This window comes from Lissotriton helveticus, chromosome 4_1, assembly GCF_964261635.1.
Source record: "Lissotriton helveticus chromosome 4_1, aLisHel1.1, whole genome shotgun sequence".
Lineage (NCBI taxonomy): Eukaryota > Metazoa > Chordata > Amphibia > Caudata > Salamandridae > Lissotriton > Lissotriton helveticus.
Window position 1 is genome coordinate 65,719,118 of NC_136063.1, and position 71,083 is coordinate 65,790,200.

The 71,083-nt window shown below is 44.2% G+C and overlaps 1 protein-coding gene across 1 annotated transcript; it reads right to left on the reverse strand.

Moving 5' to 3' along the window:
- Positions 1-25,076: 25,076 nt before the first annotated feature.
- On the reverse strand, positions 25,077-51,032 carry LOC144828324 (uncharacterized). Its single transcript, XM_078686433.1, has 2 exons — positions 49,087-51,032; positions 25,077-25,849 (listed from the first exon to the last, which is right to left on the reverse strand). Exons 1-2 carry the CDS (start codon positions 50,290-50,292, stop codon positions 25,844-25,846), a joined length of 1,212 nt encoding a protein of 403 aa, XP_078542559.1. The 5' UTR covers positions 50,293-51,032; the 3' UTR covers positions 25,077-25,843.
- Positions 51,033-71,083: the final 20,051 nt, after the last annotated feature.

The following is a 71,083-nucleotide window of genomic DNA, read 5'->3' on the forward strand; positions in this document are numbered from 1 at the left end:
ACCCTGAAGAAACCTCATGGAAGACAGAAGGTTGGAGAGTCACCCCACCCGTGGATACTCCAGGAACCAAGATACCTACACCAGGGAAGCCAGGTGCATAGGCGCAAAGTGACATTGGACACCGCTGTAGACCACAATGGAGAACTTCAGGAAAGATGCCACTGGCGAAAAAGGTGAAAGAGCCGAGTGAAATCCAAGGATGGATTCTTGAAGAGAAGAACCTGCAAGAAGAGGGGACAGAGTCTATGCCACTCTAAGGTGACCAGGTGGCACGGAAGAACAATGATCACCGATGACAGAAGATGCAGGAGTGATGACAGTGACCTTGTCGCTGCAGCTGTGAGGACCAGGCGATGCTGTGGAAGACCAGGAGTTGTACACCAGTCGGACCATGTCGGGAGTAAAGAACCAAGGGGTGGTGTCCAGCAAGAGCACTTGCAAGCCTTGGCAGCAGCAACAGACGTGGTAAACAAAAAAGGTGCAACGCTGGGACCAGCAAGGTCCAAGGGACTCACCAATTGCAGTAGAATCAGGGCAGGCCTCAACCAAGAAGGGGAGCCCACTAAAGCCAAAAAAGATCCTCAAGAGGACCAACAGGCTGAAGGCACAGGAGTCTCAAGAGGACCTCGAGCAGCTCACCAATGATGCAGTCCCACAGTGCAGAGGATGTGGTGGAGACAGGAAATGCTGGAGGCTGGAGCTTCTTGTAGCCCGAAGATCTCTGGAGGCAGAGTCAACAAGTCTTGGCAACTGCAAGTTGACATGGTGCACAGGGGTTCTGTTCCAGCTGTTCCGATGGGGGATACTGACCTCAAACTAACTTGCTGAGAGGACAGGTCAGAACTAAAGGAAGTTGCAGAACCACCATCTGTGTTGCTGAGACTTTCGGAGTCTGTTGAATGTCAAGAGCAGCCACCCGGTCAGATTCGCTGCAGTGTCTGCAGATGAAGAGGAGTGACTCTTTCACTCCAAGGGAGATCCTTTGGGTGTCTTTGATGCCCACAGGCCTCGAGAGGAACCTGGATGAAGCATTAGCACAGAAGACGAAGGAGACTTGCAGAACAGCGAGATCAGGAGCAGCAGGAGTCTTCCTTGGTGCCGTCTTGGTTCCAGGCGAAGTCCAGGGTACCCAGATGGTTGAAGTTGGTCACTGTTGTTGAATTTGAATCTAGTCCCACGACGAATCTGAAGACCCACCCACAGATAAGCCCTTGAGTACCCCAGGACAGGGATGGGACGATTCAAGGATCCCTCCCAGAGGGAGGGATCACAACCTCAACATCATCTCTTACGCCGACGACACCCAGCTGATCCTCTCCCTCACCAGTGACCCCGACACCACCAGAACCTGCCTACACGAAGGGATGAAAGACGTCGCCGAGTGGATGAAGGACAGCCGCCTGAAACTGAACTCGGACAAGACGGAAGTCCTCATCCTGGGATCTTCGCCCTCCGCCTGGGACAACTCCTGGTGGCCCCCAGCCCTGGGCACCGCACCCAAGCCAACCGACCACGCATGTGTAGTGTAGTTCCTATCATCCCAATAGGCTCTGCGCATTGGAATAATATCTTCAATAGTATAGACGTAGGACAGAGGTTAACTAGGTCTTCTACTGACGATATTAGACTTAAAGTTTAATGTTTGTGCCAGCTAGCTCAGAGTTCACTAGAAACTTTCTCGAATAGACAAGGAGGAGTTTAACTTCCCTGGATAGACAAGAAGGGATTTAGTTTCTGACAACCATAGAACATGACAACTTTGCTCTCCCCTAATCAAGAGTGTATCTCAAGAGTCGTGTGAAAACAAAAGACAACTTATTTTACTCAGTCAGTTCAGTGCATTCTTAGTTTCACCAGATTGTAGAGAAAAGGAAGAGACGGGCGTGTTCAATAAAAAGATGTTATTTATTGATCAGTCTCTTTTCTCATACAAGAGAAATGAATCGCTATTATTGTAATACTTAGAGTTAAGTAAAGTGCATACAGTAATAACAGAATTATAAAATAATACTATAAAAGCATTGATATGGTTTCTTAGCCATATGATACTTAAAATGGATAAAATAGATACATACATATATACATTGACTAATCGTACTCAACTGGTGCTTCTAACTACGCCTACCCCAATGTACCTGACCTAAGCCTAATACGTGGCGGGAGTAGATAAGTAGCAGTTTAAGTTAAGTTTGCTTTGCCAAGGGTCTGCTTCAAGAATTCTCTACAAAGGATGATTCAGTTCAGTACCTGGGATTTAGAAGGCTGGAGGGCTGGTATCTCTATCTCAGGTCTTGATATTCCAGCTGCCTGCGAGGGCGGCTTGGAAGCGCCGGAGCTGGATTTCTTGGCAGGAGAAAAGGCAGCGTCTCTCTCTCAGCGCGTCAGAAAGGAGGGGCAGCGTCTGTGGGCTTCGCTGTCAGCTGGGCTCCTCGGCAAGTCTCGCTGCTCCAATCTTGTCACCACCTTGTGTGTTTGCTTAAGGCAATGTCGGTATTATTTATACCTGAAAGGTGCCGGGATTGACGTAAGGATGGACATAAATACGTCAATAAGGATGTCATACGAACTGATCGTTCGCACATTCTTTACTGAAGTTCTCGGCTAAATCAAAACAATGGCTGTGGGGATTTCCCAGGTCGTGGTAGGTTTGATTTGTTTTGAGAACACCTTATGCCTATTAGGGGGCTGGAGGAATAGTGCTTGCCTAATGAGATGGTATGCGCTATGACCTAATCAGATAACGGGCTTCTGTGCCGTTGTGTGGCTAATCAGATAACGGGTTTCTGTGCAGTTGAATGGCTGCTAGTTAATTATTAACCAGACAAGGGTCAGAAATAGGGGGATCGATACACTACCCATAGTAAATACACCACACCCACTCCACGTAATCTATGTCCATATTTACAAGTCTAGGCATAGTAAACATACTAGTAGTGCATGTGTATACCGAACCACCCCAAAATACAATCAAATGCATTTTGAAATTGAAAAATAGGAAATACATGAAAAGATGTGTATAGTCACTATATGCACTTCAAGCAGCATAATAAAGCTAAATCTAAACGCATATTTTGAAATCAGCATAAATGAAATGCGGAAATTACACATGAAATGGCTCTTAATACAGAATAAAAGGTCGAGACCATCTCATCACAAAAATCATAAATACTTGTGAACATGCTAGAGGGTAGCTAATGTCTCTAGAGTAGCTAAAAATAGAAATTGTGTTCTCTAGGAATAGTTTTACTTTAAGCAGAAGATAAGTGTCCCAAAAAATCGTAAATATTTTTGGAAATGGAAGGGGAAAAAATGTCTCGCTCTCCGTAAAAACTGGTGAGAAAATTTCTTATTGCTTTATTTTCAAAGTTGAAGGCCAAATTCAGGGTGTAGGGAACGCCGTGTGCTAGTTTGTTCAAAGTCATTCTTTCTGTTCTGGTGAAAACATCATATTGTTGAGACTTTCGAAAAAACTGTCTACTGCTTCCTGCGAGAGTTCCACTAACTCGGAAAAATTTTGTAACATGCATTCATGAGCATGATTGCCTTCATTGATGTTTCGATCAGCATAGCTGACAGAAGGTCGTACCTGATCGATGGTGCTTTCATCTTGTACTTCACAACTCTTCAATCGTAGTGGTGAAGTCTCCACGAATGCCGTCATCAGGATTGGTAGCCGCTGGGGACAGCACAATGCATGAGCCGTTACCGGACCCAACAGAGTCTCTGCGTCCAGTGGCACATCCGATTGTAGTGTCAGACAGGTGTCCAACACGCATTCTTCGCCGCATAGCAAGCACCTTAATACAGGCATAACACAACTTTGCCACATCGGTCTGAATGAAAGAAACCAAGTCATGTTCAAATCTCGTAGCCGTGCTAGTCCAAGGACTTTAGTTATGCGGTCCCGGTAGCCAATAGCTCGGATTGTTTCTTCCATTATCGCTGGTGTCTTGTCTGTGACGTGGTTTGCCATAGCGAAGTAACAGGATCAAAAATAGGATGCCTGCCACTAGTCCAAAAAGGAGAGGAAGTCCGCCAAAGATGGAATGGACAAAATCAGGAAAAATACCCAGGATGGCTTTGAATGGGGTTAAAGCTCCCGAAAACACTGTCTTAAATACACTCGCGATTCCGCTTGTATCAGAAATATGTAAGATTTCGCTCAGTATTTCTGCGAAATGTATGGGGGAATTGGTTGATAACAGTGAATGAATCTCAGCAGTTGTCCTTGCAACTTGGAGATCATACGTTTCTTTTGATGACGTTAACATGGTTGGCGTCTGTAGGAGCACTGTCTTCATTCTGCTTAAAGTATCAATTCGAATAGAAGAAATTTTCAAACTGGGCCACAACCTTGCCTCCCTGTCTCGGGCATCGTTCGGGTACAATACTCGTTCACAGCACATGACCTTCGTAGTCACGGTTATGAGATAAGGTTTTCCGGGCAGCAGACTGCAACATCTGCGATCTACATTTAGAATGTAACTCCCGTTCGAGAGTCTCTTAAAGAATGGTTCTATTTGTGTTGCAGGTGTGCCTAGCTGGTGACATGAAAGGTTATTTGAGTTCCCTTCACAAGCTCCATGCAAACTAATACCCTGACACAGAAGTGTACCGCTTAGTGATCTTTCACAATTATTGCCACTAAGGAACACACTTTGTCCTTTATTACTAACACATGCGTGTGTATAGGGCAAGTTCCATGTTGACTTAATGTATCCTTTACCCAACCTTTCATACTGGCCTGCCTGTATATATTTTTGGCAGTATTGAAACTGGAAAGTTGTTATCGGAATATTTATTATCCCGTGTATTATCCATTCAATGACAGGTCGTTCTGACATTGTCAATGGTAATCTCTCAAGTTTTTCAATGCTCAGAATTGTATAGTCAGCGCCCTTCTGTGCCAAACTGATTTGTTTATCAGTAAGGTTAAAGATATTAAATAGTGACGTTGTGTTGATTAAACGCCAAGGCACATAGCCTGAACGCAGATTTTGTAACGTCCAGCCAAGTTGTACAATAGAACGCAATTGGGACTGACCGTGTTGTAACATCAGTAAGTCTTGCGATATTATATCGATTGCTGAAGATACAATACTGTCCAGTGAATATATTCTGGAGGACAGAGTCAATAACCCATTGTCCACAACAGAAAGTGATTTTTCCAAATTAATACGGTCAATTTCCCGTATTTTTTCTGCTGTCTCAATTTGAGTTACTTTCCAAACTTCATTGTAAGCTGCATATATAGAGGCCGCTATGAAACGTTTTTGACGCTGTTTGCGCGGTCCCATAATGAAATCACGCAAGTCAGCACCTTCTTGAAGTAAAGTTAGGTGTTGCTTAATTTCTGCCAGTGTGGATGTTTGTAGCCATTGAAGGCAGAGCTTGCCCACACTGTAAGTAGTTACTATCCCTGGATGTTGCCTTTGGGAATATCTAGGGTCTGGCCTGGTCAATTTGAACCCCTGTATTTTGTTCAGGAATCTGTCTTGACAGTTATTTGTGTCTGAGGGCCAGATCAACCATTGTTTCCAATCAGGATGTGTTCTGTTTTGGTTTAAAATATGGTTTACGTCTATCTCAACCTCTATAGAGTTATTACTATTCGTTGTTGGCTTTGGAATAGACGGTTTGTTTAAGTCTTTGATTTTGGCTAAGCCAAGACAGGTAGTTTGTTGAATAGTGTCATTCAAAAATATAATTTGTTCTGGGATCATGCAGGCTCTGAACAATGATTCTATACCTTGTACTTGCCAATCTTTTGTACCCCAAACAGTTTTTGTTTCAATGTTACTGTTCCAGAAATCAAAACCAAATGTATTCATTTGCTCAAAAAATGAATCTGAATATATCAAGTTTGTGTTTGTAAGCATGGTCTTCATACCTGTCTTATTTGACAGTTTGAAATAAAATGTTTCTGCATTACTTGTATTAAACCCTGAAAAGTATGAATATTTATCAAAAAATGTTTTGGAACTACCCTTTGGTGGAGTAGCACAATGTTCCCATTGGTTATAATTTAAAACATTCCTAGGTTGTGCAGATTTATGGAGATAATGGTTACCATAGTGGTTATAGCAGAACATTTGATCATAATTAGACGAACCCTGCAAATAATCATGTTCTGTAAACTTAGCAGACATTACTAGGTCAGACATCATATCATTAATACTTTCAAAGTCCCAATCATCAGCAAATGTGCTTGATTTTACAAAGTCACTTAACGAGATCTTAAATTGGTGTGGATACTTCAGGATTTCAACCGGGCCATAGATTTCATAATCAGTATTGTCCCATGCTACACCACCTGATATAGGATTGGCTGTGAAGTTTACTGAAGAAAGTTCTCTTTTCTTGACATGTGAAGATGTGTGTGGTTTAAGGACCAAGTTGATTTTCTGGCTTGCTGTGTCCATTTTAGCATATTTTCCCTCAATGAAATGTCCCAAGCATAGTACCATGATGAGCCAAAGTATGAGGACAAATGCACCTAATGTCACCCAAATTTCAATCCATGGAGAAGTCAGATTGGTTCTCTTTAGTTGCTGAAAAAGTTCCTTTGCTTTGTCTTTAAAAGTTTTTGTTGATGGCTGTACTTCTGGTTCGCTTTGTTCTTCTGAAGAATCATCGAAGTTGATGAAGTAGCCTGATGCCGTTCTGTCAATTGTTCCAATTGCTTCTGGATTACTTCTTGTTTTTGGCTTTTGCTTTGTTTCATTAGAAGAATCTGTAGTTACATCATCGTAGGTTGTTGTTTCTTGGTGAAAAGCTTTGATTTGGGTTTTAAGAGGTTCAAGTTCCATTGCTTTGTTGCATAGTCCTTGTTGTTTCACTGTAGATTTTCCAAATGTGATCAGTCTTTCAGATTGAACCTCTGTGGATGTAGCAAACTTTGGTGTTCTGCTACTTCTTGGGAGTCCACTTGGCCTACTATTTGTTATCGGCCACATGATTGTGGTTTAACCAGGTCGATGGATATGACTCGGTTCTCCTTTTTACCAGCAAGGGGCGGTAGTACTACTGATCTTGTCCCGTTGATAGACAAGACAGGAACTGCTTTTCTGTAAGAAGGCCCAAATTCCTTCTTTACCGCGATCTTTTCTCTGACTAGATCCCCGACTTTTGGAATCCAGACAGGCCTTGCTGGGACAGGTGGTTTTTCTTCAGTGGTTGCTGGCTGCTGTTTCAACTTTATTTTGCTCAGGTCTTTTCTCGTTTCATTTAAGTCCTGTAAAATAGCCAAGCGATCTTTGATATCAAAGCATTTTTCTTTAACCACTGAAGTCTGACTATCTAAGTCCTGGATTAACATTCTAGTCCCAAACAATAGTTCGTACGGACTGAGTCCTTTCAGAGAATTTCTTGGCAGGTTATTTAGACTACGTTGGACACTTATTAAATGTTTGACCCACCCAACTCCTGAACCTAATATCTTTGCTGTTATAGATTGCTTTATGCCTTGGTTTTTTCTTTACACCATCCCGTTTCCCTCAGGAAGGAAGTGAGAAGAGTCCCGCAATGCAATGTTCATTCTGGCCAGTCACCCCCCATAAGCTGTTTTTAGAGCTAAAGGAAAGATTTTGGTCAGAACGTAACATGCTTCTAGCGTATATGCCATTCTAGACTCGCAAATCTTTGTATAACAGTTCCGACGTCAGCCGAAAGTTGGGGTCTACATTATAAGTGAAGATAGTCTCTACATGTTAATACGACGCATTATTCATACTGTGTATTTATTATTTTTTTGTTGATTTGATACATTCTGGAGTGAAACTCCAAGGTAGTAAACCGTTTCTCTCGCCACTGCGATCTCTGTTGCAGTCTGGGCAGTTTTTTACAAAAATGTGATGATGCAGGCTCATGCCTGGCCACCAGTACACTGATTGTAATTCTTCCAGAGAATCTTTTAGCTTAAGGTGTCTGAGACCCTCACCCATATGTGCGTCTGCTATTAACAAGCCTCTCCTGTCCGTGTTTGGAATTACTCTATCCCCCACTCCAGGGATTCGAGCAAAAGGGACTGAGTTTGCATCGATTATGTATGTATAATTGAGTGGGTAATTGATCGGTAGCGCTGAGCAGTCGCCTTTTGATGACGTTTTTACTGCCAGCACAGTTTCACCGTCAATGTATTTTACTGCACGCTTTTTTGTAGCTACGGAAGCCGATTTAGTTGCTACCACTGTGGCTGTCTCAGCCAATGAATTCCCTGCAACGTGAACGCCATCACGCTGATGACTCAGTGAATGTATCACGTGAGTTTTTGGTAGTTCTTTCTGTAAATGAACTACTTGTTCCCAAAGCACTTTTTGCTTTATTGTTGCACCTGTGTCATCTTTGTAACCGTTTTGAATCCATTTCTGTAAATCGTTATTGTATGATTTGACGCAGTAATACGAATCGCACACTATAAGTGTCGGGAATTCGCGATCGGCATTATCTAGCGCCATTTTTAACGCTATTATTTCAGTTTGTTCTAAATTATTTTCTACTGAGTGTGTTTTTGTAAGTAGAGGTCTTAATTTACCTCCGCGCCACACTTCTTTTACAATTTCGCATGTGGCATTGTAAGCCAGCTCTCCCCAAACTGAGGGTTGAGCATGTCCGTCTGTATATATAATACAGGCGTACTATCGTAAAGGCAGAATGTCGATTGGCAGAGGGTATTCTCTTTCATATTCTAGATATTTTAATTCTTTCATTTCCGGGTCAAAATAGTATTTTACTTTGTCTGTAGCAACAGAATTTACCCATTGTATCCATTCTGGATTCAGTGCCGTTGTCGGTAAATTACATGGTGTTGTTAATGCCTCAAAAGCTGATTCTGCTGTTCTGACTGTAACCTGTCTACCGTCGGCTTGGTATATTTCTTTTGCTACGGCTGTTTGAACCGCATGAACAATGTTTTCCTTAATGCTGAACCTTTTTTCAGCTTCTGTGTACAAATGTGATTTGTATGCAATTGGTACCTTCTCTCCCTCATTAGAGGTCAGGTATGTGAATCCGCATCTTCCTGGGATGACTCGAATCACAAGGTTGCGTGTGTTGTCACGTGTATGTAGTTTTGTTTTGACTAACATATCTGTTTGTAAAGATCTCAAAATTTCTGTGTGTTTTTGAGTCCAATTGATTCTTTTAAAATCTGGTTTTATAAGATCATAGAGAGGTTTAACTCTCTCTGCATAATTTATAATGTAAGTTCTTCCGAAATTTAGGAAGCCTAGAATTGATTGTAATTTTTTTAGTGTTCTAGGTGCTTGGATTACAGCACATTTCTCTAGGAAATTGTCAGCCAGGCTTTTGCCTTCACTTGATAGTTCATATCCTAAAAACAGGACAGTTAGATGGGCAATTCTTGACTTTTTAAAGTTGAATTTGTAACCCTCTGCTGCGAACCCAAGTATTATGGTGTTCACTCTCTTCAAGTGAGTATCCAAGTCATCATCTGTTAGATAGATGTCATCGACATAAGATAATGCCTCATCATCATATATTTGTAGTAACTCTGTTACTCTTGCTGAGAATAATCCTGGGCTGTTCTTGAACCCCTGGGGCAAACAACAGAATTTTTTTTGCGCGCCATTTATTGAGAACGCGGTCAAATATCTGCTTTCTGGTGCTATATTTTGACAGAAGAATCCATTAGAGATGTCTAATGTTGTTTTGTATTTTTTGCGCACTATGTTATTCATTAGTGCAGCACTATGCGAGTTTTGTACTGCAAAAGTTTTGCAACATGAGTTAAGGTGTCTGTAGTCCAAAACAAGACGATATGAATTGTCTGGTTTGGAGACAGGAAACAAAGGATTATTCATTTGTGAGGTGCAAGTTTCAATCACCCCCTGGTATTCAAGTTGATCTAGGATCTCTTTTACCCGTTTTTTAGCTTCTTGCTTAATTGGATACTGCCTCTGAGCAGTAGGTTGTGATTTTAACTGGATTTTGTGAGGAGGAGAGTCCTCATCCCATCTGGTTTTTATATAATGCAGGAGCTTGGGCTACTGCCCACTTTCTTGCAAGTGTATATTTTTTATGAATTGGAATATGATTTGAGAAGGCAGGCATAATTATTTCTTCGCCATGAGGGCACTCCCTGACAAACTCTGGTGGCCAGTCTCTTTCAGCTAGAAGGATATCATAGCCTTTGGAGAGATTATCCCAAAAGAGACCCCTTATTTTCCTAGTCTTATCACCCTCTATACGCAATGTTATTTCATATATTTTATGAGGTTTGCTAACTCTGGTATCTGCAGTTTCCACCTGAATGTATTCATTCGTGTCCACTGTCTCCAGATGATTCATAAGGATCTTGCGAGCTATGCTCACTTCTGCTGCGCTGTCTAGCATTGTCTGAGCCCATTCTCTGTTTTTCAGCTGTGTCCTCAGTATTCTCGGCATGGTTGATTACTTTAATACTGGCTACCTTCTTTTTTGGAAACTGTAATTTTTTATTTTGATGAGCAGGTTCCTTGTCTTTGGACTTGACGTGCTCTTCCCTGTGTTCTGACCGTCCTCTTCTTTCCGATTTCTGCGAGGAAGTCTGAAAAGATTGAGAGGGACGTGTATCAATATCTTGAAATCTATCAGGTTTCTTCAGATTATCCCTATTTCTAAGGTTGTATTTTTTCTCAGAGGGCTCCCTTTGGGGAGACTTGTGTCCTTGGTCCGGAGATCTTTCTCTCCGCCGAGGAGACCTTCCTCTGGACTGGAATCTTTTTTCTTTAGGAGTGGATTGTTTATTTCCATCCCAGCTCTTTTTTGAGTGTTTAGATTATTTTTAATAAATATTTTTTCAGGTTTTTCAATGAGTTGGGGTTTCACCGGTTTTCCACCCAAACTATCTCTTCCTAGTTCTTCATAGGATTTTTCTATGATTCTGGCAATTTCAAATGGTTGGTCTGCTATATCTGTCTCTTTTAACCTCTGGCGGATCGCCACATTTGCTGCTTCTCCCTTTATATTGGCTAGTAATATTGCCGAGACCTGCTTGAAGTCTTTTAGTAATTTCATACCAAGAGTTAAAGCAGGTTCTGGACCGTATTCATCTTGAATTTGTTTTAGCACATCTGGTATTACTGACATGGATGGAACACCATGTGTTTTTGTGTAAATGGAAGCAAAGACTGTACCCCAAGTGTCACAGTCCTCCACATGTGGTGCGATTCCCATTGGAAGACAGATAGTCAGAATCCTGTGTTTCTCAACCGGGGTGGTATCTGGAAATACCGCCTCTATTTGAGTGATTTTTTGTGCTAACCAGAATGGAATTTGTTCCCGTTTTCCGGGTACTTTACCTAGACAGGACTGTATGTTCTGTGGTGTAATTTTATTTGTGTTCCCCTGGTGAGGGATCAGCTGTGGAATTTTAATAGCTGGTAGGACTGTTGAAGTCCGCATTACATATTGGACTAATTGTCTGTGTATTTTAATTAGTTGTTTTAGCTGTGCTAAAAGATCTGGTGCAGACATTTCTTCAATGTCTGGATGTGGTGTGTATCCGGATAGGACCGGCCACGTTGCTCCTGGTCTACCTAGTGGACCGAGCCTGGTGATGTGATTATTATGTTTTAGGGCGCCATTAAACCAGAGCAGGTGCTCTTGGTATTTGAGTGGTATTTCCACCTCCTCGAAAGGAGTGTAGTCATTTGGAGGTTCCTCTATTTTGTAATAGTGGAAGTCCTTTGTTACAGCGTTTGCTGCTGGAAAGTTTATCCATGAATAGAATACCTCTGTCTGCCGATATTCGTGTGCCTCAATTACGAATATGACTGTACCACCTCTCGGTGTCAGCCCATTTTCTATACGTTTTGAAGTTATAGATTTCCTTATGTTGACCGGGATGAGTATTGCCTCCAGGTCTTGCTGTAGCAGAGTATTGTCAGCTGCTATGAGTACAGCTGCTATTCTAGCTGTCTCCCTTTCTTCTTCAGTTTCTGACATTCTAATGTCAAGAAAATTATTTTATTCATTTGCAGATCAGGTTTCTATGGAAACAAAGATTAGATGCACAATATTTTGGAACAGTGTATCCTTCAACGTTGAATAAACCAAGAACCATACATAGGAGTCTCCTCCTACTAAGTTTGGCGGATTTAACCTTTCACCCACTCCAGACGTCTTTGGAGTATTATGGGGAAAAGGGGTCTGTGTGAAAAAGCACGACTGAGTTACTCTAATGTCTTACGTTAGATTTATCGCCCATCCAAACACGTTGGGCGCCATGTAGTGTAGTTCCTATCATCCCAATAGGCTCTGCGCATTGGAATAATATTTTCAATAGTATAGACGTAGGACAGAGGTTAACTAGGTCTTCTACTGACGATATTAGACTTAAAGTTTAATGTTTGTGCCAGCTAGCTCAGAGTTCACTAGAAACTTTCTCGAATCGACAAGGAGGAGTTTAACTTCCCTGGATAGACAAGAAGGGATTTAGTTTCTGACAACCATAGAACATGACAACTTTGCTCTCCCCTAATCAAGAGTGTATCTCTAGAGTCGTGTGAAAACAAAAGACAACTTATTTTACTCAGTCAGTTCAGTGCATTCTTAGTTTCACCAGATTGTAGAGAAAAGGAAGAGACGGGCGTGTTCAATAAAAAGATGTTATTTATTGATCAGTCTCTTTTCTCATACAAGAGAAATGAATCGCTATTATTGTAATACTTAGAGTTAAGTAAAGTGCATACAGTAATAACAGAATTATAAAATAATACTGTAAAAGCATTGATATGGTTTCTTAGCCATATGATACTTAAAATGGATAAAATAGATACATACATATATACATTGACTAATCGTACTCAACTGGTGCTTCTAACTACGCCTACCCCAATGTACCTGACCTAAGCCTAATACGTGGCGGGAGTAGATAAGTAGCAGTTTAAGTTAAGTTTGCTTTGCCAAGGGTCTGCTTCAAGAATTCTCTACAAAGGATGATTCAGTTCAGTACCTGGGATTTAGAAGGCTGGAGGGCTGGTATCTCTATCTCAGGTCTTGATATTCCAGCTGCCTGCGAGGGCGGCTTGGAAGCGCCGGAGCTGGATTTCTCGGCAGGAGAAAAGGCAGCGTCTCTCTCTCAGCGCGTCAGAAAGGAGGGGCAGCGTCTGTGGGCTTCGCTGTCAGCTGGGCTCCTCAGCAAGTCTCGCTGCTCCAATCTTGTCACCACCTCGTGTGTTTGCTTAAGGCAATGTCGGTATTATTTATACCTGAAAGGTGCCGGGATTGACGTAAGGATGGACATAAATACGTCGCACATTCTTTACTGAAGTTCTCGGCTAAATCAAAACAATGGCTGTGGGGATTTCCCAGGTCGTGGTAGGTTTGATTTGTTTTGAGAACACCGTATGCCTATTAGGGGGCTGAAGGAATAGTGCTTGCCTAATGAGATGGTATGCGCTATGACCTAATCAGATAACGGGCTTCTGTGCCGTTGTGTGGCTAATCAGATAACGGGTTTCTGTGCAGTTGAATGGCTGCTAGTTAATTATTAACCAGACAAGGGTCAGAAATAGGGGGATCGATACAGTACCCATAGTAAATACACCACACACGCAACCTGGGCTTCATCCTGGACCCCTCCCTCTCGATGACCAGACAAGTCAACGCCGTCTCCTCATCGTGCTTCAACACCCTGCGTATGCTTCGCAAGATCTTCCGCTGGATCCCGACCGAGACCAGGAAGACTGTCACCCAGGCACTCGTCACCAGCCGACTGGACTACGGAAACGCCCTCTACGCCAGAACCACAGCCAAGCTACAGAAAAGACTCCAGCGCATCCAGAACGCCTCCGCCCGACTCATCCTGGATGTCCCCCGACGCAGCCACATCTCCAGCCACCTGAAGAACCTGCACTGGCTCCCCGTCGACAAGAGGATCACGTTCCGGCTCCTCACCCACGCACACAAGTCTCTCCACGACCTGGGCCCCAAGTACCTCAACGACCGCCTGACCTTCTACACGCCCACCCGCCAGCTACTGTCCACCAGCCTTGCCCTCGCAGCCGTACCACGCATCCGAAGAGCCACCGCCGGAGGAAGATCCTTCTCTTACCTGGCTGCCAAGACTTGGAACTCCCTCCCCATCCACCTTCGGCTGACCCACGACCATCTCGCCTTCAGGAAACAACTCAAGACCTGGCTGTTCGAGCAGTAGCATACCCCTCCCCCCAAGCGCCTTGAGACCCTCCCGGGTGAGTAGTGCGCTATACAAATGGCATGATTGATTGATTGAGAGGAGGGGCTAAACAAAAGAGAGGATACCAGGTCTTTTGTCCAGATTCCAACCAGAGTGAAAGCAAAGGATCACTAAACTGGCTCAAACTGGAGTATGCAAGGAGGGCACCAAATGTGCCCTTCTAAGCAGTCTGGTGGTGCTGGCAAACACCCCCACCCCAGCCCAATACACATAGTCCTACCTGGGAGTTGATCATAAGAAAACATATATCTGTTGTGGGAGTGCAAGCGCCCACTCCCACAGGTTGCAATGGCAGGCCTGTAGTCACAGTTTGAGTGATCTCTCAAGGGTGGCATAATACATGCTGCAGCCCATGGGAGACCCCTGAGACCATATACTAGGGACATACAAGGGTACGTCAGTAGCCAATTGTGGAGATACCAAAATACTTACCATTGTCAAATTTAGGGAGGGAGCACAGTGACTGGGATCCTGATTAGCAGGATCCCAGTCAGACTAGTCAGAAAACAGCATAACACCAGCAAAAAGTAGGGCTAACTATGAAAGCAGATCGTACTTCCTACAATTGCCCACTAAAGCATATGGAAAGTAGGTACCCCAAGCACATAAAAAGACACCCCAAGGCACACACATTTCACTGGCCTAAGGAGGGAACATTTGACAAAAACATAATTGAGCACACAAGAAAAAACAAATATGTAGATCAAAAGAGAGACAAGAGATAGGCATTACTAGAATTATGGGCCGTCTTTCAAGAGGCCCAGAGTGATACCCCAACCAGTCCGTTAGCAGCTAAACAGTCAGCACCTCCCTCACCATGTGCAGGTATGGACGTGCTCATGCTAGATCCCCCTACATTACTATAGTCGAACCCAGCAGTGATAGAGGCCAACAAGCCGCTCACCAATAGGTCAGTCAGATCTAAGGCTGAGAGAAGTATAACTAAGTGGGCCCAGACACTTCCAGCACAGTCCAAGTTCCTAGAGAGGGTCCCCAAAAATTCTACCCCCCATCTACCACACACAACACATGACACCTCAAGAGCAAGTAGGATATGCATTCCCACTGGGTCAGGCGAGCATAAGCATGTTTCAGGAAAGTTTGTGGAGGTTCTTGACAGAGATTTTGTGAGCTCAGGCGAGGTGGGGAGCTCTTTCCCCCGGGAACTGATGACAAGGGTGAAGTACAGGATTTTCCCACGTAGCTGAGGAGAGAACAGAGGGTGAAATTGAAAGCAAAGCCACGTCAGCAAAAACAGCACGTAGTTCAGAACACAAAAGACAGGCCAGACCACTTGAGGAAAAGAGATGTGAGATCCTGCTTAAGAGATAAAAGGCACTTAAACAGAAATTAGACCAAGAGCACAGGGGGTCGGGCTCCCTTTACTGAGATACATGGAAGGCTACTAGCAGGGCTCAGTTATCCCGTCCGCTCGTCAAAGAAGAGGGGCTGACTAAGAAATCAGGGATCAAGGAAATCTGGTGCTCACAGATCTGCGACGCAGGAGAATAAAGATGCAACCTTTACAGGCATGCAAGGAGATCAGCAACTAGGACACACACTGCTCCAGACGGGTGCACGGCAAAAATAGACTTACCTCCAGAGAGATAATAGCAAAGGTGGAAGGCAATAGTTTTGTATTCACGTTTTGCGACTTGTTAGCAGACTGGACTGAGGAGAGGGGGCAATATGATCGGTCTTGGCCTAAGTAAGGATCATTTGAGCTCCTTTGCAGGCACCATCCATCGAAAGCAGCTGTCCCTGACCATGGACACCACGAGGCAGCATAGACAGGTGAAAATTGGGCAATGGAGCAGCCGACGACCCTCTCCCCACAGGACCAGTGAACCAATAGTTCAAACGAGTTTCAGTGAAGCTAAACTATTTGTACCAGCAACCGTTAAAGTATAAGACGACCGTGCTGCACCAAGCTCGAGAAAAGAGAACAGCTGACTATTTTGGCCCGGCTCTGTTCAAGGACATCCCAGAAGAGTTTAGACGTTCACAGAAGCACAGCTGAGGAAGGGGAGGGCGGGGTGGCGTCGATACCCTTCTTCACACTACAGACAAAAGCCAAAGCCTGCTGGTTGCAAATAACAAGGTGGGAAATGCTCAAGATGATGAACAGCACGGAGCTTGGACTCAATTCGATCAAGGAAGAAGAAATGCGTTACTTACCTGTAACTGCAGTTATCCAGTATTGGTATCTTTCATAGATTCACGTGCCTGAATCATTCCCCATCGTCGGGATGGGATTTCCCGGTACATAAATAAAGTAATGTGTCATTAGACATATAGAGTAATAGTCCAAAGGCCTAACATTAGTAACATATCCATGTCCTTTTGTAAAAAGGACCAACCTCTAGAGAAGAGCCAATCAGCTACAAACACCCTGTAGAACCATCCTGGAAGGAGCCCTAGTCCCTCAGATTTTCGAACTAGAAGAGCCCTTTCAGGGGAGGCGGGTGGGTTGCATGTGAATCTATGAAAGATACCAATACTGGATAACTGCAGTTACAGGTAAGTAACGCATTTCTTATCCAGTATTAGTGTATCTTTCATAGATTCACATGCCTGAATCAGAGTAGTAAGCAATGATAGTGGAGTGGCCTCGGACCTTGGAATGTAGCGGTTGCCCCGCTTGCTGGTGACAGAATGTAATAGCTGAAGAGATCCAGCGAGAGATACTTTGTTTAGTGAGTGGAAGACCTTTCCTAGGTTGACTGTAAGCCACAAATAGTTGATTGGACTTGCGGAAGGTCTTTGTCTTGTCAATGTAAAACTTTAGGCAGCGTTTAAGATCCAGAGAATGCAGAGTTCTTTCTGCCATTGTGCGAGGATTTGGAAAGAAGGAACGTAAGACTATAGGTTCATTGAGATGGAAGTCTAACGGAACCTTAGATACAAACTTAGGATTTGTTCGTAGGACAACCCTGTCGTGTTTGAACTGAAGAAAAGGGTCTTGAATTGAGAATGCCTGGAGCTCACTCACTCACTGCTGAGGTAAGGGCCAGAAGGAGCGCAGTTGTCCAGGAAAGATACTTAAGATCAGCTCTGTGTATTGGCTCAAAAGGGTGTTTCATGAGTTGAGCAAGAACTGTGTTGAGTTGCCAAGCAGGAGGAAAAGTCCTGAACAGGCCTTTAAGAAACTGCTTGATCAACCTGTTAGACCAAAGAGAAGGGCCTGCAGAAGATCTTCTGAAACAGGATATTGCAGCCAAGTGAACTTTAATGGAAGCGTGAGCAAGACCTGAGTTTGCCAGATGGAGAAGGTAAGGCAATATTTGTACTGGAGAAGATGAAAACGGGTGTATCTTCTGGGACTTGCATCAGATGCAGATCATTTTCCATTTGAAGGAGTATGTTTTGTTGGTACTGTCCGCTCGAGCCCGAGCCAGAACTGTTCTACAATCCGGCGGAATGTCTAGGTCCTGAAATTCTCTGAACTCAGGAGCCAAGCGGATAATTTGAGAGATGCCAGATCCGGATGCTGGACTTGCTGGTGGTTCATTGTGAGAAGAGAAGGAAACAGTTTCGAATGGATCGGCGGTTTCAGGGAGAGAAGGTGAAGCTCCGTGAACCAATGATTGCGTGGCCAAGCTGGGACTATGAGAATGAGTGTGCAAGGTTCCGCTTTCAATTTATTTCCTGAGAACCCTGGGAACCAGGGGAAACTGTGGAAAAGCATATGCAAAGACGTTGCACCATGCGATCGAAAATGCATTCCCAAGAGATCCCGTCTGGGGACGCCAGCTTGCGAAGTGTTGGCATTTGGTGTTCTGCCTTCTAGCGAACAGGTCCAGGAGAGGAGTGCCCCATTGAAAGAATATGCGGTTGAGAGTCTGCGGATTCAATTCCCATTTGTGACACGTCCCTTGTTGTCTGCTCAGAGAATCGGCCAGAACATTGTCCGTTCCTGGAAAGTACTCTGCCCGAAGGGAAATGTTGTGAAGGAGCAACCAGTTCCAGATTTTTTGCGACTCGTGAGAGAGTGTCAGAGAGCGAGTTCCCCCTAGCTTGTTTAGATAGTGCATCGTCGTGGTATTGTCCGTACGCACGAGCACTAGAGGGTCCTGATTCTTGGGAGGAACGCCAGAAGAGCGAGATAGACAAATCCCAGTTCGAGGAGATTGATGTGGAGTTGTCTTTTGGTCTGGGACCATTTTCCTCTGACCTGTAGATCTTGGAGGAAAGCTCCCCAATCTTCTAGTGACGCATCTGTTGTGATGATATGCTGCGAAGCTGGAAGCAAGAAAGGCAAGCCTTGAGAAAGGTTCTGAGGGCACATCCACCATTTTAGAGCCTTGACCATTGGAGGTGTCACTGGGATGATATTGTTGAATGACCCTGTACATTGGACCCATTGAGCCGAGAGCACCTCCTGAAGAGGGCACAAGTGAAGACGACAGTGTGGAACTAGCAGAATGCATGAAGACATCATCCCGAGCAGGGATTTCAAGAGGCGCACTGTTAAAGACTTTTTGGAACTTATGCGAAGTGCTAATGAAAGAAGCCTGTCTTTGCGCTCTTGTGACAGAAACGCCTTCTTCTGGGTCATGTCGAGAGTAGCACCCAGGAAAGTTATACGTTGGGAAGGCTGGAGGCAGACTTGTCCTGATTGAGAGTGAGCCCCAAGCGATCGAAAAGCTGTAGACAGGCATTGGAAGATTTGGACACGCCTTCTAGAGATGGTGCTTTCACCAGCCAGTCTTCCAGATATGGAAAGACCTGATGGTGTTGTTGCCTGAGATATGCGGCTACTGGACATAGGCATTTTGTAAAAATGCGAGGTGCCGATTTTAGCCCAAATGGTAGGACACGGTATTGGAAGTGTCTGCCCACTACTGCAAACCTCAACAACTTTTTGTGATTCCGGTGGATAGGGATGTGAAAATAGGCATCCTGAAGATCCAGAGATACCATGTTGTCCCTTGGATTGAGAAGTTGTAGTACTTCCTGGATGGTAACCATACGAAACTACTCTAAGATCGGTCTCCGTTTTTTCTCCTTTTTGCATATTAGGAAGAAACAGGAGTAAAATCCTTTCCCTCGTTGACAAAGAGGAACCCTTTATATAGCTCCCTTCCGGAGCATAATTGAAATCTCCCGGAGTAGAATACGTAGATTTTTGTGGAGCATAGGTCGGGGAGGCGTTCGGGGAGGAATTTGAGTGAACTCCAGTGAATGACCGAATTGTAGAACCCAACGGTCCGTTGTGATTTGTTTCCAATTTTTTAGGAAATGGGAAATTCTTCCTCCAACTGTTGAGAACGGAGATGAACTGGAGACTGGCGGTAGTGAAAGGTCATTGTCGCCAAGCGGCGCTCTTCTGCTGACCACCTTTGCCACGTAAGGAGGACTTAGTATAGGATGACTGTTGCTGCTGATGCTGCTGGTATTGTGGTAGATACTGTTGACCAGAAGAGTAGGAAGATCTTGTAGAGGATTGTCCCCTTCCTCTTGAGCCACGAAAAGGCGGATTCTTAAATTGCAGGGTACTCAAAGCTCCGGCCGTGTCGGTATCCTTTTTTATACCTTGAAGAGCATCGTCAATGTGGGTTCCAAACAGAAGCTGGCCATCGTAGGGCATGTCCAAGATTTTTGTTTGCACTTCTGGGTGGAATGAAGTTGCCTTTAACCAACCCTGGCGCCTTAATACAGCTGCGCCGGCCAGTTGGCGAAATCCAGTTGAAGCAATATCTATTGCGCAATCTATTATTTCAGATGCAGGGCGTTCACCTTCAAGCAAGATATTTTTTGCTTCTTCCTTCGACTCATCTGGTAAGGCCGCAAGATAAGGAGCGCTGTCTGCCCACAACTGCTGTTATAACGCCCTAACAGTGCCAAGGAATTGGATGCACGCACTGTTAAAGTCGACATTGATGAGGAGCTCTTCCCAATGTTATCAAGCTTTCGACCCTCTTTGTCCGGAGGGGCGACTAGTGGGGCAGGAGGATTTTTCAATTTTCGTTGAGCAGCCTGCGTGACGACAGAGTCTGGTTTGGGATGTCCTGTCAAGCAAGCTGGAGCAGTATCCGGAGCTCGGTATTTCTTCTCCAGACGAGGCAACACCGGGGACACCAAGGAAGGGTTTTGCATAATTTTCACACCATGATCCCATATGTATTCTATAATAGGTATAGATCTGACCGATTTCTTAAAAGGCTCCTTAAAATCGTATAAGAAACATTCTTGCTGGTGTGACAGCATAGCTATTTGGAAACGTTGCGCCGCCCTCTCTACTATGTTGTGAAATCCCCCAATTTCTTCAGGAGGTGAATCAGCCTGTGTAGGCACGGGAGAAGCAGGACAGGGTATGACATAGGCGTCCCACTCATCATGAGCAGACTGGGAATCATGAAGTTCCCCTTCTTCATGTGGTTCCTCCTCCTCGTCATCTGTGGAAGGCGGAGGTGGTGGAATGACAGGCCCAGGTTGTAGATTCAAGGGTGGAAGTTGTGGTCTTGGCGGTGGAGATACAGCTGGAAGTGGAGACTTGGCAGAAGTAGGGAATCTCAGCTTATAGTCCGTAATGAGGAACTGTAGGCCGTAGACTAAAGATGCTAGTAGGCAAACCATGGGAGGAGGTGGAGGAGGCGGATGGTATTCCTCTGGATAAACATTCCGATCCTCCTGATGCTGGTCCTCATATTCCGAACTGTCCTGATATTTCACGTTAAGTTCAGAAGGGCTTGTCGCTGTTCGAAACATACTGCCCTCATCAGAATCTTTTTCATCCAAGAGGTGAGCTGGAGGCAATGGCTGGACCCTACTAGGCGAAGTCAGGGCCGGCGTCAAGGTATGTTTCGTTATTTTAAGATGAACATATGTACTTTTCAAATTAGAATCCGTCGTCGTCGACGGGCCCGTCGACGGTGTAGTCGTCGACAGGGAAGCGCCGACGGGCACCATGGTTGATGGAGTTCCCGTCGACTGAGCCGTCGACGACGACGTTGTTGTCGTCGATGAGGATCTCGTCTACGGTGTTGTCGTCAACGGAGCCTTCGTCGACGATGGAGTGGATGTCGACGGGACAGTCTTCATCGTCGTCAATACTGTCGTCGGCGATTGCAGCGTCGACGGTTGCTTGGAGGTTGACGATGTCTTCTTTATCTTTATCATCGATGAGACAGACCTACTGGCCGTCGACGATGGAGTTGCGTGGTCGACGTAGACAGTGAAGAAGAGGTGACATAAGTGGAAACAGTCGTCGTTGACGAGGTCACACACAAGGCCGTAGACGTAGATTTTCTCGTCGTTGAAGCCACCGTCGACGAGGCCCTCGTCCACGGAGTGGAAGAAGGCTTCGTAAAGGTGTGAACAATCTCCTGAGGAGAAACCTTTGGTGGCAGAGCCTTGGAATGTCCCTCTGAAGACTTTTTATGTGTCTTCTTCTGAGGTGGCTGCAACCAAGGGCTTGGAGAAGCCACCCTTGGTCTTTTCTGAGAGGACTTGGAGGATATTGAAGAACCCTCACTATCCTCAGAAGACTCTAGTTGGTCTTTGTCTTTCAGCCTCTGCAGCCAAATTAAGAGGCGCCCCTCCCTATCTTTGAGGGTCTTTGAAGAAAAGGTACGACATACCTTGCAGTCCTTTGAAGAGTGATCCGGGTAAAGGCAGTAGAAACAATCTCTGTGCTGGTCATCCACATGAAGTCTCTTTTTACCACAGGAACCATAGGGCCTAAAAAGGCCTTTCTTAGGTGTATCTGCCATGAAGAACAGAAGAACTTCACTCAGAAGATGGAAATATATGAGAAGAAACACTGGAAATCCAGAAATGAAGTAAACTGAGCAGAGCTCAGTGGAGACTCCCTTACATCTGAGGGACTAGGGCTCCTTCCAGGAAGGTTCTAGAGGGTGGTGGTAGCTGATTGGCTCTTCTCTACAGTTTGGGCATTTTTACAAAAGGACATGTATATGTTACTAATGTGAGGCCTTGGGCCTATTACTCTATCTGTCTAATGAGACATTACTTTATTTATGTACCGGAGACTTCCATACCGAAGACGGGGAATGATTCAGGCATGTGAATCTATGAAAGATACCCTAATACTGGATAAATGCGAGCCATCCGCCTCATGGTAATGCATCATCGGTATGTGCTGGACTTAATGACTGCGATGGAGAGAGGGGTCTGTGCCAAGATTGGTGCTGCGTGCTGTAGGTTCAACCAGGGAATGACATGGACAATGAACTTTGACAATCGCCATTCAAGCACTGAATAATCTACAGAGAAGCACGCATGAAGAAGGAGGTGCCCCCTTACAGGAGTGGTTTTCAAATTGGATCCCCTGGCTCCCGTGATGGATCTGAGGTCTGTGCAAATTACTGTTGCCAGTTGTTACTGTGTTCTTGTTGGTTTGCGGGAGTGTACAGTTGGGGATCACCTGCTGTAACAATGCAGTCCTAAAATTAGGTAGAATGGGGGGAGGAGCTACGCTAGCAACCAAGATGACCTCCGTCCCCCGCCGGATAATCCTGCTACAAATCCTGAATTTACACCCTGCCTCCGGGCATGGGAACTGCTGTGCTGTATTTTGGTGCGATCCCAGGACTTTTACCAGCTTGGTGGACGGAGTTATGTTGAGTTTTAGTTTGGGGCCTACACCAGCTTGTGAGCCGGGGGCTCGAGTACTGGCCCAGCCGGGTTCCAGTTGAATAACATCGGCCGTGGGTGATCGACAGGGTCCGGTTCTTGGATGTGGAAAACTTTCTAAGCCCGATTTTGACGGCGGTTGTTGCTCTGGCCTACAAATGATGGAGGGTTGACAAGGCACGACTGTGGCTGTGGGCGGGGTCCCTGGCCCGGGGACCCGGTTTGCCGCCGCCGGTGTTTGCCGAGTCGGAGTCTTCACTTGCGGTACCGGAGCCTGGATTGTGGTCTTGGTAAGCCCTCGGTCTCCCTCCGTGACAGTCCGTCCCAAATTTGCCGGTTCCCCCGGGGAATTCCGGTGCCTCTGGGGGACGCGAACATGGTTGCCTCGGAACAAAATTTGTTGGGACGGACCGAGTTTGAACCGTCGATACGGACTGTACTGGCAGCTATTGGGGCACTGCATTCCCATGTGGAGTCCCTTGTCCAGAAAATGATTGCGGTCACACACGGACATGGACATGAGGGACCGGACCCTGATCCGTTTCAGTATCCTGATTGGCCTATACCACCCACGGAGGTCCTTGTAACAGCAGTGGGCCCTGTGCCACGAGGGGTGTCGGAGCTTCATGGCAGTGTGATGGCCAACGATCGTGTACTCGATGCTCTCTACGTATTGCCAAGTCAACCATCGTTGCCTACCATGTGTGGATCAGTTGGGGCTTCCCTTCCGGATACTCTTGGTGGGAACTATCTACGGAACGAAACAGTGTTTTTCCCCTCTTCGGCAGCTTTACTACGATTGCAGAGACAACGACGTCGTAGGCTCATGTCGATGAGGGTCATTGTCGCTGCTGACAGAGTTCCCAGCGACTTTATAACTTTGCCTCGCCTCGGAAGGAACTTTACTGAACTGTTTCTGCATTTTGACTATCCTGCGGAGGCGACAGTCCATCAGGAAGGGGCTTGCACGACTGATCGGAAGGGGCAAGGATGAGACTGATTGTTGGGGCTTGAAACCATGGTCTTTCTGAAGTGGGATTCGTTACCATTGTATTTACGGGAGGCCGGGTGGTGTTTACTGTTTCCCCTGTTTCGTTTTAATATCGCTTCTTAATAGAGTTGTGTGTTTTATTCTGGGGGATTCTTGGTTCTGGCGGGGGAGGAGGGCCGGGGGCATGTACTGAGGTGTCCTCCTCCACATTTACTATTTTTAGTATTTAGTTAGATGAGGCGACAGGCACACTGCTAGTTGGGGATAGGCGCAAGCCATGTGCAGGGTGGGGGGATGGGTGTTCGTTTTGTTAGTGTTTGTAGTTTTTATGTTTTAAATCCTTTAGAATCCTGATATAGGTGGTCTTATTGAGGCGCAAATTTGTGTTTTGGGGTGGATGGGTCCGGGTGGAGATATTATTAGCATGAGTTAGCCAATTGTCGCGTAATACATTATTGTATTCGGGATGCGGCCATAGTCGCGTACCTTTTTACTGCTGCACCCTCCCCCCTCCCTCCTACTCTGGACTGCTACTTAATGTTTATCCTGTTTCCCGTGGGATTGGTGGTAGGCATTTGTTTGATTATCCTGCATGTAGTACGGCCACATACCTGAAGTAGCTTTTGAGTAGGCTTTATTGTTACTTCTCCATCCATTATGCCCTGTATGTATATTGCTTATCCTTTCATTTCGCGATGTAAGTCACCTGTTATTGTTTTTCTTTTTCTTGTTTATTCAATAAAAAGATTTATAAAAAAAAAAAAATTAGGTAGAATGCAAATATCTGGAAAGTTTGTCATAGTTGAAAGTGAGCAAAGGTATCATCGGGAACCTAAGTAATGGTACAAATGCATGAGTTAGATAATGTAGTTGTAGAATAAACTAGAGGGGGGATTTTATTATGGATATTGATGCGTTTATCGACAAAAAAGTACTATTTTCCTTATTAATAATAGAAACCCCCGTCCCGAACTCTACATCTATCTCAACACACAAGTCTGTAGTCAGGCACGCCCTGCGACTTAGGCCAGTGATGACTTACTGATAGGCCGCAGGTGGGAGGGTGCGTACCTGGCAGACAAACACACGGACAGGAAACACTCGATCAATCCCACAGAAGGAGCAGCGACATCACAATGGTATGGGGAGAGTTCCCCAAGGGGGTACGCGTGTTTCGAAAAACACCATAAAGTCAGATGTCACATGAGTTAAGAACACATAGCCAATCGGGACCTAGCACATGAGGTGATTATGCGCTCCCCATGCCGGAGTTCTGGACACATTCAACAATGGCCACACTGTGTGATGCATGGTCGAGTGCCACCTCTAGTAACATTTAGGCCATTATTTTAAGGCAGCAACCATATACTGGAGTGCCTCATGCCTGTAACTGTTCTTTTGACAGAATTGTTTAATTAAATGAAACACCTCTTCTCTCCTCTTTTTATTATGGAACCCAAAACAACACTAATAGACACCTAATGTAACCTTAAATTTCATAGATTTTTTTTTTAATCTTTTATAATTTTTCTCTACTACATAACACTTATCACAGAAAATTTGGCAGTTTTACAGCACCATTCATGATATGTTCTGTCAAATCAATTTATCTAGCTCAGAAGAATTAAAGGCTGATACTACAGCGAGAAGTGAATTCCACTGCAGGTTAACAGTGAAGTAGCCTGGGTACCATGGGCCCTAACTCATGGAAAAATGATCTAGACCTTTGAGTTGGTAGTAAAAGACAGGTATAATTGTATTGGATTGCTGTGCTCAGGCGCCATTTCACCTGTGGCACCATAAAATAGCTCTACAGCTTCATGTAGTGCATAGATGGCACAACTGTGGCACATATATATAGTTAATTACAAAAAGGTGATCAGCACTCACCGTTTATTCAGTTAGATATATAAACATCCCAAAATGAGTTACATAGTGCACAGACTCCATCCCAGTTTTTCTAAAAAGATTTCTTTATTCATATCTTCTTGTTCTTTTTTAAAACTTTTTTCTTCCCTTTAGCCAACGCATTTCGTCCCTTAAAACAGACTTCTTCAGGGCTACAAAATATAGACAATACAAACAACATTTAAAATCATTTATACAAAAGTTCCTTAACATGCAAAACTGCATTTGATTGCTCGTAGTTCATATTCCACTTTAGTTTGAGGACACATGCCCCAAGTACTTAACTCTTGCCCAAGATTACAATACCTTCACATTCCCTGTGTATCAAACCTGTATTCAAATGAATACATATATAGTTGTGCGATCATTGCATTATCATAAAATGTTTTATTTTAGTGCCAGAAAATTATTGATTTGTTCAGTGCTACAGGTTGTGAATGGCCTCAAAACACAGAGAACATTAAACAAACCACTATTTCCATACACAATTGCGTGAATGCAAAATAATTCAGGGACTTATTTACAAAATGTTGTCGGAGGGCAGCGCCGCAGGCCTTCCTGCTGCACTGCCCCATGGCAAAAGAAAAGGGCAAGAATGCACCGTATCCAGTAGATACTGCACATTCCTGTCCCTTTCCCCCTGAGCTCGCGCACAATGGGCTGCAATGTGCCAACGCAGGCACCTTTCCGCCATGGTGCATTGTCACAGAAGTTTGCAGGGATGATTGTTTTTGTACATGAAGGGAAACCTTCCTGAACAAAAACAATCACAATAGGCTTTTTCCTTTTTCTGCGTGTGATGCAGCACACATAGAAAAAGGAAAAACAAGGAGAAATAAAGGTATTTCTCCTCATTGCGTCTCCCTTACGCCTCTCTTGGCGTACGTTTTTGGTGCTGCCTGGGTTTGATTCCTCATAAATCTGGGGCTGTGTCAAAAGGCCATGGGTATTTCTGAGAACACCCACAGCAACACCCATTGCACGCCCCTTTAATGCAGAAAACTGCAATAAGCCACAAAAAGTGGCTTAGTGCAGCTTCGTTAATTTGGAGCAGGCTCCTGCACCACAAGAGCGTCACAAAAATTATGCTCCGGAGAGGCAGCCTCATGGTAAATGAGTCCCTCAGTCTCTGTCTTTAAATTGTCTTTTGATGAGAGCTTTTTTCTTTGTCTATGGCTCTGGGATGTTGCTGTGAGAGGGACAGGCAATAGAACAGCTGTTTTGCATACCCACTATGAATTCTCATATCCTCGCTGCTCCAAGTACCAGATGCCACTGGTCCTTATCTATGAACAGAAAGGATTATGTGGAAATCTCAGAAATTACCGTTAGCATATGTTGAAGCCAGTTTGTTTGTGGCATCCATTTTAGTTAGCCATGTGTTAGCCATATGCTCTTCCGTCCTCACTGTTGCCTGCTTTTCTATTCTGCTTGAGTCATCAACTATAGTTCACTCTTTCAGTACTGAGCCAGAACACTGCGCATGCTCAGAAAGGCCTGTAGCTGCTAGAATGCCCCTGTCTTAAACTGTAACTGTCAGGTTGTTTTAACTGATGTAAGAAGAAATGGCTTCCCTCCCACTTTGTTGACCAAGAAAAATTAGGGTCAAATTCATTCTCAATTCATGTTAATAATATTTAGGATATCGTCATTAGTAATTTAACTACATTTAGGTAACATTAGCTAAAGGAAATATTGCATATTCTGTTAGGAGCAGATAGGGATATCACTGTTTTCTTGAGAAATAATACAAGTGTAGGAGATATGCAGGGTGAGGTTTATCCTACTGAGTAACATTATCAAGCAGCAGGAGCGTCTGTGGGCCATGTGCAGAGAATACCTGTGCCATGCATACAGAAATAATGGTTTCCACTTAAAATTGTTGTTCTAGGGCCAGATAAAAAAGCCATGAAATACAGTTTGCATTAATGCCCTATTATGTTACGCAGCTCAATAAGCTAAAGAAATTGGTAGTTTGTTTTTGGATTAATGTTTTCTAGTTAGCCCAATGTGCTTGTACACCAAAATTTAGAAAGTGGTGCAGTCCAATAGTATTGAACATGGCCTCTTTGGTGTGGATTCCCCTAGCCATTTACCTCCTACAAGTCTGTTTGTGCCTAGCTGCCAAAAGTGGTGTGTATTGTCGACAGGAGGTCACCTGCTTAGGTTACCCACTGTTGAAGGGGGGCAGGAGACTAGCTCCTGGGCAAATTAAGGGTAAGCAAAATTAAGCAACACATTGTCCTTTTACTTGGTTTTTGTGCCTATTATGTGCATTGTTGTGAGCTATTCTGCATGGAAAGTACGCAGGGCAGCTTGTTGTTGTGCTCTCTCTCTCTATCTCTATCTCGAGCCTGTCTAAGCTGTCTAGGAACAGCCATGAGACAATTGGTTGGGCTCGCTTTAGTGATTCATTTCACAAGATGCTGTAAATATGTTCTTAAATAAATAGAGACAAAGCACCTCACCAGTGCACGTCTAATTGGCTATTAAGTAATACTGTTTGAACAAATTGTTAGAATTAATAAAATGAATAAATAAATACGCCATTTTACTGCCCCTACTGTCTGTAAATTGATGTAATATGGAATTAGATAAGAATGAAAGGATGGGTAGAATAGACTGATGTTCCCTTATTAGACCTTTAAGGGTACCTATATGTGGGTAGTTTTTGTTCTAAAATTCCAAGGTGGCAAAACCATTATTGATGATGTTATTATAACACTACATAGGTCGCAGAGGCATCACAAGTCCCTCATGAGTTAGTCTATATAACCCTTGCTAGAGCTGGTGAATAGGTTCCTCCCCTGAATATGATATTAAATGTCCCAGATCGTGAAAAATATGATGACTATGGTTCACAATGTTAGGGAAAAGGCCATTGTGATCCTTAGCAAACATCTTGAAAAAAATAGAGCCTTATAGGAGTTTGTTTGCCACAAAATGTTCTGCTGGAGAAATTTATGTACTTTCTAAGTTAGGATTAATTGATCAGTTATTCTTGTAATATGGATCTCTGTTACATTCATAATTCTAGAGTTTTCCGCTACACCTATAATATGAGAGCATGATTATAAAGCGCAAAACATGGTTGTTCTTACGTAAGGAAAATATTTCTAGAAGTGTCCACAGTCCTGTACAGAGGTGAAAAAAAAATCACAAGTAGAAGTGTTGTGAACTATATGATATATGGAACACAGGAAACACCAAAGAATAGTTGCTTTGAAATTCCTTTCCTTTTTGAGGTTCCTCAGATGAATAATATAGGAATACACTAATGTAAGGGTACAGAGTATGTTTAGTAAATGAATACAGACTTTCCCGGCTGCTTGGGATTGGGAGAGAAAAATTAAGTTCACCCTTGCCAATTCACTAAAAGTTTGTTCTATACTCGCAAATAGATCCATAAGGGTGACGGTACACTTTAGGACTGGATTATTGCCATAGTCTTTGGATGCCCAGTTAATGTGTGGGCGCGTCCCGAGACCTAGGCACTTTTCTGAGATTGAATACCCTCTTTTGATTGATTATTTGTATGCCTTGTCTAAAGATCTCCGTTCTGTTAACCAACAGATATCTGCTGCCTTACAACCATTGTCAGAGGGGCCCAGACATCAGATCCAGCCTGGGGAGTCAGCGCCAGTCCAGCTTGAAGCCAAGGTGAAGGGAACCTTTTTTTTCTCATATACAACAAGGGAACCCGAACAGTTTGCTGAGGACCGTGGGTATCAATTATATATTACACAAGACAAAGGTCCTTAGCTTTTTGGAGGATCAAGAAAAGAATACAATATAGGCCATAATAGGTAGCTATATTAGTCCTCTGTCCAGCCGAACAGGGTTTTTATTTTAAGCGATTTAAACAAATGAAAAGGAATAGCAGTGAGGCACAATCCTGTACCGTACTGGGGAGGGAAAATGTTTGGGGAGAAAATACACAACATAAAAGAGGTTACAGGCAAAGACTGAGCAAAGTTGGCCACTTTTAAATCAGTGTATCAATTTCAAGTATTGCCAAATAAGTGCTAGACACAACAAAATTCAACACAGTGGTCAGTTGTGAAAACACTAAAAGAAGTCGACGTTTCGATCCCTTTGCTCTAATTACTTGGGATCATCATCAGGACTGACAATTAAAACATTTGCCTGGCATTATTACAATACAAACGCCTGTATGTGGGTAAGAAAAACAGGAGAAAGAAGACAAAAAGCCGGTGGCTGAGTTAATACTAGCTGACAGTAGTACGCGCACAATCAGAAGTTTAAGTATTGGCAATCTTAAAAACCCGGATTCGGATTAGGGTGCTCTAACATTAGTGAAATGCTCGTGAAGAGGCTGTCCATTCGTGACTTTGTGATAGAGTGACCAGAATTACACAGCATTGGGATTAATCGTTTGACTGCATCCACGCTTTCATACACTTAGTAGAGCGTCTAGTTATTCCACATACGATACGAGCGACCCACCCTAACAGGTGCTGGCATGCGGTAAGCATGGGTTTACAGCTACAATAATTAACAACGGGATGTTCGCGTTGTCTAATGCAAGGAATTTGGACAATTAGGCTTACCCTGGGTGTGGGCTTCATGTCCTAGCTAGTTTTGAGGAGGTTGGAAGCGGCAGTTAATCTGTTGCAGGGAAAAAGGTAGGTGTAATGAGGGACAGTCAGGTGTGTGGTCATGCTGATTTCAGGGGATGGAAATAGTTATACCTGTGATCGCCGGTGATGGGTCGGGCAAGTGAGTCTGCCTCGATAACGCTGTGGCCCCTGACGGCGGTGTCCTGTCAGTCTGTGGGTATCAGGTCCGGCTTCTCTTTAATTCAAGCCGCTGTGAGGAGAACAGACTATGAGGGATTTGCCAGTTTACGGTTGCGGTCGGGGTCACGGGGGTGGGTACCCGGTGCAGTCTTACCTTAGTTCGTAGTGTTAGGTGACAACAAGAACCTGCTATCAATCGGGCTCGATGTCCCTCTGGTACTATGCCAGGTTGCAATCACAATGTGCCCTGAGCAGAGGCAGATTTTAACATCCTGCTCCATGCACGTGGGGTATTGGAAACTGACAAGGGGTTGTCCCGGAGGGGTCGCCATCTTGGAGTGTCTACAAGGGCTGTCATTGTTGAGTGTAGATTGCAAGATGAAAATGGCCGCCATATTTAAGTGGTCAATTTGGGTTAGAAGTTTTCGTGAAGTTTTGTGCTGACGGCGAACAATAAACTATAGTGACATATTAAAATTCATTGGTGTGTGATGTGGTAATTTATATACAGTGCATACATTTGTGCAGGCGGCGATTTTGTGTGTCAGTTGATACATTATTAAAATGATTACACGTGCTGTACAACTGAAGGTTGGACATTAATATTATGATTACATGCGCTGTGCAATTCACAGAGGACAGTGGTTGCGCATTCTCAATTAGGTTATTCGGAAAGCGAATTGTCTCTTGATCAAGGGGTCCAGCTCACGGATATGGGTTTACAACAGTGTAGTCCAATCCTCTGCTCGATTGAAACCATTCTTAATAGTGTCAAATTAAATTATAGTCTTTAATTCTTTGCGGTTAAGCATCTGGGCAATGTTACCACCTCTCTGTGGCAGTTTTAGAACTTTCAGGATAGTCCATTTCATGTTGTTTTCGTTATGTCCAACCTCTGTGTAGTGGTCCACCAGGGGTGCGTTTGCGGTTTTGCATCGGATGCGGCTCCTGTGCTGGCAGATACGAGTCTTGGCTTTCTGGGTGGTTTGTACCACATACAGTTTTGGACATGGGCATTCTATGGTATAAATTACATTACATGTATTGCAATTTGAGAATGAACGTCTTTCAACCGTGGTGTTATTGTGGGTGAATTTCTTTCCCTCAACCGTGAACTCGCACACATTACAACCTCCACACTTTGCATGTCCTATGATAGGAGGTAGGCCCCATACTGTTTCGATGGTTGCCGCTTGCATTGGTAGTGGACCACTACATAGAGGTTGGACATAACGAAAACGACATGAAATGGACTATCCTGAAAGTTCTAAAACTGCCACAGAGAGGTGGTAAAATTGCCCAGATGCTTAACCGCGAAGAATTAAAGACTATAATTCAATTTGACACTATTAAGAACGGTCTCAATCGAGCAGAGGATTGGACTACACTGTTGTAAACCCATATCCGTGAGCTGGACCCCTTGATCAAGAGACAATTCGCTTTCCGAATAACCTAAGTGAGAATGCGCAACCACTGTCCTCTGTGAATGGCACAGCACATGTACTCATGATATTAATGTCCCACCTTCAGTTGTACAGCACGTGTAATCATTTTAATAATGTATCAACCGACACACAATATCGCCGCCTGCACAAATGTATGCACTGTATATAAATTACCACATCACACACCAATGTATTTTAATATGTCACTATAGTTTATTGTTCGCCGTCAGCACAAAACTTCACGAAAACTTTTAACCCAAATTGACCACTTAAATATGGCGGCCATTTTCATCTTGCAATCTACACTCAACAATGACAGCCCTTGTAGCCACTCCAAGATGGCGCCCCCTCCGGGACAACCCCTTGTCAGTTTCCAATACCCCACGTGCATGGAGCAGGATGTTAAAAGCTTCCTCTGCTCAGGGCATATTGTGCTTGCAACCTGGCATAGTACCTGAGGGACATCGAGCCCGATTGATAGCAGATTCTTGTTGTCACCTAACACTACGAACTAAGGTAAGACTGCACCGGGTACCCACCCCCGTGACCCCGACCGCACCCGTAAACTGGCAAATCCCTCATAGTCTGTTCTCCTCACAGCGGCTTGAATTAAAGAGAAGCCGGACCTGATACCCACAGACTGACAGGACACCGCCGTCAGGGGCCACAGCGTTATCGAGGCAGACTCACTTGCCCGACCCATCACCGGCGATCACAGGTATAACTATTTCCATCCCCTGAAATCAGCATGACCACACACCCGACTGTCCCTCATTACACCTACCTTTTTCCCTGCAACAGATTAACTGCCGCTTCCAACCTCCTCAAAACTAGCTAGGACATGAAGCCCGCACCCAGGGTAAGCCTAATTGTCCAAATTCCTTGCATTAGACAACGCGGACATCCCGTTGTTAATTATTGTAGCTGTAAACCCATGCTCCCCGCATGCCAGCACCAGTTAGGGTGGGTCGCTCGTATCATATGTGGAATAACTAGACGCACTACTAAGTGTATGAAAGCGTGGATGCAGTCAAACGATTAATCCCAATGCTGTGTAATTCTGGTCACTCTATCACAAAGTCACGAATGGACAGCCTCTTCACGAGTATTTCACTAATGTTAGAGCACCCTAATCCGAATCCGAATTTTTAAGGTTGCCAATACTTAAACTTCTGATTGTGCGCGTACTACTGTCAGCTAGTATTAACTCAGCCACCGGCTTTTTGTCTTCTTTCTCCTGTTTTTCTTCCCCACATACAGGCATTTGTATTGTAATAATGCCAGGCAAATGTTTTAATTGTCAGTCCTGATGATGATCCCAAGTAATTAGAGGAAAGGGATCGAAACGTCGACTTCTTTTAGTGTTTTCACAACTGACCACTGTGTTGAATTTTGTTGTGTCTAGCACTTATTTGGCAATACTTGAAATTGATACACTGATTTAAAAGTGGCCAACTTTGCTCAGTCTTTGCCTGTAACCCCTTTTATGTTGTGTATTTGTATTTTCTCCCCAAACATTTTCCCTCCCCAGTACGGTACAGGATTGTGCCTCACTGCTATTCCTTTTCATTTGTTTAAATCGCTTAAAATAAAAACCCTGTTCGGCTGGACAGAGGACTAATATAGCTACCTATTATGGCCTATATTGTATTCTTTTCTTGATCCTCCAAAAAGCTACGGACCTTTGTCTTGTGTAAGGTGAAGAGAACCAGCACAGGTGTTGCTGGCAACTATAACAGCGGTGAAGGTGGAAGACTGGAAGAAGCGTGTACCCCTGCCACTGCCATATGACTCTTGGGTGAAAGACGGGGTCACAAATCAGGATGGAGCACTGATCATTTGCTTTGTTCCAGTTTTGTTATGCCTAGCTGAGAGAGGCACAGACCGATAACAAGTGCAAGGAGGTTTTGCCTGAGGTGACCCCCTCTGAAACAAGGGTTGCTTCGGATCTGTGCATCAGGGTTCTGCGTTCCGCTCCCCAACAGAAAGTGAGCCTGCACCTTTGTTTGTTGATAAGGAGGTGCCTGGGCACACTGAGTACAATCTGCAGCCCCGACGAAAGTGCAGTGCACCAGCAGAGCAACACAGGAGTTAGGAAAGGACTTGAGTTCAGGTTACAGGTGCTGTGCCGCTGGTGCCTGTTAGATTAGAGTAGACAATACTGGTGTACTGCCTAAGGCACTGGTTAGGATCGTTGGGGGTATTTGCTCTGGAGGGTGTTTGCCCTATCCTGAAAGAAAAAAACATTTTACTCAGCTTGGGCCGCAATTGTTTTCCTGCGTTGCAAGTTGTGCGGCTCCACCATGGGAGAAATAAACATTTGATGAACGATAGGAGCCTGTCTGTGAGGCTCAGATGGACACAGGGAGAAGACTCCCCTCTGGCTGGTTGTACAGCGGCTTCTATTCTCCAAGTACTTTTTTGTTAACAATGTACCCCTTTGGTTGTCCCATTTTTGAGGAGGAGCAGCCTTTTGTGGCTCGTAGTCCTAATTCCCATGGCCCGTTTAGTCCTCCTGGTCTCCCAATACAAAAATAGTTTTTGGGACAATATGTGTAGTTGCTTTAACCCTTTGGGTGCTCATGACGGCTCCACGCCGTCATGAGTCACAGGCGGCGTGTGCTCATGATGGCGTGGGGCCGTCATGCCCCTGCCGCTCTGCCCACTCGGCACTAATTCCCCGCCTATGCGGTCGAATTAATGAGTGGGGGGGGAGTCATGGCGGCACCACGCCGTCATGAGCACACGCCGCCTGTGACTCATGAGGGCGTGGAGCCATCATAAGTACCGGAGCACCACGCCCACCCCCTAACCCTCACCGCGCCGCGGCGGAATTCGCGGCGCAGTGAAGGGGTTACTATTTGCATTTGGAATGTTGTTTTGTCTGCAAGAAAAATATTTTGTGCACAGTTTGATAACTACTACTCCACCCCCGAACATATCATTGGTACTCTAGCCTTCCTACCTCGGAACCCTGAAAATTGGAATTGGATTGGGTGGTTTTGGGATTTACTTTCGAACATGAAATGTTTAAAATGTAAATGCCCACTTAGCAATGGATCAGGATATTAATGAATTTATGAGGATGGATGTGCAGGATAACTTCTATGCTTCTATTAATTCATAACGGATGTCTTCAGATAATGCTGAAACGGCCATCTGTGGAAATCACAGAAATTACCGTTAGCATAAGCTGAAGCCATTTTGTTTGTGGGATCCATTTTAGTTAGCCATGTGTTAGTCATGTGCTTCTTCCATCCTCACTGTTGCCTTCTTTTCTATTCTGCTTGAGTCATCAACTATAGTTAACTCTTTCAGTACTGAGCCAGAGCACTGTGCGTGCTTAGAAAGGCCTGTAGCTGCTAGAATGCATCTGTCTTCAACTGTAACTGTCCGGCTGTTTAAACTGATGTAAGCAGAAATGTCTCCCCTCCCAATTTTTTGTCCAAGCAATATTTGTATGCCCATGTTAGTCAATAACTATTCTTGTGTGTGCCAGTACCTCCCTTTGAGTCTCCGCTGACTATGCAACAAACGAGTATATAAGGCCCCAGGCCTCTGTATTTTATGGATTACCTCCTACAGTAGCCTGAGGGTACTTTATTGACGTAGTCCCACTCATGAGAGGTTAATACATCTATTTCTTTGAGATTACAGCTTCCGTGCCAATCTCTTCTTTGTTGCTTTAGGAACCAGTGGACAGAGAAGGTTGAACAACCTGCACCAGTGAGCCCCTAAAAAGGCTCATTTCCACAATTAGACAGAGTGCGTCTATAGTAAGCGTTACTGAAGCCATATAAACAGAAACCTAGCACAGAGCCGTCAACACGCCTGTAAATATCCGAGGCTGAGAGGGGTTCTTGCCGAACTCCAGAGAGACAGTCCCAGCCCAGCCAGCGAAAACTGAAAGGGGCGCGGGGCTGAAGCCTGGGTGTTGTGGAAACAAGTACACGTCTTGCTGCGCTTTCCCCCGGTGGTGAGACCTCCTGAGATCAGCATGAGAAGCCCGAGGCAAAGACTGCTCGCTCAGGGAAGGCCATTTTGTAAGCGTGAGCCTCGGTGGCCCTTACAGTGGAATGGCTCTTGGCGGGTGTGGTCCCCTGCAGGAGTGGCCCACCTGGGGATTATACATGTGTGTAGAGCACACTAGCATTCTAAAGCTTCAGTGTAGAGACTGAGCAGGTGTCATGGACGGAAAACCTGACAAGTCAGGGAACCTCTGTCATGGCTAAATATATGGCGTTTGCCCATCACATCTGGCATGCCGTGCAGCCTACTGTATCACTTGCATCAACCTCTTGAAAGACCAAGCATTTTCACTTGACACCAAAGGCGACCTCTAGACTTTGATGCATACTATTGGCGACGAGGGCACCCTTTCTATGTCGATGATGACGTTAGATGTTCAGGACCTCCTTTGTGGGTGAATGGTCATCGCAACAGCATATCCCGGCAGCTCTATCAGTATTAAGAGACAGTCGGAAAAAGATAGGAGAACTCAAAGGAAGCTTCTCATAGGTATCAGAGGAGTATTAGCAGGGAACAGGCAGGCACTTGGCTCCTCAATTACTCCTTCGCTGCCTTCACCAGCGACCCTAGTAAAGGAAACAGTATTATCCACAGGGTTATGGACTGCCAGCCCTGCCGTGGTTAGAATTTTTTATTTATTTATTAAAACCTACCTCACAGAAATTAGAAGTTAAAAAGAACGGCCTCATTTACAATTTTTTGACTCATGCCAGTGCAGCAAGCCTTCCTGCTGTACTGCAATGCCCCAAAATAACAAAATAAAAGAGCAGGAATGCGCCGTACCTACAAGGTACAGCCATTCCTGTCCTCCCCTGCTTCCGTCTGTGTACGTGCACAAATAGCAGCAGTGGGTCAGCGCAGACACCCTTGCGTCATTTTGCAAGGTTGCCTGAGCTGAGAGGATGATTGTGTTTGTGCAGGAAGGTTTTCCTTCTTGAACAAAAAATAATTAAAGGCATTTTCCACTTTCTCTGTGTGCTGCAGAATGCAGCAAGCATAGATAAAGGAAAAGACGCGAAATAAAAGTATTTCTCCTCGTTGTGCCTCCTTAAGCCTCCCCTGCGGAGGCATAGGATTCTGACGCATTCCCAGATTTACAAAATGTTGTCAATTTGTGGATGCATCAAGTTTCATGGATGTTGCGTGGGAACACCTACAGCAACACCTATAAAACGCCCCTTTCACGCAGAGTTATGCATGAAAGGGAAACATATTTATCCAGTATTATGGGTATCTTTCATAGATTCACATGCCTGAATCATTCCCCGTCGTCGGGGTGGGAGTCCCCGGTATATCTTAACAGTAATGTCATATAGATATATACATACTAATAGGCCAGAGGCCTCACATTAGTAACCTATCCAAGTCCTTTTGTAAAAAGGACCAAACTTTGGCCAGGAGCCAATCAGCTACTACCACCCTCTAGAACCTTCCTGGAAGGAGCCCTAGTCCCTCAGATTTTCTACCGCACGTCGTGCTAAGGGAGTCTCCATTGAGCTCTGCTCAGCTATCTGGTATTTTTGGATGTATTCCATATTTTTCTCTTCTAAATTACTCTTGTGGAGGAGTGCTAGAGCAGCTATGTCTACCACTCCTACAAAAGGGCTCTTTAGACCCTGTGCCTCGTGTAGGAAGCTGAGACTGCATGTAGATGACAAACATGAAGACTGCCTCTACTGTCTCTACCCTGAACATTCTGCCAAGGATTGTAAGGTCTGCCGCACTTTCTCTGTCAAGACTTTAAAAGACAGAGAGGGTCGCCTGCTTCTGTGGCTTCAGAGACTAAAGGACAAGGATCAAACAATCTCCTCAGGTGAGAGCGAGTGTTCCTTCAGGAGCTCACACTCCTCTGCCAAAAGGCCAAGACAGACACCTCCAGGTCCGTCTGATATGCCACCTCAAAAGAAAACGCCAAAGTCTTCAGAGGGTCGTCCAAAAGCCATGACAGTTAAGACTTCTCTTCAGGAAGCCACCTTCAAGAACCCTGTACTGGTGTCTTCTGCCTTGCCTGTGACACCGTCGACAGTAACCATCTCTACGTGGACAGCATCAACCTTCACTACCTTGTCGACAACTACCTCAGCATCGTCGTCGACGGGTAGGTCTATTACCTCAATAATTCCTGTCAGAAAAGGATCGACGACGCCTCAGTCGACGATAGTTTCCGAGTCGACGAAGTCGAAACCATCGTCGTCGATGAAGGTCCCATTGACGTCGACGACACCCTCCTCGATGATGTCATAGTCGACGAAGCCATCGACATCGACACCAGCGTCGACGAAGCCATCGACGACGAGACCCGTCGACGGAAGAATCTCCTAAACTGAAGTTTACTTATACACACTTCAGGATGTCAACGCGTATGCCATTGCTACCGGTCCACTTACTGGAGACTGAGGATTCTGATGATGGTGCCTTGTTCCACACTGCAACAAGTCCTTCACAGCTCAATGTCAAGGTCCAAGAGATTTCGGACTATGAAGACCTTGGTAAGGTAGAAGTGCCATGTCAGGAGGAATATCAACCGCCTCCTCCTTCACAACCTATGGTGTGCCTCCCGGCCTCAATAGTCACGGACCTCCCCAATTCCTCATAGCGGTCTACAAGCAGCGGTTTCCGCCTACTCCGCCTCCTTCGGTGGTGCCTCCAACTCTTGTGACACCAGCTCCCCCTCCTCGCCCTAGACCACCACAGCTGGTCATTCGTCAGGATCCTGTGACTTTGCCTCCCCTACCGTCCTCTGATGAGGAGGAGGAGGAAGCAGTAGGAGAAGATGAAGAAGGTCAACAGGAGGAGGGAGAAATGCAGGATGACGAGTGGGATGACTATGTAATTGAACGTCCGACTTCCCCAGACCAGGCACAGGCGGATTCACCCCCAGAAGATATCGGGGGGTTTCATAATGTTGTAGAGAGAGCAGCAGCAAGGTTCAAAATAGAGATGACCACGCAACCTCAGGATTGCTTCCTATATGACTTTAAAGAGCCATTCAAGAAGACGGTTCGGTCAATCCCTATTATCGAATACATCTGGGACCAGGGGGTAAAAATAATGTAAAATCCCTCATCTTTACAACCAGTGCCGACCAGGCTTGATAAGAAGTATAAGGCCCCGGACACAGCTCCGGCATGCCTTACAGGCCATACCAAACCAGATTCCGTTATCACCCAGGCAAGGAAATCCAACAACCCATCTGCTGCGCTGACTGCGCCTCCGGATAAGGAAAGCCGTAAACTGGATAACATCGGGAAGAGATTCTCGTTGATGTCGGCCCTTACGGTCAGGGCGGCAAACTCGCTAGCGCTTTTAGGGCGTTACAATCGCCAGATGTGGGCGGATGTTGCCCCATATCTAGGCACACTGCCAGAGGAGCAGAAAGAAGAGGTAAAGAAGATCCTCCTTGAGGGAGAGCAGTCCGCCTCGGAAATGATTGACGTGGCGATGGATATCGCCTCAACAGGATTTCGCCAGCTGGCGGGGGCAGCGGTCCTTAGGCGCCAGGGATGGCTGAAAGCTACATCCTTCCTGCCGGAGGTACAGTCCAAAGTACTGGACATGCCGTTTGACGGAGGTTGCTCTTTGGGGAGCATATTGATGAAATGCTACAGGGTATCAAGAAAGATACAGAGAGCGCAAAAGCCTTAGGTACCCTCCAGTACAAAAATACTTCCTTTCGGGGCTCCAGAGGAAGAGGGCAGCAGACAAGAGGTGGCTATCAGGGATACAAATCCTCCTACGGCTCGTCCCAGCAATACAAGCCTCAATACCAACAGAGTCAGCAACAAGGCCAGTCCTCATACAATAAGTCTTCCTTTCGAGGGAGAGGAGGAAAGAAAGACTCCGCCAGAAGACAATGACTTCTTTCTCCAACAGGCCTCCACTTCTTCTCCACATTACGTAGTTGGAGGGAAAATTTCCAACTTCCTCCACAATTGGCAAAGAATAACGACGGATCGTTGGGTTCTCCAGCTGGTTCGGTTCGGCCATACTTTGGAGTTCGTGGAAACTCCTCCTTTGAAACCCTCCAGGTCCCATTCAGCATAAGAATCTGCATCTCCTTCAAGCGGAACTCTCACTAATGCTCCAGAAAAGAGCCGTAGAAAGAGTTCCCAGAGGTCAGAGGGGGAAAGGATTCTATTCCCGGTTCTTCTTAATACGAAAAAAGGAGAAGAAATGGAGACCTATATTGGATCTAAGGAACCTCAACAGATACCTCAAGAAACAATCGTTCCCTATGGTATCCATTCATGAAGTGTTACAGCTACTCAGTTCCAAAGATTTCATGGTGTCCTTAGACCTCCAGGACGCCTATTTTCACATACTCATCCACAAAAGTCATCGCCAATACCTAAGGTTTGTAGTGGCGGGCAGACACTACCAATTCAGAGTGTTGCCATTTGGCCTGAAGTCAGCGCCATGCATTTTTACAAAATGCCTATCTCCAGTGGCAGCGTACCTTCGCCAGCACCATCACCAGGTATTCCCTTACTTGGACGATTGGCTCATCAAGTCTCCTACTCTAGAAGGCGTGAGCAGATCTTCCAACGCCTGTCTTCAGCTCTTCGAGAGCCTGGGACTTACGCTCAACCAGGAAAAGTCAGTATTGCAGCCCTCTCAACTCCTCACTTTCCTGGGAGCAACTCAAGACACGCATCAGGAGAAGGCCTTCCCATCAGAAGAGCGTCAGGTCAAACTGAGATCTCTGGCAGCCCACATTCAGGTCAAAAAGACCATCAAGGTGCGGCTCTTCAAGTCATTACTAGGAATTATGTCCTCCAATATCCTCCTAATACCACACTGCCACCTCCGTATGCGTCCCTTACAGGAGGCGTTATCCTCTCAGTGGATCCAGTGTACTCCGTTCATGGTGAAGGCCCTGCACTGGTGGCTTCAAACAAATAACCTAAACCAGGGCCTTCCATTCCTACTTCCAATCTCCCCACACGTGATAACAACGGATGCATGGGTGCGTTCCTACAGGAACTTCAAATACACGGTCAGTGGTCGCCGGCAAAAAAACAGCTCCACATCAACCTGCTAGAGCTGAGGGCAGTATACCTGGCACTTCGAGCATTCCTGCCCCGGATCAGGAACTTCCCAGTGCTTGTGAGGACGGACAACACCACCACAATGCACTATTTGAACAAGCAAGGGGGAACTCGATCCATGACGTTGTCTCAAGAATCACAGCGAATTTGGAAGTGGCTACTCCAACACAACATTTCGCTGAGAGCGGAGTATGTCCCAGGAGCAGACAACACCCTGGCGGACTCACTAAGCAGGCAACGCTCCATTTGTCACGGGTGGGAGCTCGACCAACATGCTCTCGACTCAGTATTCTCCCGATGGGGCAGACCTCACCTGGATCTATTTGCGACGAAGATCAACGCAAAATGCCAACATTATGCAAGCTGGCATCCCCACAAAGGATCTCTTGGGGATGCATTTTCGATGGCATGGTGCAACGTCTTTGCTTACGCTTTTCCTCCATTTCCCCTGATCCCCAGGGTCATCCGGAAACTGAAAGTGGAGCATTGCACCCTGATCCTGGTAGCCCCAGCGTGGCCGCGCCAACACTGGTTTACCGAACTACACATTCTGTCGCTGGAGCCTCCGATTCCATTCAGGCCTTACCCGCATCTCCTCACTATGAACCAGGGGCAAGTCCAGCATCCAGATACGACATCTCTCAGATTATCGGCTTGGCTCCTGAGTTCAGAGAGTTCCAGGACTTAGATATTCCTCAGGACTGCAGAGTCGTCTTAGCCCGAGCCCGGGCTGACAGTACCAACAAGACGTATTCCCTTAAGTGGAAGAGATTCTGTTTGTGGTGTAAAGCTAACAAACTGCACCCATTCTCGTCATCTCCGGCACAACTTCTGCCTTACCTGCTTCACCTGGCCAACTCGGGATTGGCCCATGCCTCCATCAAAGTCCACCTGGCAGCCATATCTCGGTTCAGGCGCTCTTCGTCTGGAATTTCCCTATGGTCCAATAGACTGGTCAAGCAGTTTCTGAAAGGCTTATTCAGGACTTATCCTCCAATAAAACCTTTACCACCTACATGGCAACTCAATGTTGTCTTGGCTCAGTTGATGAAACACCCCTTTGAGCCAATGCATAAAGCAGATCTCAAATACTTGTCATGGAAAACAGCTCTTTTGCTGGCTCTCACGTCAGCAAGGAGCGTGAGTTGACTGCAGGCTTTGTCTATTCAAGACCCGTTTCTTCAGTTCAAACAGGACAGGCTCATTTACGGACTAACCCCAAATTCGTACGAAAGGTTGTGCCGGCTTTTCATCTAAACGAACCTATTGTCCTGAGATCGTTCTTCCCAAATCCATCTTCAGCAGCGGAGAGATCTCTACATTCCTTAGATCTGAAAAGATGTCTAAAATTCTACATTCATAGAACGGAACAATTTCGCAAGTCCAACCAATTATTTATTGCCTTCAGCAGACCCAGGAAGGGCCTACCACTGTCAAAGCAGAGCATTTCAAAACAAAATTTTATTATGTTGTTGAACAGACGTCTGACAAGCACAGCGCCCCGGACTTCCAAGAAGCTGTGAGCATTAGTGGAATATTCACATGTAGGCAATTCAAACAACAGTGTTTTCTTGTTTGCGGAATAAAATAAAAGGTAACATTCCAACATCCCCCCTCCCATCACCCTTCCACCCCCCCACCCGAGACCCCTCCCACCCCCTGCACAGTGGTTAGCTAGTCCATATACAAATAGGATGGCACGAAACATTTAGTGTGTACTCCTCATCCCCCGGGATCAGTGACCAATTGTCTTTATTCTGCTTCGTCACTCGCTGGCGGTTCCAGCCATAGTCCTCTATAATCCGCCCACCTCTTCCAAATCTTATAATGTTTCCAGGGACAGCCCCTGGCCTCAAAGATCGGGCGTTCCAGTCCCATATAAAAATCCAGACCTCTTTTCCAGACTCCCACCAGGGGAGCCCTAGGGTCTTTCCAGGCTCTGGCCACATCTCTCTTAGCCACTGTGAGGCCCAGAAGCAGCAAATGGCGTTTGTAAACATTCCCCCCACTTGTTCCAAGACATGAAGTAGTCCCAACTGTGGCGAGCGGGGGAGCTCCCAGCCCAACACCTCAGACAAGCAGTCCCACACACCCGACCAGAACCTTCTCAGTCCGTCACACGACCATACTGTATGTATAAATGTTCCCACCTCTCGACCACATCGCAAACACTCCGGGGACGCAATCATGCCGGCCTTCCATAGCCGTTCCCTAGTGTAATAGGCTCTAAGTAAATATTTGAACTGAATGAATCGCAGGCGTACCGCAATTGCCGCTCCTCTTGGAGCCTCAAGCGCTTCCCTCCAGTCTTCCTCCTCAAGCGCCCCAACATCGCTCTCCCACTTAGTCCGTAGGCCATCCAGGGAAGAGGAGCAGTGTGTGACCAGTGTTTGGTAGATATTAGACATTTTTTTACTCTCCAATTCCCCTATAAACACCTTAGCTTCCAGCGGGCTAAATTCAGGCAGTGAGTCAAGGCCGTTCAGGGTGGGTGGGATAGCATGCTGGAATTGTAAGTATCGAAAGAATTGGGTCTGGGGCATGTCAAATTCCTCCCGCAACTCCTGGAACGACTTGAGGGTTCTGCCTTTGACGACGTGACCTAGGGCTGATATACCAATTGTGTCCCAGCCTCGGAACCCTTGCAGGGTCGCCAATGCCAGCAACAGTCCGTTCTGCCACAACGGGGTTTCCCTCGTTAGTCTGTTCCACCACCCCATACGGCGAAGCGCTCCACGCCATACATGAAACACTGTTTGAGTAACCACTGGGAGCCTCTTCCTTCTAGTTGCCGAGTAAAGTATGGTGTGCAGCGTGTCAGGGTCCATTAGAAATCTCTGAAGGGCGTAGGTCGGGTCACTCCGGTATCCATACCACCACTCATTCAGTATCAATAAATGAGAGGCTTGATAGTAGGACAAAATGTCCGACGTCGCTAATCCGCCACAATACGTAGAGAGGAAACATGTGCGGAGTGCAACTCTAAAGCAGAGCATTTCAAGATGGATCTCTGCGGCCATCGCCTTCTGCCATCAGCAGGCGGGACATCCTCTTCCCTCCAAAGTTCTGGCTCCTTCCACTAGAGCGGTTTCCACCTCCATGGCGCTCTTTTCTGGGGTGCCCATTGCAGAGTGGCGACATGGAAGACACCACATACGTTCACCAAGCACTACTGCTTGGATTCGGAACTTATGAAGGATGCAGCAGTGGGTCAGGCGGTGCTCCGTCATCTATTTCATTAGAGGTGAGCCTTCTTCCTTTCATCCCACCTTTCCTATTACCTAATTGCACATTTCTTATCCTGCTACTGTTTGCAGTTTATTGTGTTGCACTATTGGTAAGTAATTATCAAGTGTCTTACATGCTATATTATGCGAAATGTGCTGCCTATTGCTTGCTACTCTGATTCAGGCATGTGAATCTATGAAAGATACCCATAATACTGGATAAGAAATGCGTTACTTACCTGTAACTGCAGTTATCCAGTATTGGTATCGTTCATAGATTCACATGCAACCCACCCGCCTCCCCTGGAAGGGCTCACCTTAGTTCTCTCAGTAGGTACTACTTAGCACTGTGCTTAAGAAAATCTGAGGGACTAGGGCTCCTTCCAGGAAGGTTCTAGAGGGTGGTAGTAGCTGATTGGCTCCTGGCCAAAGTTTGGTCCTTTTTACAAAAGGACTTGGATAGGTTACTGATGTGAGGCCTCTGGCCTATTAGTATGTATATGTCTATATGACATTACTGTTAAGATATACCGGGGACTCCCACCCCGACGACGGGGAATGATTCAGGCATGTGAATCTATGAAAGATACCAATACTGGATAACTGCAGTTACAGGTAAGTAACACATTTCTTACAAGGTCATAAAAAGTCACGTAGGGTGACTTTACATGTCCTTGTAAATATGGGGAAGCCCACTGCGTCGCAGGTGCGTCAATAAAAGTGGCTTGTAAATAAGCCCCAAGAAGTGCACAGGAAACTAGCTCCACGAAAATAATGCTAAGTGAAAAACAATGACAGGTCCAGAGCATTGTGGTTTGCAGTCCTTCTCACAGATCTGTGAAAAACGCTGAGAGGCTCACTGTGACTATATTCGGGGAAACAGCCTTTGCAACGTGGTTTTTACCATGTTGTACCTTTACCACGCATGTCTTAGAACGCATATGCTTTTATCAAGTATACCTTTAGCACGCATTTAAAGTTAAATTCAGGAGTGTGTTTGTGTGGGGGGGGGGGTGTCCTACCACAAATAAATTGTTTATAAATATAAGTATATATATATATATATATATATATATATATATATATTCACTCAAAAAACCATAGGTTTCAGAGACGTTATAGTTAGAAATTAGCATTTAAAAAACCTTACAAATTCACAGAAAAAAAACATAGATTTCAGGGGTGTTATAGTTAGCTGGACATTTCACTCGTACAAAACCATGGAAATTCCTCCGTTATAGTTAGTTCTGCTAATTATAACTCGCGCACCCGCAATGCACTGCTGATGATGTCACTTATTACATCATTCATGACATGGTCAGTGACATCACGCAGTGACTGTGGTTTACTTTGACATTTAAATATGTATTATAAATAGAGAGTTTATGTTATTGTTTTGTTTGTTGCCTGAATTTGAAAGGTCACTCATCTCACTATATGTCACCACAGTCACCCACTGAATTGTCTACTTTTTTGTTATTGTGTTCTTTTGTCAGACATCCCTGATTATTTCCTATATTAATTGTTTACAAAATTGGTGTGAAGAATTGAAAATCGAAACAAAATAATTAATACATTTATATTCTTGCTAATTGGTTGTAGGTGTGGTACATTCATGAATGTTTAGTACAGTTCAATAGTGACTTTGAAGAAATGTTTTTGTTCTGAACGAGCACCCCGTGGTGCTCACCCCAAGGAACCACTTGTAGCTTGGTATCTATACACCCAGGTTCCGAGGGAGACAGGGTGACCACAGCTAGCTTAATGGAGGTCGAGCTTGTGGCATAGGGTAACTGGGCTCTCTCCGGCCTTTTAACACTGTACTCAACACATTCACTGACTGGGGAAAGTAACGAGGACAGCAAGGAGGCACAGCCTGCAGGCACTTCCACAGATGACCAGTCCAAACAAATTGGTGAGTTCAGCCTGTCCACCGAGCATGCAACAACCCAAAAGCACAGAACGGCCTGCGGATGGCTTGGCAGTACTTGTACAAATTAATGAGAGCAGCAGCCATGCTCTGGAGACTGGGGCAAGGTTCAGTTCCTAAATACAGGCAGTGAACCGTTGGAGTGTGCGTTGGTATGTGCTCCTTCAGTGTAGGGGCAACATCCCAACAGGCCTCTGCTTTTCAAGGCTTCTACTTGTTTGTGCCTCTTGTGCTTTGCAGTCTTGCACAACTTGAGATGGGTCAGTGGGATTCCATCCACGAGGGAGAAGGGTCCCTGGGATGAATGGTGCACTATCTCACTGGCAGGCAGGTTGCTGAGTACTCCTCTCAGTGGTTTCAAGTATGTACTCACCTCCTCCCTGATGAAGTCTAATGCCCCTGTCGGCTTTGGTGCACCCTTATTCTGAAGGCAAGTCAGCTGGTTCTGATAGTGGAACACAGGCAACAAAAGGTGCACCATATAATAATTATATCATTTCACTCATATATATATAGCAACATACATCCAACCAGTCTATTATGTTGTAAGTATCTGGAATTTTTAGAAGATTTATTATTAATCAAGATGGTGATAATTCTTTTACAGATAGCAGTATATGGACTGGGATAACCATACATGTATATGTTTCCGGTATTAGAGACGTGCGTGATTTGATGCGTCAAGATAGTATACTGCCTTGAATTTTGGACGGATGAATTACCAGCACTACCAGTACCTACACCATTTTGCCTCTTGGTGGGTACTTTATCCATATATTTATTTTTTGGTAAGACTCTGGAGACTCCTCCTTCTCTTTTGGCCTTCATCCTTCATGCGACTTTTGCCTTGCCTATCCCTTAGATATAATATTGGGAGGGCATTTTAATGACGTATTGTCTGTAGATTGATTAATACAATTAAACCTCCTTGTTTGTTTTCCATCATCTATGGGACTTTCGCACTGCTCTCTCCTTTTGATTAGAGATAGCGAGATTGTCATCCACATATGGCAACGTCCCTTGGTTTTCCTCACTTATATCTTTTCATATCGCTTTGTTCCTATCAATTGAATGGATTATGAATGTTATTTAAAAGTTATAGGGGCATATGCATCAACATAAGGAACTGCGATTCCTTAACCCCACGCGCTGCGGGTTTTCCCGCTGTGCGCTGACTTTTGCGAAAAGCCGCGGTTCATGACGAGCTCAGCTCGTCATGAGCGTACGACAGGCGTAACTCATGACGAGCTGAGCTCGTCATGAGCGTGGAAGGGGTTAATAGTGATTTTTTAGAAACCGCTGTTTGGGAATTGCAATTCCTTATGTATGTAGGAATCGCAAAAGAAATTGCGATTCCTACATATTCCTTAACTGTGAATTGCAAATTGCGATTCGCAATTAAGGAATAGATTTCCATTCATTCCTATGGGTGGGAATTGCATGCGCAATTTGCGAGTATCAAATAGGTACTCGCAAATTGAGCATGCAATTTCAAGGGTGCCGAAAGGCCAACCTGATGCACCCCTGAAATTGGAATGTGACCACATTTGGCGCACACACAGGCCCCCAGGGCATTTTTAAACGTTTTTGCAAATTCCAAATCGCAATTTGGAAGTGCATGATGCATTGCATTTATGGATTCGCAATTTAGGTAATCGCAAAATTTGCGATTACCTAAATTGCGATTTTGCATTTGGGTTGATGCATCCCAAATTAAAAAATACTGGTCGCAAAGGGGCTGATTCGCAGAATCGGGCCGTTTGCGACCGATATTTTCAATGATGCTGTGCCCCATAGTGTCTATAGCTCTTACCGCCTTGGACTGTTGGGTCATTAGGCGTTATAACAATCATTACAGTTTTCACACATCTTCTGCCTTTTTCTCTTCTCTCAACTTTCCTCATGTGACTTTGGGACTACTCCTATGTGTACCTTTTAAGATAATATGTCCATTTCTAACTATAAGGTGCACTGAGGTGTCCCAGGTGTTGTCCTTTGATGTAATTTTAGTGTTCAATGTATTTTATACATGTACACATGTACCTAAAATATGTTTTGTCTGATTTATGTTGCATTATGTTTCTCCATTTCTGTTTGACTGTATTAAGTTTGAAATATGGGATTCCAAACTTGTGGTCCTGTTGTGTCTTGGTTCACAGGAGGAAATTACAATGAACATGTATATTTGTCTTTTTGTCCTGTATTTAGTTAATTGACATGTCTGCATATATCCATGTATGTCTATGTGTGTTGTTTTACAGCCCTGAAGAAGTCCAGTGGTCTGGACGGAACGCGTTGGCTGTTATCTGTTGTACATAACTTTCATATATGAATGTTGAAAAATATGCAGAATAAAAAGACTTGTACGCATCTTTGAAAATCACATTGGACTGTTAGCTTATTTCCATGGAAATTATATCATTAATATATGGTGCACCTTTCGTTGTATTTGAATTTGTATAGTCCTTTTGTTGGCCTGCACCTTGGCAGCGGCAGCAGGTGCTATAATTGAGTGCGCAATTCAGGTAAACTGTTCTTTTAAAATACATTGGGGATAACAGGTTAGGTGCAATTTCAATTAGGGGTTCCGCTGTCGTGTTTATGCTTGAAACATTGACAGAGGGTAAAACAGCTAAAAATGTAACCCCCGAACCCTCCCCCACCCCCGGTTTCAGATTCACACTGATGGGAAGGTAAAGAGGAAATTGCAAGGGTGTGTACAGGTGCAGAATTAGTTTCCAGCAACATCAGTAGGTGCCAGGGATACCCAGAGGATAATGGAAAAGATGGCGCACTTAAAATTATTTATGTTGTAAAAACCTTACTGATGTGGTAAAATCCCAACTCGTCGTAGCATATCATACAGTGCATCAATAGAACATTTGCACCAACATTGCATTACTTGCCTTGTAACTTATTAAATATGTTATAGAAAGTCATCTTTTCCTACCTGAGGATTTGTGGAACTTGTTACAGGTGCTTGGTTTTTCAATGGGCTCTCTGTCAACCAGCATTGGGCTGGCTCATGGGGTTTGCTGCCAAGGGTGGAGCAGTTTTCTATTCTTCCCTCTATATCTTGGTGATGCCTTCTGCACTTGTCACACTCACATCTGTCTCTGTCCTCGGAATGATCTCCTTGATCCCAAGTGGAATGGCTGCTGTTACTGACTCCAACGCCTCCTGGGGTGGGGACGACCCACCTGTTGTCATCAGAGTCCAGTAAATCATCACTCTGGTATTTTCCAACCCATCGTTGAATGCGTGAACATTCACTATGCTCCTCCTGCTGCCCTGAAGCAGATGTGCACCTCGCTTCCTCGTACATCTTATCTTGCGGCTTGTTTGCTACATCCTGGGTGAGGCAGTTGTTACACTGGTTGAATTTTGTTGCAGAAACATTGCTCCATTCTTCATGTAGGCAACTTCCAGAATGTGTCTTCTTGATGCCAAACTGTATTTGTTCCAACAGGGGATCATGCAGGCCACAGTAGGCCGTGTTGTTCATGGCAGGCAGCAAAGGTGGAAATACTGACTGGGACAATATGCAATCCATGGGTGACTCACAGTTCGTGTGCCCGTCCGTTCCAACCTGCTCGTGGGAGACACTTGAATCTTTAGAGAAAGTATTTTGCTTCCAGTTACTGCTGGAACAGCCTGTTGAATCTTTGTTATACAGCGGCTCTTGGGTACTGCTCCTGCTTTGGGCCATCTCTAGTTGCTTCGACATGTCCCTTATATGCTCGTTCTCTTTTTGGCTGGTGAGCTGGATGCGGCTTTCAAAATGTGATTGCATTAGCTGGATGCGGCTCGTATGGTCCTTCGCCTGCCGAATCATTTCCAATGACTGAGACCGATCGGGAGATTCCTCCAGATCGTCAGGGATCCCATGGACTGGAGGCCTTCCAATTTCATGGTCCCTATCAAGGATGTTGAAATTATAACTGTTCGAGTTGCTTGGTGAAGCTTTCATGGCCCTCACCTTCTGTGTAAGGAACAATTCTAGCTTTTCCGCTGCATTGCTGTTAAACGTTGATGAGCGGTCAATGATAATGTCTGAGGGTTTTCTTTCTTCCTCCTCAGTTAGAAATCCTGGCTCTGGAGTTTGAATATGCGGGCTCGACTGAAAGGAAGCTATGTGCTGAAGAGAGGTACACATTGCATTGGTCCCCGGATCCGCAGAGCGTGCTTTGCAGTTAATGTAGCAACTCAGGTTATCCTCTGAGTAGCTGGGATCCAGAGGTTGTCTTATCACCCTGCGAGTCTGAAAAAGATTGTTTTCCTCGGAGTAACCTGAAGACGTCTCCTCATGGCATCTCAATCTCCTGCCACCAGGTTCCCTAGTAATTCCACTATTATTGTAGGTAGGTGATCCCAGTTCTTTCCTTCCAAAATGATTGGAGGGCTTGTACTTTTCTCTGGGTGGTCTCTCTTGGGGGTCATCATAGTAGTGACTGAAAACTGGTTCAGAGCTACCACAGTTCTTTGCATTGTATGGAAGATCTGAAAGACATTCATATACCACAATTAGAAACAATTGCTCTACCAACTGCTGCACTTTTAACTACCTGTCTAAGGAGACCACGCAATTTAGTATTTGTGTAGTCCTGGGCAATAATCTGCTCTTTACAGTGCACCTTTATCATGGGAATTTCAACAGAGGCATAACATTCCTTTCATAGTTATAGTAAATATAAAAATGAAGTACTTAGCAACAAATACAAGTCCTAAGTAGAGGTTAGCTAACGGTGCGATGCACCTCACTGCCTGATCTAAATACTAGTGCTCCTCTACTTGGAGCTCGCTTCCATAAGCCTCCTCATAATGGGATGCAGTCATACCATACTAAAAAACCTCCAGTGACCTAAAAACCTACAAGTAAATATCCCAGTAGTAAGCAGTCCATATGTGACATCAGCCAGAACTCCTAGTGAATATCAAAGGCCCCTTGAATTCTAAGTCAATGAATTCCTAGGACAGGGAAAACAACAGTGCGACAAAATACTTCCTAGGCAATTATTGGATAATAATAGCAATACTACTTGGAGGACTCAACAAAAAACAGAGAGTGGTTTGTGTAATAATCAAAGTACAGTAGTAAAAATCGATTTTTTTTACTACTGTACTTTGATTATTACACAAAGTTTTTTAACAATGTTTTTAATGTATTGTTTAAGATAAATGGATTTGATGTTATGTTTTGATTCATTTTTAATACCACTGTAGTAGCTCTATAATATAAAATAAAATATACTGTATCTTTAGACATAGAACTCTCTGGTTTTTGTTGAGTCCTCCAAGTAGTATTGCTATTATTATCCAATAATTGCCTAGGAAGTATTTTGTCGCACTATCAGCCAGAACTCCACCAATGTTCTTTGCTTTGTAAACAGACCAGTTCAATGGAGTACCATCCTGCAAGACCAGCACTGCCTCTGCGCTGATAGAAAAAACACAACCGCATCAGAGACTTTTCATCATAAGTACTGCTGCGGATAGAACTGCATTTCAATCAGCACCATCTTGGGAGAATTACATCACATCCCTAGAACCTCGCCGCCACCACTGCTGGAGTCATGGGAGCCAGGGTTGCTAAATTACTGGTGCAGCCCAGGTCATATGAGCTTCTCTGTTGAGGTGAGGTGTTCAGCAAGTTCCATTTGATACCCCAACTCACATGCCCCCGGGTGCATGGAACAAACCTGGGAATGAAGAAACCCCACGCCACCTTTCCCAACTCCAGGATGATGGATAAGTTACTCATTTATTCATTTCCTCATTTTGTATAGCGCCAAACAATAAGTGCTGAATACCCAGGCAATCCTCCTGGAAGCTCAAAAGCAGGGAACAATTCTTAAAAGATATAGAAGGGGAAATAAATTGCAAGATCAATATACACCAATGTCACTACATGATAGGGAGGTCTGGCACTACCTTATATAACATACTTCATTGTAATCATCAGGGGAGATTAAAACCTAGATATAAACAAGTAAATATATGATTTACATAGCGCTTTTCATAGATTAACACATGCAGGGATTTCAGAGAATATGCTATGTTTTATTAGTGCCTTAAAGAGCCTACCTGGCTGTGAGTACAACAGAAATCACTGATAAAGTAGACATTATGGCAAATGGAAATGCTGAAACAGCATTTCAAATATATTTTGCCTATTGCATCTCATCCACAAATTCTGGCTCAAAATAATAACAGTTTAAAATCAAGAGGGAGGTAAACTAGCTGCATTTAAGAAGGATCAGTTTTCAAGAAGTAAATCAAATGTTACTCTTAAACGTTATGATACATGGATGCTAAAGGTCTGAGGAGTGAGAGATGATTCGATAGAGCAGCCGGTGTGTGTCCCCGATGCCTCCCTGTCCCCTTCAATTAAGCTGATGACTCTTTTAACACCTAAGGCCAGATGTAGGTCACCAAATACCAGTCGGTAACGGCCGAATTCAGCCGTTACCGACCGGTATTTGGTGATTGAGATGTAGGGGGCATATATTTTACAGAATCGGTAAATTTACAGAATCGGTAAATTTACCGATTCTGTAAAATACCGAATCGGTAATTTTACCGAATGGGTCAATCCATATGTAGGTGGCACTGGAAACAGTGCCACAGGCCCCTAAGAATTCGTTATTTATCATGTAATCCTATTGCATGGTAAATAACGAATTTCTGTGTACATGCACATCTGTGCATGTACACCTGTGCCATGTGCCTGAGGGCATGTATGTGTGTCACATGGCACACAAGCCTGAATCAGGGGTGCAACAGGGTGTCAAAGTGACACCCTGTCCCCCTTGTAAATTCGGGAATTGGTAATTGACATTGGTTCCTATGGGCCTCATTACCGAATGTTACAGATTCGGAAAAAAATTAGGTAAATATACCTACATAGCATTTACGGATTTGTAAATACCGAATCGGTAAAATTCGGTATTTACGAATCGGTAAATGCCATTTACCTACATGGGGCCCCTAGAGTCTTATTACGATCTTGGTGGAAGGGATAGTCCGCCACAAACATGACAGATATCCTGTACGCCGTATTACAAGTTCCGATGAATTACTGTAATTTGAAGACCGTTTAAGAACATATGGATGACTAAAAAAATAAACAAGAATTACAAAAATAAAAAAGAATAAAGAACAGAAATAAAAGAGTATTGACAACGTAAAGTATTGGCCTGCCAGCCTTGGCACTTTACTGCACTGCTTTTTAAGTGAATGGGTACATTTGATCAGGAAAAATTATGCCACTCAAAATGCAAGTGAGCCAATGATTGAAGTGGCCGCTCTCCCCATGACTCATTGGCCCATTCCGTATACCATGGGGGATGGAAGCAAAATGTAAATTGTAGACAAAGAAACCAATGAATGAAGAAAGATGGCCTAATGCCCCTTTATGTAATTTTTAAAATGTTGTTACATAAGGTTGCTGAGACAGCTAAAGCTTTCTTTAGGTCAGACCTAAAAATGGATGGGTGCCGCTCGAAGTCGTTGTCGGCCAAAGCGGGACGTGCCCTTCTTCTTTTTTGTGACCCAATCGCTGTGGAAACTGTGGGCATCAGCGGGAGCCGGCGTGCTCCATTCCTGGTTTTCTGAATCCGGTGTCAGCAGAGGACTACCACAGCGCGAGCGGGACTGCGAGGCCCACAGGTAATTGCGCCGGACCAGCGCGCACACCTGCTGCCTCTTCCCGCTCGCTCCTCCCTGAAGTCTCCCAGCACTCGAATACGACTCGCGGCCCCCGCTCCGCGGGTGCCGCTCGAAGTCGTTGTCGGCCAAAGCGGGACGTGCCCTTCTTCTTTTTTGTGACCCAATCGCTGTGGAAACTGTGGGCATCAGCGGGAGCCAGCGTGCTCCATTCCTGGTTTTCTGAATCCGGTGTCAGCAGAGGACTACCACAGCGCGAGCGGGACTGCGAGGCCCACAGGTAATTGCGCCGGACCAGCGCGCACACCTGCTGCCTCTTCCCGCTCACTCCTCCTCCTACTTAACCCTGCCCATCCGCGCGATCGCGGGACGCGCGCGGGCGAAGACCGGGCAAAGAGCGGGCCCTCTACGGCCCTCATCGGCCTGAAGAGGCTGGGCTGGGCCCGAGGTCTTGGTCTTCGTCTGAGTAAGTAGTGATCTATTACTACCATAGCTCCACCATTGTTATCTCTGCACGATGGCCACAGCTGCTATTAGCCCTGCTATTGTTGGATCGGACAAAAACGGGGGCATGTTAAACCGAACCCTGGATGATTATTTTCCTAAAATCGCTCCTGAGTGCAACAAAGAACTGCTGTTAGCTGAGCGGCGGGCAGATCGTCGCCGTTCAATTGAACGTATTAAAAACAGGACCCTGTCAGAACCCATTATGTCTGTCACCTTGGATGATGATTTAAACACCTTACTGACAGGCAATATATCACCAACTGCTAGTGTGCCCCTATTACTTAAAGAATGTTTAGCCCCTGCTGTGTCACCCACGCAAACCCAACCAGACCAACTAACTGTGACACATGATCTTCCTAGGACACCTAAAATTTCTAATATCATGATCTCGCCTACTATCAGGCCAGGCAAGGTAGTAAGAGGCAAAAATACGAGACCATTGCCACATAAAATATACGGGCCTCCACCTGCCAAAAGGAGACGGAAAAAAACTGATACAAACAAGCCCAAATTAAGTCATACCGAATTTGGGAAGAAGGTGAACCCTGCTACTACCACGACTATGGGAGAACCTGCTACTAAGCAAGTAATAGTGCCTGCTCCGACTACCCCAACACTCGAGATACCATCTTCCCAAGCAGCCATAGAGCCTGACATCATCTATACCCCAATGGAAGAAGGACTGCAACTAGCCTCTCCTAAGACTCTCTTGGATAATATAGAACTGATTGTGCGAAGTTATATGCTTGCCTTAGCTGAAAGATTTAGGGGAATGGAATTAAGGTTGGGGAAAATAGAGGGGGATCTGACTACACTTGGGAATTCTGTCAGGTCATTAGGGCCCCTGAAAGTGTTACACCCTCAAAAAACCCTATTACCAGAGCCCACCCTCTTAAAAGATGCGGTGGTTGCAATACCCTCTACCTCTAATATTGGCAATAATCAGACAGCAGCTATTTCAGCTGCTTCTAATCACTTGCTTACAGGTGCATTATCATCTGTTAGCAGACCTTCTAATAAACCCAAGCCAAAACAGCTAATAACATCTATGGGTAGATCAAATATAACACCAATCAGTAATACTGATACCTCAGCCAATATACAGGTAAGGGAACCAAGTATCCCCCCAAACAGACCCCCAAGATTAGAAGTGAATGAGAACAGCTATGCAAGAGGGGGACAGGACAGGAGACCACCTATGGAACTCCCGCCGGAAGCTTTACCGTATGTGGTTGTACTTACCGGGGTTCCTGAACTGTCAAGTGGTAAACGGGAAGGGTATTCTCAATTAAAAAACAAAATAATGCACTGGCTATCATTGTATAGACCCAAAATTAACCAGGTAAATGGTGAAATAGTCCATGTTCGTCGTTTGTCCTGGCTGGGTGGAAGAACAAAGGACATAGGGGGTGATATTGTAGTTGTAAACTTCAGGGATAGAAAAGCAGTCCAGTACATTCTGAATTGGCCCTTTGGCAATGAAAACAATTGCATTGTACCCCGTCCTTTGACCTATTTCTACCCAAGATCCACAGTATTTCCCCCCCAACATTTAACCAATAATATCCATCTCACCAACCACTTTTTTAACATGGAGACTGCCATGAACCCCGCATACATGCATCAATTAGCTCCACCTCCTGCGATGCATGGGTGGAATACCATACCGATAAGCCGCAATATAGGAGAAAACGAAAACATGACTCATTTGGTGCCATTTACTCCCTTAGAGTTATCAAATAGGTATGGGGCATTTAGTGGCATGGAGGAATGTGATTGATGCTTAAAGAGCACAGAGGATGTTGGGGGGATTGAAAATGTCCCATGCATCATGGGGTTTTACGAAGAAAATGGAACTAGCCATTTAAAGTTAGGGCCATGTATAGTTGCAATATGTGATGATGCGAATAGCAGTTTGCCTGTTGTTTCACCTGCAGTGTCTCTTGGGATAAATGAGGGATCCCTATTGCTTACACCAGCCATAAGGCTAGAAAGTAGAGGTGACGCCAGGGGAAATGAAAATGTTCCATGTATAGTGAGATATAATGAAGGAAAAGGGACTAGTGGTCCTATGATGGGCTCACGCACTGTTGTTTCAGGCAATGTTGAAGTTAATAGTAGTTTGTCTGTTGTTTCACCTGTAGCGACTCATGCTTCCAATGAGGGACCCCCCTCGCTTACACTTGTTTCATGGAATATAGCAGGGGTGCGCGTGAAATTATGTGATCCCGATTGGAACGAATACATGAATACTTTTGATATCTGTGTATTACAGGAAACATGGGCCACAGTACAGATGCACAGGGTTGGCTATAAAACTTATCAAATAGAGGCTGTGCCTTCAATAAGAGGTCGCGCATCTGGAGGTCTACTAATATGGATCAGTGTTTCCATCAAAATAGGCATAAAAATGCTTAACACTGATTCTCCAGACATTCTTGGTCTGGAAGTAACCACAGCAGACAATAGGGTGATTTACCTTTTTAATGTGTACAACAGCCCCCAGTCTCCCCACAAGGAATCAACATGTATAGGGAAGCTAGAGTCATTTATAGATTCATTAAAAATAGGCGCAAGCATTATCTTATGTGGGGATTTGAACTGTAACTTCGAACCAATCACAGACATAGTTCATCTGTTTGAAGTTGAGGATACCGCCAATGGAATACCAGCCCTGAATGAAAATAGAATGGTGGCTGGTACTGCATTGGCTCTGCAGATCACAAGGTTGCTGACTTCTCATGGCCTGAGAGCATGTAACGGGCATATGCCATCTGACAGCCCGAAAGCCCCTACTTTTAAGAGACGTGAGTATGAAAGCAAACTAGATTATGTTATGGTCTCTCTAGACCTATGGCCATTCACAGAAGACTTAAAAGTCAAAGAGAGATATGAAAGTGACCATTTCCCTCTGGAAACGAGTTTCCAACAAAGTATGTTAAAGGGGATGGGAGCCAAGGAGGGAGGCCATAGCCAAGCATTCTCGTCTATAAAAGATAACATTGTCCTTAGTAACAATCGCAGGGCGGTTAAGTGGGCTTATGTATTGGATAAAGAGGATCTATTGGCCAATATATATTGTACCTTTGCAGACACCCTAAACTCATACTGTCCCTATAGCTGCGATCCCAAAGAATTTATTAAATTGCATAAATCCCTTTTCAGCAAACTATTAGAACTTCTCACAAAAATTCCCAAAAGAGGTGCAGGCATGAGTAACGTAAAAGCCACAGGTAAACCGTGGTATAACAGGGAATGCCGCCTTGCCAAAACTGCACTGATTAATGCTGTTAAAAGGGAAGGTCCATTAGAAATTAGAGTTAAAAGGAAGGCTTATAACAAAATATTAGTAAGAGCGAAATCCTCTTGGGATGAGGAAATATGGCTCAGCATGCTAACAGCCGCCAAAAACAAAAACCAGAGACAATTTTGGGAATTAGCAGCTAAGGGAAACAATCGTGAGACAGGTTCTAGGGAGGTCTACTTAGATGAGGATACTTGGGTCAATAATTTTACATTACTATATGCAGCCAAAACTCCAATTGATGTTGTTGCATCAGACGTACTCACTGTCACAACACCACCAAACGCCCACCCGGTAGTGTTTAACATACATGAAACAGAGACAGCGATTGCCATGGTAAAGAAAGGGAAGGCACCTGGCCTAGATAAAATTCCGGGCGATCTCTATTTGTCTAACATTGATGTTTGGGCACTCTACCTGAACCACCTATTTAATATAGTTGCGGCTACCGACCATATTCCAGACACATGGAATGGCGCAGAAATTATTACTATTTTTAAAAAAGGGGATCGTGGCGACCCAGCCAATTACCGCCCTATTAGCCTTTTAGACATAACACAAAAGATTTATGCTAGACATATTTTAAATCGGATAAACTCATGGTTGGAGGATGAGTCAGTTTTATCTAAATACCAGGCGGGATTTAGGAACAAAACAGGTACTATAGACCAGGTATTTAGGCTATGCTGCTTGTACTGGAAATACGTTATTATCCGCAAAGGTCACTTGTATGTGACCTTTGTAGATCTGCGAGCAGCATTTGACCTAATTCCTCGCGATTTACTCTGGAAAACCCTGAATAGGCAAGGGCTGCCAGGCGAATTGCTAAAACTCGTGATGGGCTTGCACCAGGAGAATTATGCCAAGGTTAGGTGGGGCCCAAATGGGGAACTTACAGACCCAATCCCTATAAAACGGGGAGTACGACAGGGATGCGTACTGGCCCCCACACTTTTCTCCCTCTATGTAAATGATATTGCAGCCTATATGGAAAATTGTGATAATGATTCGCCCCGATTGGGAGGGGAACGTGTTGCGTCCCTCCTTTTCGCGGATGACACAATTTTAATTTCGCAAACACCACGCGGCCTACAGACCCTTTTAGATAGGTTCCAACAGTATTGCACCTTAAAAGGACTAGAAATTAATACAAAAAAAACAAAATACATGGCACTAAACCCGCACAAAACTTTTAAAAGGAATTTAATGTTAAACGGACACAAATTAGACTACGAACACAGTTTTACATATCTGGGAGTCCTGATAGACTCTTTAATGGGATGGGGCCCACAACTAGAGAAATCAAAACTGGTGTTCAAACAAAACTGTTTCCCAATATTGCAGAGACACAACAAAAGTGTGAATAAGGCAGTCACCCCAGCAGTAGAGCTTTTTAGATACAAGGTTCAATCAGCCTCACTGTATGGGGCGGAAATTTGGGGGCCAGTGTGTAAGAAAACCTTTGAAGCACTTGAGAACAAATTTATTAGGGGTCTTTTAAAAGTTCCCAAAAATACCCCACTGATACCCTTATTTCTTGACCTAAATATCAAACACACAGACCATCATGCAATATTGAGACCAGTACTGTTGTGGGTTAGATTATGGACAACTATTGAACTATCTGATTACAAAAATGGCTTGAAAGAAGTCCTTGAGCTCGATAGCGGTAGGAAAATTTTTTGGTTCAAGCATGTTAAAACCTGGTTAATGAAGCTCGGATTAACACATTTTTGGAACGAGTCTGGTTCTTTAAACTCAGTTTCCAAGAAAATACTCAAACTGTCCTTTTGGTCATATGTGAGTCACGATTCCGTGTATACAAGAACACACGGTCCTCTTACAGAAAAATTCCTTATGGTAAAAAATGAGGCATCATTCGAACAATTTTTTGATGAAATCGAGCCACCACTGGCCAAATCTCTGTATATAAAATTCAGATATGGCACGTTGAGGTCCAAGGTAACAGAGAAAAGATGGGGGAAAATAGATAATGACTATTGCAGTTTATGCACCAATAATGAAAGGGAGGACATCTATCATATATTGTTTTTCTGCCCTAGCTACGCTAAGGCAAGGAAAAGATGGATAGTCCCCTTGTGCCGTAATATTGGTTCTATCTCCCATAGGGAGGCTGGTAGGATCCTTAGTACGGACACCAGCCAAGTAATTGTGTTCGGAATCAGTAAATTTTTATTGTCCGTTTATCTTACTAGACGGAAACTAAACCTTTCATTCTAAATAAGGGAAAACTGCCATCCTGAAATCTTGCAAATCATGAACTGTGTCTAGCTATTTGTGTCTTCTCAAATTTCCGGTTGTTATAACCAATTTAATGTTTTTAAATTGATTTTTAAACATTTTAAGATATTTATTCATTTTCTGTGTCAAATATAAATTTGTAATTTAGTGTGTCCAAATATGATGAAATATAGATTTATAACAGGGTGCTCAACTATAATGAATTGTAAGTTCTATGTGGTGAATCTTATTCTGTTTTGTTATATTTTATTGTATCTTTTATGTTGCAAGCCAACGAAATAAAGATTAAACTTGAAACTTGATTACTCCACAGTGCCCATACTTATCTGTGATGTGTGTCTGAGAACTGTCCTACTTACGAGCCTTGCGTCACTCATATAACACATTGGCCACACCCAGGGTGGGGGGAGCGAGTGGGAGAGTTGGCGGAGGGTGTGGGGGGGCAGCAGGCACCCAGGTCCTTGTGGCCTTGGGGCTGGTTCCAATGACCAAGTCGAAAGGTCCTCATTCTCGGACATCCAGCCCGAGGCCAAGTGTTATATATGCAGTTGCTTTAAGATGTAGTGTATGGTAATGTAGGGTTCATGACTTAGTGTTTATTGTCACTATGTTATACCATTACAGATCTTTGGTTTTGTGTTTATTTAAGTGCATGGAGTGTTCCATTGTGATTCTGTATTCTGGGATTTCTGACTCTGGTCAGTTACTGAAAGACATTGTTTTACACAGTCCTATTGGTGCTGTGCTGCACAATAAACCATCATTTTTCATTAAAAAGCAACTTTATTACAATGGTGACGAGTTGTGGGGGGAGACTGACTACTAGATGTTCAGCAGCACAGGAGCGGTACTACCTCCATTGAATTCAAGTTAAGGTTTACTCTTTTACCAAAATTGTAACACTGCTGCAAGGATCTCTTCGTGTGAACCTTGCACGTTTTTTGTGGATTTTCTCATACTCCATAAGTGGATTTACAGGATTTTTCTCAATTTTTCACTTTTCTGATTGTCTAATGTGAGCGCTAGCACACGAGCCACGAGCTGGTGCACTCCTCGTCATTCAGCGCACTGCAAACATGAGCCACTGCACGACTCCATCGCAACAGCAGTGTTTCTTCTTCATCATCACGACTTCGGGCTCTTGTTTAACATGCCCTGAAAAACTGCTCAGAAACTCTGTAGCAAAGTTTTGCCAGCTTTCAATCATAGACACGTTGAGTGGGTTACGTACATGTCTTCACCGGGAAACATCCTTTACAACGCAACTTTTACCACGCAGTGCTATTACAACGCAGGTTTTACAACGAAAACCATTACAACGCATTGCGCTGGGGGGCGCTCTAGGTTAGGGAATAGATTTAATTTACTATCCAACACCTTCCCTAGTGTCCACCGGGACTGGAGTTGGAATAGTAAATTAAACTATTCACTATCCAGCGCCCCAAAGCGCTATGCGTTGTAATGGTATGCGTTGTAAAAACTGCGTTGTAACAGCATGCGTGGGAAAAGCACGCATTGTAACGTCATACATCCGTCTTCACCGCATACTTTTGTTATCCTGATCGGAGAGATCCTTGATTTCAGCAAATTCAGGTAGTTGATGGAATTTTGGCAACAGACTTGTATTTTGGGGAAATTAATCTTGGATTTACCAAGTACTGTTCAGCATGTTTTTCCCCAACATTCTTTCATGCTTGAAATACATTTGAGTGATTTGCGCAATCATTTGACTGTTCTTTACACTGTCGTTTTGGTCCTATTACTGATGAGATGATCAGGGACCACATCATAGTTCATGTTAAAAGCATGAAAGTTCAAGAATAGTTATGAGCTTTGGGAGATCCAAATTTACAGATGGCTATCACTACCGCTAAAGCTCTGGAACAATCGGAAAGATGGATGAGGTAATTGAGCAACGATAATAAAAGTGCAGAGAGTGTGTGTAGTGTGGGTGTTAATCAGCCTTCTGATAGTTCACGTGGGGCTAGTCACCCCGTCAATTCTAGCAGTTTTCATGGTGCTAACCAGACACTCAGAAGAAAAGACAGGAATTTCCATTGTTTTAGGCGTGGAAGCAGCAACCACATTGCCTTGTCACCTCAGTGTCCTGCATTAGGCAGAGAATGCAGTGAGTGTGGTTGTGTAGGGCATTTTGCAAGAGTATGCACATATCCTAAAACGAAGGTGGTGCCCCAGGGTACTAGGATCACTGACATAATATCGACGGACATAATATCGACTACCAAAAATATCGGCGACAAAATATCGACAGACAAAATATCGAGTTTCTATCTACAAACAGGTAAGTACTAAAATATTGAGTCAAAAATATAGTTTAAAAAAATATAGTTTGTAAAAATATCGACTTTATTAAAAACAATGTTAAATTAAAAAAATATTAAAAATTAATAACTAAAATACACTTAAAAATACTTAAATAACCTTAAAATTATTAAATGATAATTTAAGTTATAAAAAAAAATACAATTTTATTTGTTAAAACATATATATATATATTAACATAATATTATTTAAAAATATACAATATTATTACCGTAGGATAGCGGGAGTGTTAACATTACTGTTCCCACTCCAATGAGTGCAACAGTAGGGAAAGTGTTGGATAGCGTAGCGGTAAAAATTACTATTCCCACTCCAGAGAGTGCAACAGTAGGGAAAGCGTTGGATAGCATAGGGGTAAAAATGATTATTCCCACTCCAAAGAGTGCAACAGTAGGGAAAGCGTTGGATAGCGTAGGGGTTAAAATTACTATTCCCACTCCAAAGAGTGCAACAGTAGGGAAAGCGTTGGATAGCGTAGGGGTAAAATTACTATTCCCACTCCAGTGGGTGCAACAGTAGGGAAAGCGTTGGATAGCGTAGGGGTAAAAATTACTATTCCCACTCCAGTGAGTGCAACAGCAGGGAAAGCGTTGGATAGCATAGGGGTAAAAATTACTATTCCCACTTTAGTGAGTGCAACAGTAGGGAAAGCGTTGGATAGCGTAGGGGTAAAAATTACTATTCCCACGCCAGTGAGTGCAACAGTAGGGAAAGCGCTGAATAGCGTAGGGGTAAAAATTACTATTCCCACTCCAGAGAGTGCAATAGTAGGGAAAGCGTTGGATAGCGTAGGGGTAAAAATTACTATTCCCACTCCAGAGAGTGCAACAGTAGGGAAAGCGCTGGATAGCGTAGGGGTAAAAATTACTATTCCCACTCCAGTGAGTGCAACAGTAGGGAAAGCGTTGGATAGCGTAGGAGTAAAAATTACTATTCCCACTCTAGAGAGTGCAACAGTAGGGAAAGCGTTGGATAGCGTAGGGGTAAAAATTACTATTCCCACTCCAGGGAGTGCAACAGTAGGGAAAGTAAATACTTCATATATTATTTAAAAATATATCTATAAAAAATTAATTATAAGTAATTACCAATTTAATATAATATAATAATTAATCATTTAAAATTACAAATTAAAATTAATTATTACAACTGGTTACCTATTAATACAAATGAAGTACAAATGAACAATTAATTAATTAGCAATTAAAAATGAATTAACAATTAATTCAAATTAAATACAAATAAATAAATAATGTAATTAATTATAATTAAATTACTTCCCACCCTATTCCCCTATAAACCCATAACCCGCAACAGAAAATAAATTAGTAAAATTAACATAATTATCAATTAATCAATTAATTAAAAATAATTGGCAATTAAAATGTAATTAATTACCACATACTAATTAATTACCAAATAATTAAAAATAAATACCAATAAATAAATTTACATATTTAATTAATTATAATTAAATTACTTCCCACCCTATTCCCCTATAAACCCACAACCCGCTACAGAATTAAATTACGCAAATTAATTAAAAGACATTATAACATAAATACACACTTTTCACACATATAAAAACATAAAAAACACTATAAAAAAATTCGATATTATTAGAAATTCGATACTTTTAATAACCTATATTATATACATCGATATTTTGACTTTCTATATTTTTTAAATTCGATATTACATTACTTACCTTAAAAACAATATTTTTGATGACTATGATCTGTCCATTCGATATTTTGTCCATTCTATATTTTGAAGTCGATATTATGTCCATTCGATATTTTGTAGACGATATTTTGACTGTTTACCGTTTTGCCATTAGTGAAGGTGGTGATGGTTCAGAAATGGATGGATCTGAAGTACAGGAAGTGAAGAAACCACCCAAATGTTGTGTTCATGTTTAGGGGGTAGATCTTGAATTGATGGCTGATTTGGGTTCACCTAGGACTATTATTACTAAGGAGAATTGTGTGCAACGATTAGGTGAGAGGATGTGCTTGGATACTCTCAAGGAGTCTGATATAATTGCTGAGAGTTTTGATGGTTCTAGGCTCGATATTGTGAGGTATCAGGAAGTGAATATTGAGTTCAAAGAGAGGATGGCACACATTAAACTGTATGTGGCTGTCAAGGGTGTAAATGTGTTGGGGTGGGAAGACAACGGGAAAGTAGGCATTATCCTCAACCCGAGGTGTAAGGATCCTGTGCTTTTGCTGTCTGATGACGAACAAAGGGAAGAACTAATTCAGCCGTTTCCCAAAGTTTTTGATGGAAAATGGGGAAAGTTGAAAGGTTTCAGTCATCGTGTTAAAGTAAAAGCTAATGTTGTTCCAGTAAAACAGAAAAAACTGAGATATGTACCGGTGAATGACAGACATTAAAAAGGTTTTGGAAGGCTTGGTCAAGGAAGGGATAATTGAAGAGGTGGAATCCTCTTCAATTGCCATTGTTTTGGCTTGTGAACCGGACAAGAGCCTCAGGCTATGTGTGGACTTGAGAGCCATTAATGCTAATTTAATGGTGGACTGTCCCCCCCTGGAAAATATAAATGAAGTGTTGAGTATGCTTGTAGGAGCCAAAGTATTTTCCACTTTGGATCGTCGTTCGACTTACCATCAAATTGAACTCATAGAGGAGTCCAAACAATTCACTGCGTTTCCTACACTACAAGGTTTGTTTCAGTTTAAAAGGATGCAATTTGGACTTACCTCTACGGCTTCTGTTTTGCAGAGAGCAATGTTCCACATTTTTAAAGATCTAGATAAATGTGTGAAGTGTTTCCAGGAGGACATCCTGGTATTTTCTAAAAACAAGAAAGAGCACAAAGAGCTTGTGGTGGCTGTGTGCAAATTCTTGGAAGGCCATGGGTTAAAACTGAAGGGAGAGAAATGTAAATGTTTCTGTGATTCTGTTGAGAACTTAGGGCACACTGTCGGGCGATGGGGTGTTTCCCAAAAAATCATTGGTGGATACAATTTTAAATGCTTTTGCAGGGTTGTGTGAATATTACAGTAAGTTCATACGAGCGTTTGCAATCAAAATGGAGCCTCTCAGAGAACTTACGAGGGGTAAAGCAGAATTTGCACGGACGGACAAACAGCAGGTTGTTTCCAACAGATCAAAAAGAAATTGCCAATGCACTTACATTAAGACATTTTTTGTGTAATTAAGACGTGAACTTTTACTGTTGATGAGAGTTTCTATGGTATCGGAAAAGGTTTTGGGACAAAAGAGCGGTAAAGATGAGTGGTGTGTAGCGCTTGTGTCTAGAACACTTAGTGAGACAGAAAAAATGTATGGGGTAATCGAGAAGGAGTTACTGGCATATGTGTGGGTGGTTGAACCCTTCCGCAACTTTGTGTGGGGAAGCAGGTTCATGCTCAGGAAGGACCATAAGCTATTGGTGAGCATTTTGTCTCCGGGTGGGGGGTGGAGCGCCACTGCATGGATTGCCAGTCTTGCCACTAAGTTGCAGGAATATAACTTTGGAATGGAATATGTTTCGTGCAAACTTACTGTTACGGCAGTTTGTTTTTCCAGATTACCATGTCATGATGAAGGTGATATGGAACGTGTTGAGGTAGAAATTGTTGCAATGTTAAGGATTTGGTGGGTGTGGAGTTTGATGGTTTGTTCTCAGAAGAGGTGTGGAAAAAACAGATGGACCGAGGGACGAAAATGACATTTTGCAAGTTATTAAAAGGTATTTGGTGGAAGGATGGCCTAAAGAGAAGAATGTTTCCCCTCAAGTACAACCGTTCTTCAAAGTTTCATAAGAATTGATTATGGAAGGTGACATACTATTCGGAGGGAGGATGTGTGTCCCTCCTGTTGGAATGCAAGGAAGAATCCTAGATCCGGCTCATAAAGGACACCAGGGGATGTCTTCTATGAAGAAACTCATTAGATCTACTTTCTGGTGGCCTGGGTTGGCCATAATGGTAGACTGATTAATAAGAGACTGTGGAGTGTGTGTAAACAGGGATAAGATGCTCAGAGTCTTTCCTGCTCCACTTAAACCAGTTTTGTTGCCAGCTTCGCCTTGGGAGAAAGTGGCTTTTGATATATCTGGTCCTTTTAACAGTCTGCCTCAGGAAGAGAGATTCGCACTGGTCTTGATTGACTATCATTTCAAGTGGCCATAGGTTAAATTCGTATCACAGGCTACTTCTAGAGTGGTTATTGAGTTTTTTAGAGAAATATTCTCTCGTGAAGACTGTTCTGAAGTGATGGTAGCAGACAATGGAGTACACCTCATGTCTAAAAAGATGGAAGAATTTTTGGTTATGCATGGTATTAGGCACATTACCACGTTTTTATATGAACCACAAGAAAATGGTCAGGTTGAGCGTTTTAATAGGTTACTCAAGGAGGGCGTGGTTGTAGCAAGACATTCTGGGACTGATTGGAAAAGTGCTCTTAGGGAAAAACTTTGGCTGTATCGCATTACACCTCATTAAGTTGCTAAGATTAGTCCTTTCCGTTTGCTTAAAGGGAGGGATCCAGTTTCCAACCTGTGTCCCTGGTGGATAAAGAGAAAGTTTACTAAGGTGTGTGAGGTGGATTTGGAAAGCGTAGCTGAGAGGGTAATGGTGAAACAAGGAAAAATGAAAGCAAGGTATGACAGGAAATGGAGAGTGAAAGAGCCCAGCTTTGTGGTGGGAGACTGGGAAAAGATACTCAAATCCGGTTTTTGTATCTAGGGGAGATTCCAAATTTGGTTTGCCTATTAAAGTTGTAAAAGTAACCACGAAAAGTTTAGTCACACAGGACAGTAAAGTTTGGAATGTGCACAGAGTAGTCACGTGTAGAGATGTTGGGAAAATGAGTGTTGGTGATACGGAAGGTTCTGTGATTAAAAATTAATAATATTTTATAAGTTTACTTTGGTTTTATTATTATGCATTCTTCAGTTTGGTTGTAAGTGGAGTCTTATAGCTTGTAAAAGGTGGGTACGGTATGTGTTCTATATATAGTTGCTTTAAGATGTATTGTATGGTAATGTAGAGTTTGTGTCAGAAATTCAAGGCCGCTGTATATGCTTTGCCGATCAGATATCCTTACTAGAAATTGCCATTTCAGGCACCAGCGGGAGCCTTGGCCCCACTCTGATGCTGATCCGCCAGGGGGAGGGCACTCTGTTTGGGGGAAGGGCAGATCTCTGTCCAGTCCTTAAAAGCAGGCACTCAGGTCCTCGTAGCCTTGGGGCAGGTTCCAATGAACAAGTCAAAAGGTCCTGATTCTGGGCATCCAGCCTGGGACCAAGTGTAATATATGTAGTTGCTTTAAGATGTAGTGTGTGGTAATGTACGGTTATTGTCTTCATGACTTAGTGTTTATAGTCACTATGTTATACCACAACAGATCTTTGGGTTTGTGTTCATTTAAGTACATGGAGTGTTCCATTGTGATTCTGTATTCGGGAATTTCTGACCCTGGTCAGTTACTCGAAGACCTTGTTTTACACAGTTCTGTTGATGCTATGCTGCACAATAAACTATGATTTTTATAAAAACAAAAGCATCTTTACTAGACCAAAGTTCCTTAATGGCTTCTAGCCCCAATAGCGCCCCCAAAAACCAAAAGCCTCCAGCCAAAAGGAGACTTCCTTTAAGTTCCAAAACAAAGCAGTCCTTCAATTTCGGGAGCTAGGGTTCCCATACGCTTGGATAGCGAAGACCCCAACACCCTACACCACACAAGATCCAACAGGTTGCAAAGCGCTGCATGGCACCGAGTCAGTCGGGAGGGGAGGCCTACCCGAATAACCAACTGTCTCAGTCCATCAACTTCATCAGATGAATTTCGATGAGTTCTTGACCTTACAAACTCTGGATTCTCCATGCAGCAAAGTTTTTCCTTCCTTTTCCTCAAATTATTCAAATATCCCAAAACTGTTCACAGGGTCATGCCCCTCCAAAATTACGACAGAAATGTGCCGCCAGTTAGATGCCCCTAGTCTAAGCTAGGAACCACAGGTTCAAATACTCGAGAAAAAGCGTGGTCTAAGGGAGAGGGGGGTGCTTCAAAGATGGGGTCCGCAAAATCCATCACAGCCCAGAGCGAGAGTAGAACACAGAAAATGCTATCCCCTGTATCATGCCTAGCAATCAGCCAATACACCAGACCTTACACACACCATCTGGAGGAAGCAATAAGCCCAATTTCAGACACCGCAATATCAGAAGCACATGAGGCTGCAGAACAGCTCTCTAACCCCTTCCAATTCACAACAAATTGAGGTAACAGATCATATGAAGTTCTAGGGAAGCCCCCAAAAGCCCGTTGAAAAGAAAGCTGACGCAAGCCCTCAAAGAAGTTGATAAACAAAGGGCATAGTCAAGACACCAGGCGCCACTAGGGAGTGTCACGTTGCATGCTGCATGCTTGAACTAGAAGGGTATACACATGACCTCAGGGCACGTTGTGATCGCCAACAGCATTCAATTGCCACACACCCCCTCTTCAAACATCGCCCCGCATATGTGTAGGACAAAAGACACCACCTGCACCGATAAGCACCACCATGCACACACTAGGCGAGATAGTATACTAGAGAGCTGGAGCAAACTGGACTATGGCAATGCTCATGCGCCGGAATAAACAAGAAACTACTTTGAAAACTCCAGACCATCCAGAACACCGAAACCAGACTGATCCTAGACATCCCCGGCACAACCACATCACCCAACACCTCCGCAATATCCACTGGATCCCCATCGAAAGAAGAATAACCTTCAAGCTCCTCACTCATGCATACAAGGCCCTCCACAACACCGGACCAGCATATCTGAACAACAGCCTTCCACGTACCCAAAAGACACCTCCGATCAGCTGACCTCCCTCTGGTCACCATTCCATCCATCTACAAGACCAGAATGGGAGGAAAGTCCTTCTACCTCGCAGCCGAGGTCTGGAATGACCTACCCTTCCAGCAAATCCCTACACTGCTCCAGTTCAGGAGGACCTCAAGACCTGGCCCTTCGGATGACCCCAGCACTCAAAGGAGCTGTGCCCCCACCCCCCCCCCCCCCTAGCACCATGAGACCCTCGCGGGTGAGTAGCTGCACTTTACTAACCCTGATTGATTGAGAGCTGGCATCCCCAAAGGAGCGCTAGTTAATAACTGTGCCTATCCACATGCTCATGTAGATCACCCCGTAATATTGTCCCGTGAACAATAACCCACTTTTAATAAAAGATACCCGATTGGGACCACCTTCCGGTGCCTCACTAAACATTGCGTGAATGGAGTGTGCAGAGCACGCCCTTAAATGAAAAGCACAGGAACCCCAAAGAAAAATGATTGACAATGGCACATGTAAAAATGCACTGTTTTTTTTAACTAACCAAAGACCATAGCGCTTATTCAACAGGTTAGAAATCAAATGTCCAAGTGCACCACATTTCCAGGGGTCACATCAACACCCCGAAGAGATCTACAGAGTGCGAATTCAGAACTACAAACTGTATCTTGTACTTTTTGTTACAAACTTTTAAGTCAATAAGCCTCCAATCATCGGAGGACTACAGACACCTCCCCTGGATTCGTCCCACGACATGCAATGTTCCATAAGTTAAGTATTGTTGCACTTCTATGTACCCTATGTTTACTATGGGTGTTGCCACATCCATTCATCACCAAAGAACTACCTAGTCAAATGGAGTCCACCATGAAGCTATCACCTCACTTGGGTAGGGAACTCTCCCACATTACTTATAATTACACCGAACCCAACACTTGCATCCCACATGCACTATGCAGCTCCCTCATACACAACACCTAGTATCAGCACATGACTGCCGTTGGCTCCAAGACATCAGCCAGGTATTGTTACGTCTGTTCGCTGATATCACATGCAGTAGGCACAGACAGGCTTTACTTGTCCCAAGAGCTCGACCCTGAAAAAGCTAAATGCCTTCTCCACCTATACCTATGTAGTATTAGGGCCGAAATACAACAAAACAGAGTAGAACCCCATAGGGCAGTAGTGAATCTGACCCGATACAAGACCAATCCCATAGCATAGTACCTTTTCACAGAGCTTAGCAACTTTCAAACTGAGCTAGATAAGAGGGGCACCATAGGGGAGGTGTTTAGACCTGGCACCATTTGCGTGGGTCTCCCTTCCACTTTTTGTTCTTGCAGCCTGTTTTTTGCCATGTGTTTTGCTGGTCTAGATGCTTTGGGCACTTTGCCACTGCTATTCAGTACCAAAGTGCAAGTGCTCCCAGTTGTAAATTATTGTGATGAATTAGTGACTCCATGATTGGCTATTTGATTTACTTGTCAGACCCTAGTACAGTGCACCATGTGTGCCCAGGCCCTGTATGTCAAATTCTGCTGGTGGGCTTGCAGCACTGGTTGTGCCACCCACAGAAGCAGCTTGTAAACTATGGCTCAGGCCTGCCATTGCAGAGCCTGTGTCTTGCCAGTCCCTAAACCTTTCCCTTGTCTACATGTTAGCCACCCCTAAGGTAGGCCCGAGGTACCCCCATGGGCAGGGTGCATTGTATGTGAAAGGTAGGACATGCCCTGATGTGTGTGGCATATCCTGATATAGAATTACAGCCAATTTCGTTTTTCATTATTGCAAGGCTGCCTGTTCCCATTTGCCAGAATGTGAAGTTTGATTGTAACATCTTATAATCCTAACTGACCCAGTGAACTAGGTAGAAATTCGAGTTTAGTATGCCTGAACTCTGAATATAAAAATACATCTTTTAGTGAGGGTGATTGTTGCATTCTGTGTTTGAAAATACCTCTTTTAGAAAGTAGGTATTTTCTTACCTAACCATCCAGTTGCCTCTGCTAGGTTTGTTTATTCCATGTCTGGTTTGTGAGTGA

Coding starts and splice junctions, on each gene's coding strand:
- LOC144828324 (XM_078686433.1), bottom strand. CDS start 50,292: ATGTGTACCTCTCTTCAGCACATAGCTTCCTTTCAGTCGAGCCCGCAT.